This window comes from Salvelinus sp. IW2-2015, linkage group LG1 (assembly GCF_002910315.2).
Source record: "Salvelinus sp. IW2-2015 linkage group LG1, ASM291031v2, whole genome shotgun sequence".
NCBI lineage: Eukaryota > Metazoa > Chordata > Actinopteri > Salmoniformes > Salmonidae > Salvelinus > Salvelinus sp. IW2-2015.
In genome coordinates, this window is record NC_036838.1 from 10,663,126 (window position 1) to 10,735,214 (window position 72,089).

Here is a 72,089-nt window from a genome sequence, read left to right on the forward strand (position 1 = left end):
TCATGATCGGTCTTCATGTTTTACACATCCTCATGGTCAGTCTTCATGTCTTTCCAGGAGACTTACAGAACAAACAAATCTTCTGCGTGAGGTCGAAGCAGTGGGTGGTGAAGAAAGAGAGGCTTGTCTACTTGGCTGTGGAGTGCAGAAAGGACCAGACTGTTGTCTACAAGGAGCCAGAGTCACAGCCCCCCCAAACCTAACATCCCTGCCAACATCGCCGCAGCGTCAAAGCTTGCTAAACCAGCTGCCATTACCCAAAACAAGGAGAGGTTCACCAGCTGAAGAACATTCTGGAACTTGGCTGGAACATTCAACCAACACAACATCCATATTCTGTTAGACTGATGTTGTAGTATAATATAAAATTGTAACGGAGACACAGGGAGCTCCTCCTCGGAGTGCTAGATGAAGGGGGAGTAATCAGGGAAGTGATGAACTCCCCCCTCTGACGTGCGGCTCGAGCCGCAGGACGACGCCGGACCCGAGGGCAAAGAGCGGGCCGGTCTGGACGGCGAAGGCGGAAATCTCAGATGAGATTAGTCTGTCAATGTAGGAAAGAAGTAGACATGGCTTGTATTCAGGACAAAGTTTATTTGTTCTGGGGACCGCGGTAATTTTACACAGCAGTATGCAGGAATACAGTATATACAGTAGAAGAAATACTAATACTAACGCTTTAAATAAATACTACAGTTCTACAAAGGGAATACTTGCATATGGTGTGTTTGGGTGGTGCAGTGAGGTGATCGGAGTCACTTTGATACAATGGGAGTTTGCTGTTATGGGACCTTTCACATCTTGAGTCATCAATTTCTTTGTATCCAAGCGGTATCGTCTGTGAGAGAAAGAAGAAAACGCTATTACACATTCATGAGCAATCGTTGTTTACTGTCTGTATTCCTACTGTAGCAGCATGCAGTAGAATATGAGACATCTCACAGACATGTTAACTAGCTAGCTAGCTACAACACACAGGTATAGGTACCCCAAGGCAGGCTTTCAGCTTGTGATGACTGGACAGGCTCACAGCTTGTGATGATTTTACTTTACTGTAACCTACATCCCAATACAATAACATTACTGTTGTTATTTGGATCATGGACATTAGTGTAGTGAACTTGTATGAAGGGCATTCTATAATGATAAAGTTCAATGATACACTTACTGGGCAGTTTATTAGGTAACAGCAGTTCATGAAAGTGGATCGCTCCATTTTCCGTGGCTTGCTACAATGCCTTCAGAAAGTATTCGTACCTCTTGACTTATTCCACATTTTGTTGTGTTACAGCCTGAATTCAAAATGGTTTAAATATATATTCTTCTCACCCACCTACACACAATACCCAATAATGACAAAGGCAAAACATGTTTTTAGAGGTTTTTGCAAATTTATAGAAAATTAAATACAGAAATGTCTAATTTACATACGTACTTAAGCACCTTTGGCGGCGATTACAGCTGTGGATCTTTCTTTGTAATTCTCTAAGAGCTTTCCACACCTGGATTGTGCAACCTCCCTGGTCTTTGTGGTTGAATCTGTGTTTGAAATTCACTGCTTGACTGAGGGAGCATACAGATAATTGTATATGTGGGGTACAGAGAGGAGGTAGTCATTCAAACGTATTTAGGCTTGCCATAACAAAGGGGTTGAAAAAAAATTGAAAACGTTATTCTAATTTGACATTATTTGTTTGGTATTTTGGTATTTTATTAGGATCCCCATTAGCTGTTGCAAAAGCAGCAGCTACTCTTCCTGGGGTCCACACAAATACAGAATGACATAATACAGAACATCATTAGACAAGAACAGCTTAAGGACAGAACTACATACATTCTTAAAAAGGCACACGTAGCCTACATCAATGCATCCACACAAACTAGGTCAAATTGGGGAGAGGTGTTGTGCCTCGAGGTGTTGCTTTATCTGTTTTTTGAAATCAGGTTTGCTGTTTGATTGCAATATGAGACGGAGGGAAGTTCCATGCAATAAGGGCTCTATATAATACTGTACGTTTTCTTGAATTTGTTCTGGATTTGGGGACTATGAAAAGACCCCTGGTGGCATGTCTGGTGGGATAAGTGTGTGTGTCAGAGCTGTGTGTAAGTTGACTGAAAACAATTTGGGATTTTCAACACAATTGTAACGGGTGTCGTCGTCGGATGAGGAATAGTCAGACCAAAGCGCCGCGCGGTAAGTGTTCATGCTGTTTATTTAAACTGAACACTATAACAAAAATAACAAAGAAAATGTACGAAACCGAAACAGTCCTGCCAGGTGAAGAACACTAAACAGAAAACTACCCACAAAACACAGGTGGGAAAATGCTACCTAAGTATGGTTCCCAATCAGAGACAACGATAGACAGCTGTTCCTGATTGAGAACCACACCCGGCCAAAACAAAGAAATACAAAACATACAAAAATGAACATAGAATGCCCACCCAAATCACACCCTGACCAAACCAAAATAGAGACATAAAAAGTTCTCTAAGGTCAGGGCGTGACAACAATGTTTCTTATAAAAACAAGAAGTGATGCAGTCAGTCTCTCCTCAACTCTTAGCCAAGAGAGACTGGCATGCATATTATTAATATTTGCCCTCTGATTACAATGAAGAGCAAAACGTGCCACTCTGTTCTGGGCCAGCTGCAGCTTAACTAGGTATTTTCTTGCAGCACTGTGGACCACACGACTGGACAATAATCAAGATTAGACAAAACTAGAGCCTGCAGAACTTGCTTTTTGGAGTGTGGTGTCAAAAAAGCAGAGCATCTCTTTATTACGGCTGGACCTCTCCCCATCTTTCCAACCATTGAATCTATATGTTTTGACCATGAGTTTACAATCTAAGGTAACGCCAAGTAATTTTGGCTCCTCAACTTGTTCAACAGCCACACCATGCATTAGCAGATTCAGCTGAGGTCTAGCACTTAAGGAATGATTTGTACCAAATACAATGTTCTTAGTTTTAGAAATGTTCAGGACCAGTTTATTACTGGCCACCCATTCCAAAACAGACTTCAACTCTTTGTTAAGGGTTTCAGTGACTTCATTAGCTGTGGTTGCTGATGCATTTATGGTTGAATAATCAGCATACATGGACATGCTTTGTTTAATGCTAGTGGCAGGTCATTGGTAAAAATAGAAAAGAGTAGAGGGCCTAGAGAGCTTCCCTGCAGTACACCACACTTTACATGTTTGACATTAGAGATGCTTCCATTAAAAGAAAACCCTTTGAGTTCAATTAGATAGATAGCTCTGAATTCACGATATGGCAGAGGTTGAAAAGCCATAGCACTTAAGTTTTTTCAACAACAGGTTATGGTCAATAATATCAAAGGCTGCACTGAAATCTAACAGTACAGCTCCCACAATGTTCTTATTATCAATTTCCTTCAACCAATCGTCATTTGTGTCAGTGCAGTACATGTTGAGTACCCGTCTCTTTAAGCATGCTGAAAGTCTGCTAATTTGTTCACAGAGAAATAGCATTGTATTTGGTTAAACACATTTTTTCCCAACAGTTTGCTAAGAGCTGGCAGCAAGCTTATAGGTCTGCTGTTAGAACCAGTAAAGGTGTAATGGCTGTTGGAAGGAGAGGACCAAGGTGCAGCGTGGTAAGTATTCATAATACTTTTAATAAATACGAATACTTGAACAAAAACAACAAAGCGACAAACGAACAGTTCTGCAAGGTGCAATACACAAAACAGAAAACAACTACCCACCAAGCACAGGTGGGTATGAGGCTTCCTAAGTATGGTTGAGAACCAGAGACAACGATAGACAGCTGCCTCTGATTGAGAACCACACCAGGCCAAACACCTAGAAATACAAAACATAGAACAAAACATAAATGCCCACCCCAACTCACGACCTGACCAAACCAAAATAGAGACATAAAAAGGAACTAAAGTCAGGGCGTGACAGTACCCCCCCCCCCCCCCCCCCCCCCCCCCCAAAAGGTGCGGACTCTGGCCGCAAAACCTGAACCTATAGGGGAGGGTCTGGGTGGGCATTTCACCGCGGTGGCGGCTCTGGTGCGGGATGTAGACCCCGCTCCACCTCTGGCTTGGCCACTTAGGTGGCGCCTCTAGAGCGGGAACCCTCGCCACCGACCCCGGACCCTAGCAGCGGGCCCCAGACAGGAGGGAGACTCTGGCAGCTCCGGACAGGAGGGAACTCTGGCAGCTCCGGACAGGAGGGAGACTCTGGCAGCTCCGGACAGGAGGGAGACTCTGGCAGCTCCGGACAGGAGGGAGACTCTGGCAGCTCCGGACAGGAGGAGACTCTGGCAGCTCCGGCAGGAGGGAGACCTGGCAGCTCCGGACAGGAGGGAGACCCTGGCAGCTCCGGACAGGAGGAGACTCTGGAGCTCCGGACAGGAGGGAGACTCTGGCAGCTCCGGACAGGAGGGAGACTCTGGCAGCTCCGGACAGGAGGGAGACTCTGGCAGCTCCGGACAGGAGGGAGACTCTGGAGGCTTCGTGCCATGTCTCACCACTGGAAGCTTTTTGCCATGGATCATCACTGGAGGCTTCTTGCCATGGATCATCACTGGAGGCTTCGTGCCATGGATCATAACTGGAGGCTTCGTGCCATGGATCATCACTGGAGGCTTCGTACCTTGGATCATCACTGGAGGCTTCGTGCCATGGATCACCACTGGAGGCTTCTTGCCATGGATCATCACTGGAGGCTTCGTGCCATGGATCATCACTGGAGGCTTCGTGCCTTGGATCATCACTGGAGGCTTCTTGCCATGGATCATCACTGGAGGCTTCTTGCCATGGATCATCACTGGAGGCTTCTTGCCATGGATCATCACTGGAGGCTTCGTGCCATGGATCATCACTGGAGGCTCCTTGCCATGGATCATCACTGGAGGCTCCTTGCCATGGATCATCACTGGAGTGGAGAGACACACAGGAGGCCTGGCTCTGGGAGAAGGCACAGCACTCACCAGGCTGGGGAGACATATAGGATGGCTAAATCTCGGCGCAGGCACATGACTCACCAGGCTGGGGAGACATGCAGGAGGCCTTGTCCTTGGCACCGGATACACTGGGCCGTGGAGGCGCACTGGCGGTCTCGAGCGCAGATCTGGCCCCACCCGTTCTGGCTGGATGCCAGCTTCCACCCGGTAAATGCGGGACGCTGGCACCGAACACACCGGCCTGTGGATGCTCGGCCGAGACACAGTGCGCATCACCCCATAGCACGGGCCTGACCAATCCCATGCTCGCCACGGTAAGCACGGGGAGTGGGCTCAGGTCTCCAAACTGCCCCCAAAAATCTTTGGGGGGGGCTGCATCTCGGGCTTCCTTGCCAGCCGTGTTCCCTTATACCGCTGCTTTTCAGCTCTCGCCGCCTCCAGTTCTGATTTCGGGCGGCGATACTCCCCCGTTTTTGCCCAGGGTCCCTTGCCGTTCAAGATTTCCTCCCATGTCCAGGAGTCCATTCTTCCACGCTGCTTGGTCCTTTGGTGGTGGGTAGTTCTGTAACGGCTGTTGGAAGGAGAGGACCAAGGTGCAGCGTGGTAAGTATTCATAATACTTTTAATAAATACGAACACTTGAACAAAAACAACAAAGCGACAAATGAACAGTTCTGCAAGGTGCAATACACAAAACAGAAAACAACTACCCACCAAGCACAGGTGGGAATGAGGCTACCTAAGTATGGTTCTCAATCAGGGACAACGATAGACAGCTGCCTCTGATTGAGAACCACACCAGGCCAAACACCTAGAAATACAAAACATAGAACAAAACATAGAATACCCACCCCAACTCACGCCCTGACCAAACCAAAATAGAAACATAAAAAAGGAACTAAGGTCAGGGTGTGACAAAAGGCCGCTTTACCACTCTTTGGTAGCGGAATTACTTTGGCTTCCCTCCAGGCCTGAGGACAAAGACTTTCCTCTATGCTCAGATTAAAAATGACAGATAGGAGTGGCTATAGAGTCAGCCACCATCCTCAGTAGCTTTCCATCTAAGTTGTCAATGCCAGGAGGTTTGTCATTATTGATCGTTAACAATAATTTCCCCACCTCTCCCACACTAACTTTACAAAATTCAAACTTGCACTGCTTTTCTTTCAGTATTTGTTTTTTTATACATACATATAATTGCTCACTTTTTGTTGTGGGCATTTCCTGCCTAAGTTTGCCCACTTTGCAAATGAAATAATCATTAAAATATTTGGCAACATCAAATGGTTTTGTGATGAATAAGCCATCTGATTCGATGAAAGATGGAGTTGAATTTGTCTTTCTGCCCATAATTTCATTTAAAGTACTCAAGTTTTTTTCCATCATTCTTTATATCATTGATCTTGGCTTCATAATAAAGTTTCTTCTTCTTTTTGTTGAATTTAGTCACAAAATGTCTCAATTTGCAGTAAGTAAGCCAGTCAGATGTACAGCCAGACTTATTAGCCACTCCTTTTGCCCCATCTCTTTCAACCATACAGTTTTTTAATTCCTCATCAATCCATGGAGCCTTAACTGTCAGTTTCTGAACAGGTGCATGTTTATCAATAATTGGAAGAAGCAATTTCATAAATTCATCAAGTGCAGCGTCTGGATGCTCCTCAATCACATCAGACCAACAAATCTTTTTAACATCACCCACATAAGAGTCACAGCAAAATCTTTTGTATGATCTCTTATACATTATTTTAGGCCCAGCTGTTGGAAATGTGGCTTTCCTGGATATAGCCACTATATTGTTATCACTGCATCCAATGGGTACGGATATAGCTTTAGAACGAAGTTCTACAGCATTAGTAAAAATGTGATCGATACATGTGGATGATCTTGTTCGTGTAGTGTTTGTAAACACCCTGGTAGGTTGATTAATAACCTGAACCAGATTACAGGCACTGGCTACAGTAAGAAGCTTCCTCTTGAGCGGACAGCTTGATGAAAACCAGTTAATATTCAGGTCCCCAAGAAAGTAGACTTCTGTTTACATCACATACACTATCAAGCATTTCACACATGTTATTTAGATACATCCTGCTAGCACTTGGTGGCCTATAGCAACACCCCAAAAGAAAAGGCTTTAGATGTGGCAAAGGGGACCTGCAACCACAACACTTCAATAACACTTGACATAAGATCTTCTCTAAGCATTACAGGGATATGGCTCTGAATATATACAGCAACTCCTCCCCCATAAGCATTTCTGTCTCTTCTATAAATGTTATATCCTTGTATTGCTACTGATGTATCATCAGTAGCAATTGTGTGTAGGCCAGTGACCAAAAAAATCTCAATTTAATAAATTTCAAATTCAGTCTGTAATACAACAACATTTGGAAAAAGTAAAGAGGTGTGAATACTTTCTGAAGGCACTGTATAAAAAGCAGGCAGACAGGCATCCAGTTACTGTTCGCTTGAACGTTAGAATGGGCAAAACGAGTGACCTAAGCGACTTTGAGTGTGGTATAATCATCAGTGGCAGGTGCGCCGGATCCAGTATCTCAAACGGTCGTGCTCCTGGGTATTTCACGCACGACAGCGTTGAGGGTTTACGGTGAATGGTGCAACAAACATCCAGTCAGCGGCAGTCCTGTGGGAAAAAACTGCTCATTGATGAGAGGTCAAAATGATAATGGTAAGAATCGTGCAAGCTAACAGGCGGGCCACAAACAGACATAACGGTGCAGTACAACAGTGGTGTGCAGAACGGCATCTCGGAACGCAGAACTCGTCGATCCTTGTCACGGATGGGCTATTGCATCTGATGACCACACTGGGTTCCACTCCTATCAGCTAAAAACAAGAAGCGGCTCCAATGGGCATGCGATGACCTCCACTGGAAAATTGAGGAGTGGAAAAACATTGGCTGGAACATGACAGCAAGTTCAGTTTACTCGAGTGGCCTGTGCAGACCCCAAACCTCAACCCAATGGAGCATATTTGGGATGAGATGGAACGGGCTGTTCACAGCATGAATGTACTGCTGTCCAATCTGCAGCAACTGCGTAATGCCGTCGCGTCAGCTTGGACCAACATCCATGTGGAACGTTTCTGACACCTTGTAGAATGCCCTGAAGAATTCAGACTGTTAAAGAGGCAAAGGGGGGTCCGACCTGGTACTAGATGCGTGTACCTAATAAATTGTCCGGTGAGTGTATGTTACATCCATGTTGAGAAAAACAACTCTGCAGATCCTCAAAATATTTTTAATATTTAAAACTAATGAAAATGTTCACACAGTGGTTTCACTAAATTATTTTATTTCTGTCTTTGATGGGATGAACTCAACATTGTAAAGGTTGACTATTATTGACATATATGGTGGCATTTAAGTGCAATTTAAAAGTTGCATTTAGCAAACTAATCATGTCAAACTTCTGTTGTGGGTTACATGATAACAGAGCATTCACATTACTTTTCTTCAAACAATAAATAAATGGCATAACAGGCTTCAGAATGACATTTAAAACTGTGAAGATATGAATATTACAGGTCAAATCAAGCACCTTAGAAGTTGAGAAGCTACTAATTCCTTTGGGGCAGGCCTCAGGGTGGATACTTGCTGCTGCGGTGCTTATTCGCTGCTCTGGCAGTCAGTAGCGAGTGCCAAAGCCATGGATTTCCAGTTTGGGGATGTCCCTCTCGTTAGAGAACTCGGCGTGGTCAATGCGTGAGCTGGGACTCCCCACCTTACTCAGCCACACCTTCCTACGGAAAGAGAGAGAAAAGGCCCACAATTCCGAGTCAAAACAACACCTAACAAACTGTCACTGGTATTCAAAACAAGTTCTATAAAAGACACGTAAAATGATTTTCAATTTTCAGGCAATAATCTCTTCTGATAATATAGTACGTAGTTCAGGTGTTTTGATTAGGCTTTTGGGACTACTCCATTGATTCCATTGTACTGGACTAAACAAAATAAAGGGCAGACAATGTATTAAACAATCTATTTGAACCAGGTCTGGTGTCAATGCATTGACAGACATAACAATAAATATTGCCAACTATAGCCAAGATTTGGCTGTAATAGGCCATATGTTTTGAGTCCCCAGCATAACGCAAACACAATGGGATGAATTCATGTTCGTGATAATCATCTCATGGGTGCAAGCGATGAGCTAACACCAGAGGACCTATGTTCCCTTTCCTCGCAGTCTGTACGCTAAATCCCTCATGCTGTATTCTAGTGAATCAAGAGGTCACTAAATGCATTATGGTCCTCTGAGGGCCCATCACTCCATTCTGATTGGATAAGTGCGAGCAGCAAGGCACACCGGTTGGCAGTCGGATGCTTTTTTCAAGGTGGGTCTGTGTTGAGACTGCCGGGAAACATCTTGCGTTAGAGGCTAGGATGGAGGAAATTGACGAACAACAAAAGAGAGATGTATGTATCGTTGCCATGGAAGAGATGTCTCATTCTCTCTTACAAGGGTGCATTGATATTCCCCTACTATTTTGCCTTTCAATGAAATACAAGTAATTCTATTGGTGGTTCCCTAGGCTACGCATTATCAAGTTGAGCACAGAGAGTGTCTGAGCTTTGGGAATACAGGATTTTAAAAAAGCCTAGAAAATACAGACTACCCAGTAATAAAAAAAATGCTGTCTAGTTAACTCTGACAATGTTATACCTCAGTGCTGTCAAATATGTTGATTATTGTGCATTGTCCCTGACAAAAACGATATAAATAACTAAAATGTTATCAATACTGACATTGTAAATATAGGATACACACCATGGTGTATAAAAGAGAAAAAACACTGAAAATTACAAATCTACTAAATAAAAAAATAAACGCAACATGTAAAGTGCTGGTCCCATGTTTCATGAGCTGAACTGAAAGGTCCCAGAAATGTTGCATACGCACAAAAAGCTTATTTCTCTCAAATTCTGTGCACAAGTTTGTTAGTGAGCATTTCTACCTGACAGGTGTGGCATATCAAGAAGAAGGCAGTCTGAAGGCAAGACGAGAAGGCAGTCTGGCCTAATACTGTAAATGTCCTGGGGACTTTAAGTAGCAACCACCTAGCAGACTGGGTATGGTAACTGCTGGTGGTGAAGGAGACCAGACTACAGAGGGAGTATACCCAAAAAGGCTTTGTAGATGAACACATTGTGACGGCCCTGAATTTTTCTGAACCGTCTCAGTGCTTCTCCTTCCAATAGGGCGCTACCCCTTTAATTCCCAATTAAATAGCCAGCATCAGCTGCGCAAAGGTGGGGTTGTGATGGAGACATGAATGAGGAAGTGGTCAACCCTCAGTTCTGAAGCTTCTCTCTTCCGTTTGTTTTGTTGCATTTAAAAGTGTGCTTTTGTAGCCTAATAGCTAGTTTACCCAAGATCGGATCCACTCTTTGCATCCGTGGACTACACCTCTCCGTTGTTCTTCGTGGCCTTTCTCCGCTGGAGATCTGTTGACGGATTGGATTGTCTGACTGATCGACTGACTAACGTAAACTCACCCCATTCCGTACAAATGTGCACAACCGCGACATTCAAACGAGGCTGCAAAGAAAACTAAGGGGACTGTAGCGACTGTGTTGACTTCAAAATCTGGGGTATGAACTACGTTTCTATTCAAGCGTTGATCGACATGGCAATGGCTCTATAGTATTGGAGAATAGTTGAAAAAAACGGACCCTTCGTTACATCGTGACGTGTCATGCCGTAACGTACAGCACGCATAATGCTACTATTTCTGTCTTACAATCTCTCTCCACCAGGTGTAGCACTTCTCTCATCGTTTAAAAACAAGAAATGGACAGTGACGGGGGTAAGGGGGGATACCGAGTCATATTTTGCATCGTCACTGCAAACGATCACGACTCTCAAAAAAACTGTTTACTTCTGAAAATCACTTTAGCACCGTCCTAAAAACCCGATTCAAATTCGACACAAACCTTCAAATAGGTATGTCATCACACATTATATAAACTCTTTATAGTGTTTTACTTACATTTTAGAGGCGATAAGGTGATAAGTTGGACAGATCGAGTGAAAAAAAGCAATTTTCCCACACAACATCTCTCCTTCTCACTATCACGCATTAGTTTCGCTTCCCCACGCGCCATTTTTAAAAAGACCCGACGGGGCTCATTGCCTTCTTGAATCATGCAGAAACGGGCAGCGTTTAGGTCATGTAATTTATTTTGTTGGAAAGGGGAGAAAGTGTGCTTTACAATGGTATTGACATTACAGTTGATCTGGAAGTATTACGTTTTTGGGGCGCTAAAATAAGGTCAATTGTACGGACCAGGGCGATGTACAAAAGTGAGTGAGTTTACGTTACAACCTTTTTGTATACGGTATTTCATTTGTTTTGGGGTAATGTATACCGTGATGATTTGTAGTTAGTTGAAAGTGAGAACGTATTAGTATTTGATACGCTTTATAGTTGTGTGGTAAAATAATTGTTATTTTGATTGTATGATTAATACTGGGTTTACGCTACACTTGAATGAAAGGACAAACATTGGGTGACAAAGGTCACTTGAGTTCCCTGAACTTCTTTACCGGGCTGGATTCTTTTTAGGCCCGAGGTACAGGACATTTCTGGAGGAAGCAGAGCTCATTATTTGTTATATTGTTATGTGTGTGATCATTTATGTTGGCAATACAACCCGTGCAAAATACAGTTTTTGAAGTTCTTTCCAATGTTTTAAGGGTTTATGAAAAGTGTATTTCCATCCTGACTTTTACATGAGTCCTTTGTATTGGTGTAGACTTGACGGACCAGATGGGACTCATTCCCTCCCAAACCAAAAGGAGAAACCAATATTTTCTCTAGTAGGCACAACCTACCTGGCACCCCTATAAACAATAACCTCAAGTTAAAACCGTTACAACATACAAATGTAGATTTCTGCGCATATGTCTCGACTTGAGGGAACTTTCTGACGCAGATGTCTCAAATTTGGCATGCTGACTGCATAAATATCCACTAGAGTGGTTGCCAGAGATTACCTTAAACCACCTCCAAAGTTGTTTTAGAGATGTTGACAGTACGTCCAACCGGCCTTAATCAAATCAAATTTGATTTGTCACATACACATGGTTAAGATGTTATTGCGAGTGTAGCAAAATGCTTGTGCTTCTAGTTCCGACAACTTGTTAGATATTACTGCACTATCTAACAATTCCCCAACAACTACCTAATACACACACATCTAAAAAGGGGTGAATGAGAATATGTACATACAAATATATGGATGAGCGATGGCCGAGCGGCATAGGCAAGGTGCAATAGATGGTATAAAATACAGTATATACATATGATGAATGTAAGATATGTAAACATTATTAAAGTTGCATTGTTTAAAGTGACTAGTGATCCATTTATTAAAGTGGCCAGTGATTGGGTCTCAATGTAGGCAGCAGGCTCTCTGAGTTAGTGATTACTGTTTAGCAGTCTGATGGCATTGAGAGAAGCTATTTTTCAGTCTCTCGGTTCCAGCTTTGAGGCACCTGTACTGACCTCACCTTCTGGATGGTAGCAGTGTGAACAGGCAGCGGCTCGGCTGGTTGTTGTCCTTGATGATCCTTTTGGCCTTCCTGTGACATTGGGTGATGTAGGTGTCATGGAGGGGCAGGTAGTTTGCCCCCAGTGATGCGTTGTGTAGACCGTGTGCAGACCGTACCACCCTCGGTTTAGGGTGGTGCAGTTGCCGTACCAGGCTGTGATATAGCCCAACAGGATGCTCTCGATTGTGCATCTGTAAAGGTTTGTCAGGGTTTTGGGTGACAAGCCAAATTTCTTCAGCCTCCTGAGGCTGTTGCGCCTTCTTCACCACAATGTCTGTGTGGGTGGACCATTTCAGTTTGTCTGTGATGTGTACGCCGAGGAACTTAGAACTTTCCACCTGTCCCTTCGATGTGGATAGGGGGGGTTGCTCCCTCTGCTGTTTCCTGAAATCCACAACCATCTCCTTCGTTTTGTTGACGTTGAGTGAAAGGTTGTTTTCCTGACACCAAACTACGAGTGCCCTCACCTCCTCCATGTAGGCTGTCTCGTTGTTGTTGGTAATCAAGCCCACTACTGTTGTGTCGTCTGCAAACTTGTGATTGAGTTGGAAAGTTCAGGACCCAATTGCACAGGGCGGGGTTGAGACCCAGGGCCTCCAGCTTGATGATGAGCTTGGAGGGTACTATGGTGTTGAATGCTGAGCTGTAGTCAATGAACAGCATTCTTACATAGGTATTCCTCTTGTCCAGATGGGATAGTGTGATGGTGATTGCATCGTCTGTGGACCTGTTGGGGCGGTATGCAAACTGAAGTGGGTCTAGGGTAGCCGGTAAGGTGGAGGTGATATAATCCTTGACTAGTCTCTCAAAGTTACTACATGATGACAGAAGTGAGTGCTACGGGGCGGTAGTCATTTAGTTCAGTTATCTTTGCCTTCTTGGGTACAGGAACAATGGTGGGCATCTTAAAGCATGTGGGGACAGCAGCCTGGGATAGGGAGTGATTGAATATGTCCGTAAACACATCAGCCAGCTGGTCTGCGAATGCTCTGAGGATGCGGCTAGGGATGCCTTCTGGGCCAGCAGCCTTGCGAGGGTTAACCGATTTAAATGTTCTACTCACGTTGGCCACGGAGAAGGGGGAGCATAGTCCTTATTAACTGGCCGCAACGGTGGCACTGTATTAACCTCAAAGCGGACAAAGGTGTTTAGTTTGTCTGGAAGCGTGACGTCGGTGTCTGTGACGTGGCTGTTTTTTTGTTGTTGTAGTCTTCGACTTCCTGTAGACCCTGCCACATACGTCTCATGTCTGAGCCATTGAATTGCGACTCCACCGTGTCCCTGTACCGGCATTTTGCTTGTTTGATTGCCTTGCAGAGGGAATAACTACACTGTTAATATTCAGCCATATTCCCAGACCTCTTTCCATTGTTAAATGCGGTGATTCGCGCTTTCAGTTTTGCGCGAATCCCGCCATCAATCCATGGTTTCTGGTTAGGGTAGGTTTTGATTGTCACAGAGGGTACCTTATCTCCAATGCACTTCCTTATAAACTCACTCACTGAGTCAGCGTATAGATCGATGTTGTTCTCTGAGGCTGACCGGAACATATCCCAGTCCGCGTGATCAAAACAATCTTGAAGCCTGGATTCCGATTGGTCAGACCAGCGTTGAATGGTTCTAGTCACTGGTACATCCGGTTTGAGTTTCTGCCTATAAGATGGTAGGAGCAAGATGGTCTACTGGTCGGATTTGCCAGCCCAGGACCTCTACATATGGCTTCTTCACCTGCGGGATCATCTGAGACCAGCCACCTGATGAAATTGAGGATTATTTATGTCTGTAATAAAGCCCTTTTTTGGGAGATTTTATTTTTTGCCAGCCCACCCATGGCTGCGCCCCTGCCCAGTCATGTGAAATCCATAGATTAGGGCCTAATCAATATAGTTAAATTGACTGATTTTTGTCACGTTCGTTTGTAGAAACGGACCATGGCGCAGCGGATGTTGAGTTCCACATAATTTAATGAATAAAGTGAAACTTAGAAAAGACAAAAACAAACAATAAACTAACAACGAACCGTGACTACAGAGATGCTACGTGCACTAACTCAAAACACAAAATTCAATATCCCACAAACACAGGTGGGAACAAACACTACTTAAATATGATCCCCAATTAGAGACAACGATTACCAGCTGCCTCTAACTTCCAACCATAGAAAATAAGGACTCTCTATGGTCAGGACGTGACAGTACCCCCCCAAAGGTGCGGACTCCGGCCGCAAAACCTGAAACAAAAAGGGAGGGTTAGGGGGGGTGTCTAGTGTCGGCTCTGGTGCAGGACGAAGAACCCTCTCATCCCGCGGATCCTCCAGCATCGGGGGAGGCTCCGGTGCGGGACAAAGAACCCGCTCAGCTCGCGGCTCTGGTGCGGGCCGAAGAACCCGCTCATCCTGCGGATCCAGCCATGGACCCAGGCTGAACACTTTGCCCGGACCGGAACAAGATGCCGAGGAAGGCTCCTGCCCTGGAGTGGGACTGGACGCCGTGTTCGGACTGGGCATCGGCGCAGAGGAGAGCTCCTGCCATGGAGCTGGACTGGACGCCGTGTTTGGAAACTCCGGGCCGTGGACCGTCGCCTGGAGGTTCCGGCGTGGACGTCGCCTGGAGGTTCCGGGCCGTGCACCGTCGCCTGGAGGTTCCGGGCCGTGGACCGTCGCCTGGAGGTTCCGGGCCGTGGACCGTCGCCTGGAGGTCCGGGCCGTGGACCGTCGCCGTGGAGATCCGGGCCGTGGACGTCGCCTGGAGGTTCCGGGCCGTGGACCGTCACCGGAAGCTCTGGACTGGGAACCGTCGCCGGAAGCTCTAGACTGGGGATGGTCGCAGGAAGCTTGGTGCGTGGGGCCGGCACTGGTGTACCGGACTGGTGACACGCACCTCAGGGCGAGCGCGAGGAGCAGGCACAGGACGTACCGGACTGGGGTGGCGCACTGGAGGTCTGATGCGTGGGGCGTACAGTTGGCACCGGACTGGTGACATGCACTTCAGGGCGAGAGCGGGGAAAAGGAACAGGACGTACTGGGCTGTGAAGGCGCACCGGAGACCTGGTGCGTATAGCCTGCATCAATGGTACCGGTTCAATGACACACCTCGCACGGCAAGTGCGAGGAGCTAGCACAGGACGCACTGGGCTGTGGAGGCGCACTGGAGACCTGGCGCAAATTGTATCGGAACGATGACACACTTCGCATGGCGAGTGCGAGGAGCTAGCACAGGACGTACTGGGCTGTGGAGGTGTACATCTGGCGAGTGCGAGGACCAGGCACAGGACGTACTGACTGGGGAGGCGCACTGGAGGCCTGATGCGTGGGACCGGCACAGATTGCACCGGACTGTTAACATGCTCCTCCAAACGCCTGCGTTGCCGCATACTCCTCGCCAACTCCATTCTCCGGTATCCCTCCTCGCACTGTTCATTGACTCCCAGGCGGTTCTGGCACTCTCCCTTGGTCGACCGACACCTCTCTACCTCCTCCCATGTTGTCACTGTTCACACCTCGGCTCCGCCGACCACCCCGTGTGCCCTCCCCCAAAGAAATTGGGCTGTCCTTGTGGCCGCGAACCCCGGCGTCGTCGCTGTTCTCCCTTCTCTCCTTGCGTCTCCCGCCAAGGAAGGCGATCCTGTCCTGACAGGATTTCTTCCCAAGTGCAGGATACACTCTCCTCCTGGGCACTCTGCTTGGTCCTGTTGTGGTGGGGTATTCTGTCACGTTCGTTTGTAGAAATGGACCAAGGCGCAGCGGATGTTGAGTTCCACATTATCATAAAATTAAGTGAAACTTAGAAAAGACAAAACAAATAAACAATAAACTAACAACGAACCGTGACTACAGAGATGCTACGTGCACTACGTCAAAACACAAAATTCAATATCCCACAAACACAGGTGGGAACAAACACTACTTAAATATTGACCCCAATTAGAGACAATGATTACAGCTGCCTCTAATTGGGAATCATACAAATCACCAACATAGAAACATGAAAACTAGAACACCCACAAAGAAATAATAAACTAGACTAACCCCCCAGTCACGCCCTGACCTACTCCACCATAGAAAATAAGGACTCTCTATGGTCAGGACGTGACAGATTTCCTTATATGAACTGTGTAACTCAGTAAAATCTTTGAAATTGTTGCATGTTGCGTTTATATTTTTTGTTCAATATACATTGACAAACTACTATAGCACATTTCTGAATCACAGACCACACACATACAAACAGAGCATTTTAAATAGGTACTACATTCGGACATAGGCTATTACAGTATTAAGTGCATAGATCTGCCCAGTTTTTCAGGAAACTAAACCCTAACAAAAGAAAACAGGGAAATTGGAAAATAATTGCACTTGCTAGCTGCCAAGGGAGGGAGGTATTTAGCCAAATGAATCCTTTAAGAACACCCACCCTTGCTTGTTTACATTTCCCTATCTCACATCTCTGAGTAGTTGGCAGAGGAAGACCTTTATTGGATGTCTATAACCTTTCTTACCCCTTTGCGTTTTCTATAGAGGTGTGAGTAACGCTTGAAAACATCTCCTTCTCTCTCACTCGTTACCACATCGCCGGTCATCACCCACCCCCCCCCCCCCCCCCCCCACCCAATGTACACAGTGGAGCCCATCTGTGTTCTCAAGCGCAGGCTGCCTGCTCATTGTTTCAAGGAAGAACTGGGAGCTCCAACCCTCCCACTGGTTTGGGAAGCTAGATAGCATGAAAATTGCTACACATTGTGTGATGAGTCATAAAGTGCACCTTCATCGTAAATGTCTGGTACCATTACTTGTGTAGTTGTGTGACAGCGCCCTTTGAGACATAGCTAAGACTAACATCTCCAACAAACATTTGGATTAGTTCAAATTAAGCAGCCTTATCCCACACTACTGAAAAGCAGATAATTCAGATAACAGCCCAAAAAAATACAGATGAAGTGCGTGGAATACCGAGGACTAAGAACATGGAACGAAAAGGAAGTAAATCAGCAGCACTAGCAATTCCAACCTCCAGAACAGAGAGGGTGGAAAAGTAGGACAGGCTGAAAATATTTATTGTTCATGAGGAGAAAAAATGAGGGCAGGGAAATGGCAGGCAGACTCCAGCAGATTCCAACCCCGCCTCTCTGTTCGTTTCAATATTAATATGACCAAAACTTTTTTCTCACATCTCGTGTTCGCAGGCCGGAATGAAAAGAACACTTTTTTTGTGCCGCAAAAAGCCTCAACCTCAAAAGGCATGTCAGCACCAGTTGAAATGACTACAAACACTGCATGTGGTACATTAAAGAAATACACATACTCAGAGAACCCTCTCACCAAATTTCGAAGCTAGATAAATACTTCTATAGCCAATGGGTGGAGGAGCCTGCCAGAAATGAATGTTAGGTAGTTTTTATAAAATTACATTTTTCATCCACATAGCAACACATTACCATTATTAAAGTCACAATAGAAATTAGAAAACAAGCAAAGATTGACGATCCACTTGCAAAATTCAATCTCTCTCACCACCACACACACACACACACACACACACACACACACACACACACACACACACACACACACACACACACACACACACACACAGGTCAGGCTTTGTGAAAGGAAATACTCCCCTGCTGGCCAGACCCTCCTCCAGCTCTCCAGTACATCTTGTTCCCATTTCCCAGTTCGTAGAAAACCTGGTGATGTAATCCACAGCTCGACCCAGGCTGACTTACTTTCCCATGTACCTCGGTTTTAGGAACTACAGGCTGAGACACACCCACCAAGCAGGTCAGGGAAGTAGTAAGATGAAGTTGCCCCTCAACACTGATCTGAAGTCAGTTTAGCATCCTTCAGTTTTGTGCAAGCATGGGCAAAAGGGAGTTCCCTGAGATAAACAAATGAGAAGCCGGCACACGGAATATTGCTGCTCCCCAGTGCTTTATTTCTGCACCCAAATACTAATTCCTTTTTCTCAGTAATATCCTTTAGTCCAGCATCGGTATTTGCAAGTTTAGGATGTGCATATCACCCTCCTTTTCTTCAAGAGGGAGTTTCTACCATACACCAGTCTATTCCTCTTAAATCCATGAGGGGGAGTTTGTGAGCGCACCCTTTGGGGATAGAGAATCAGACCACAGCCTGTGACTAGGCATGGGAAGCTCTATTCTAGAGTATTCCATGGGGCAGGGATCATCAACTAGATTCCGATGTGTGCCAATTCCTTCTTGAGCGTATGGTCAGGGGGCCGAACATACTAAAAAATATTTTTTTGACTGCAAATTGACCGCAAGAAGCACAAACAGATATAACATTTGACTAAAACATCATCCTTTCAAACATTGCTTACATTTGTATATGGTCACATATCTCTCTATGTCTGGGAATACTTTGGAGCAGATATAAAAAATTTAAAAATCACTTAGCGCTGATTAGCATTTTTTTTAAATATCCAACAATAAAATAAATTTAAAAAATAAACCCCCCCCCCCAAAAAAACCCACCAGTTGGGGAACCCTGGCATTTGGTAATAGTCTGGGCATATGATGACACCTACTGGCAAATTACTACTTTGCATTCTCAATATACAAAGGTATTATCTCTAGTAAAGACAGTAAGGAAGTAAAAATGTATGTCCTCTGTTAAGCTCTCACAAGTGTGATGATATTAAAGTAGCTGCATGGTGTCAGTGATACTCTTGCCTGGTTTCAACCAAAGTAACTGCTCTGAGGTATGCCTACATTTTATTACTATCTTTTGCACTGACTCTTACAAATGCTCAATGTAAACTCACTGGACTCTAACCACACTCACACATACTACACTGACACTAACACACACACACACACACACACATTGATGCCACACACACACAAAAATTCACACTCTTCACATACACTGCTGCTACTCTCTGTTTATTATCTATAGTCACTTCACCTCTACCTACATGTACATATTACCTCGACTAACCCCGTACCCTTACACATTGACTCGGTACCAGTACCCCTTTTATATAGGCTCGTAATTGTTATTTTATTGTGTTACTGTTTTTCCTTTAGTTTATTTAGCAAATGTTTCTTACATTATTAAAACTTTGCATTGTTGGCTAAGGGCTCGCAAGTAACCATTTCACAACAAGGTCTACACCTGTTGTATGCAGCGCATGTGCAAAAAACAATTTGATTTGATACATGTAGTATAGAGATCATTAAACACTTTACTTGCAAGTATGAAGTGGTATTAGTTGTTAAAAGCATGTATGAGCCTTTATGATTAGAATAAGGCGTATAATGTTATCTCTCTGTGTGGCAACCAACTCAAAAACTGTCTTTAAATGGTAATGCAAAATACAAATATTGAGTGTTGTGATGCTGAGGGCTAAATTCCATTGAACCAGCATTGCGGAATCATATAAAAATCCCAAAAAATAATAACAGGTAGACCTGCCCCTCAGGTAGCTGATTCTTTTACAGAATAAGATGTGTTCAGTAGAGGAGGCTGGTTTGACTCCGTTCCATTGATTCCTTTCCAGACATTTCAATGAGCCCCTCCTCCTATAGCTCCTCCCACCAGCCTCTTCTGGTGTGCAGTAGTTTGTAAACCAAGACATTGCTTATACATTCAAATGGAATGATTCATTGAATCGTGTCCTGTCTAATGAATTGTATTGTCTATCTCAGAGTGGACTTACATTTCATTGACCTTGTCATGGGGCCCCTGTAACTGGCCAATCACTGTTCCTTCTCTTGTGTTCTTCACCCAGCCATTAACACCCAGCTTCTTCCCCTGGTCTTCTGTGTACTGGAAAACACAGGACCAAAAGAAAGGAAGGAAAAACGGCACAGGGGGTGTAATGTTAGCGCAGTAACTGGGGTTATCTTCTTATAAAGATACCAATGTACAATGTATTTTAGAAATGGAACCAATGATTCTCTACACAGTGTAGCCCACACACACAGTGTGGGCTACATGAAAATGCTAACACGCTTCACTTTATCAATACGTATGGAACACAGAATTTAAAAAGAGGAGTACAGTTAGATGAAAAAGGGGAAAATACTAACATGTTGCAAATCAAAATGGAATGTGATAGGTTTTAAAATATATATATTTGTTCTACTTTTATTTTATATTAGTATTGTTTGTTTTTTTAAATAGTCTTTTACATGTTGAGGAAAATGTAAGTTAAGTTGCTCACCATTCTGAAGCAAACACCTGTAAGAACAAAACAAACATGAAAAGAAATAAGGGTAATTCATATCCAAATATTCCAGATTAGCTACATCTTGCTTTATTGACCTGATCCTTTCAGAGACTAGAAACTGTAGAGAATCCAAGGGGCCATACACAGTCCTCTTTGGTTCTCATTCAAACCATTGACCACAGCACAGCCAATGCGTACAACAGTCCTGACGCGTGTAATACTATTGGAAACATCAGAAATTATACTTTCATATCACCCCAAAATATTTTTTTTCAAATACAAAATATACACTTACTGTGCACCGTCTTAACACAGATTCCAATTTCCTTTACCTGAACTATGACACTTCCTGAGCTAATGGAATCTAAGGCAAAACTAAATTATAACATTGTCTCAAAGCTATTACACGTCTTCCCCTGGTCTTTTTTGTTGTTGTGTATCTTCTGTATTTGTAAAGTTATTTTGGGATGATAATTAAGTTCGCAATCAAGGATAAATTGTTTTTAATTAAGAGCATTTCATGCCTAGATCAATTCCCCTCAAACAATATTCAATGGGCTAACTTGAAGGGCTAACTTGCACCATGCCATAGGGGGAAACAATTGTATTTGAAAATATGGATAGCAGCATGCTATGTTTCGGTTGCACAGTGAAAATTGTTACCAAACTTGCCTACTCAGTGAATCTACTTCAGGCAGTGTGCATTGTGTGAGTTGACGATTTTATATACAGGCACAGGCTCACCCCTAAGGCAGACAACTGAACATGCGCAGGGTAGCCTAGTAAGCCTACCTACCCTGGACGTTCCCGAATATCTCGAAATCTACAGAGGCAAGCTTTTCACCTCCAACATCAACGTTGGTAGACATGGCAAGTAAAATAACCACTGTGGATAAAACTAAACTATATAGGCTTTTCACACTACCCATGCAATAAACCCAGGCCCTCTCCCGGCTAACAGATGTAGCTACTTTAGTTGCTTTGCTCAACGACAAGTCTGAGCTATACCCTGCTCACTGCCACCATTTTTCTTCTGCTTATGCGTCTTCTTCTAATTTAAGCAACTTTAGTGGTGAATTACTACCACCTACTGGACTAGACAGAGAAGGTCTAAAACCTGCCTAATCTCGGAAACCCTGATCTAAAATCGTGCGTAACTGCGTCAGATCCTCCATACCGTCTGTCCACGAGAGGTTAAACCCTGTGATAATATATTAGTTTTTTTGTGTTGGGGGGTTATATTTGTCCTGTTACACACAAGTGCGTAATGACAATGTATTGTTTTGCATATCCCAACTCCCCCTGAGACACCCACAATTATAAAGGACCTCTGGGGCAATTAGGGCTAAAGGCCATGCTCAAAGGTACAGCAAAATATCTATATATATTTTTTTAACTTTGTCTGCTCCGGTATTCAAACAGCAACCTTTACAGTTACTGGCTCAACACTCTAACCTCAAGGCTACCTGCCATCCCTTATTCTGATGTTTAGCTGACACTGATTTTGTGCTCAAGTACTCAAATTTTAATGTTAGCAGCAGGGGCGAAAATCTGATATCAACCTTGGAGGGGACAATTACATGACATTTTCTCAGGAGCAATTCCTGAGGGGGACACCAAAAGTAGTGCTGTAACACATAGACTATGTTGTAATATGTTAAATGTATATTGAGGGACCATAATCACTACTACTGGATAATTGTTAGGTACAGTAGTTAACTGAAGGGTTGTCCCAACTTGTTTAAATCATCTAATACATACTACTAAATATAGTTTTTAGCAGATGTTCTCTTATCAGCGCGTGTCTCCTCCCCTCTCCTTGGAACACGTCAAACACTCCTTGCTAAGGTCTTGTAGCGTCTATACATTGTAGCGGTGTCGGTGATTGATGGTTCTGTGTCATCACTGAGGTAACTTCTGGATCGATGCTGTGCCCATCTGTCCGATATGGTGGTGTCCTCGGCAACAAGGGTGACCCTGTCGTCCTGTGTGGCTGTGACACCGACTGTTCCTTCTGAGTATCTGGCTCCTGGCTCTTTCCCCTCTTTCATCCACCCCCTCCACTGGACTCAGTCTGCTCCTCCAGAAAAGAATAAGTGTATTCTGTACTCCTAACTACCCTCGGCTTAAGACCCAGAAACTACACATTAATCACAGAAGCAATACCATTGGCCCTTAACAAATCATAAAATTTCTTAAGGGCCGCCTCCGCTCCCACCCGCTCCGTCCGCTGTGCCCCCCCGGCCCCCGCGCCCCTACCTCTCCCCTGTGCCTTTCCCCCCTCCCCTCTCCATACTCGTCCCTCCTCGCCCCTACCTCGCCCTCCCCCCGCCCCTCTCTCCCCGCCCCGCCCCCACCCGCGCCCCTCACCAGTTAACAGCTTGAGAGCTGCGGCCGTACTCACACTCTCTCGCGCACTCTTCCCAAACTTATGTCCCTATTTTTCACACGCAAGCTAATCACACCGAAATGGCGAACCTCTTCATACAGTTTGCGCCACCCCCCTTTCAACACAAAGAACCACACACACCTCTCACCTGAGACCCTTCCCTCATCCCGGCTCCTCTCGCCAGCTCTCGCTCCTCCCCGCTTCAGCTCTGTCTCCGCCATGTCCATCTGTCCTCGCCCTATCCTGCTCCCTGCCTAGTCTGCTGTCTGTGTGCCATGCATCTGTTGCTGCTCTGCCTAATGACATCATTGTGAAACATTCCCATTAGCATTTCACTTCTTCTCTATGAACATTTTATCAACTGGTCTTTGAGATATTAGGCTACTAGAGTTCTTACTTTGCGTTTTGGTGTCCTGAAAAATACTCTTGATGTCCGTCTTTTTTCTGACATTTTTTTCTACCTGGCTGCGCTGGCTGGCTGGCTGACGCGTCTATGCTGCACTCACCACACCTTTACACAAACACATGCTGCAACGTTTTGGAAATTTTAACCTAGTTTGTTTCATATTGGCAGGCTTCCAACAATAGCTGAATTTGCAAAGCTAGCGAGCACCAATTCCGTTTCTGTGGTGTTGCTATAATCTTTGCTACCTGGTTAAAGGTGGAAAAAAAAAAAATTCACTAGAGCGACAATTTTGCTTTTGCAACGAGACCATTTAATATATTTAAGAACAATGGTATAAGAGAGTGTAGTTCTGTTCAGTTTGGACTTCAGTTTATCGCTAACCTTATCACGGGGACTTTGAAGCACTACAGCTGCATGCTAATCTTGGAATAAACTCACGATAGCAAATATTCCATCTTTGACGACGCCACATAAATGGAATAGGTACTAGCTAGCTTGATAGTTAATGTTGCGCTTTAGTTTGCGCGCTAGCTCTGCAAATTCAGCTAGTGTGTGAACCTGCAACATTAAAAAAATATAATACATTGCTATGGCGCGATTGACTGGATTACCTCACGTCAGTTACGTACACTGAGTGCCTTTCGGACAGTAGATACGAACCCTCTATTACCTTGCAAGCTAAAGAACTGGCAGTGGATCAATCATTGTGGGGCAAAGGCGGGGGGGTCGCAATCTTGTGAAACTTAAAAACGCGCTATTAAGTGTCTATAATCAGCACAAGTGCTTTCATTGCGTATTATTAATATTATTGAACTTACATAGTTATGTTTACAGTGATATATTGGGGGGGACAAATCATATTTTTCCCAGGATGGGGGGGTCGTGTCCCCCCCGTCCCCCCTGGGATTTCCGCCTATGGTTAGCAGTCCCCCATGGCGGAAGCACCCCAGATGCTGGTAGAAAAAGGTTGAGAAACATTGATTTAGCATACATATTGGATGGTACAAAATGATCTGCAGACGAAGTCTCAATAAAAGGATAGGAAATATTTTATTTAGATCTTCATTCTTTTTACATTAGGGTTCTGGTTGGCTCAGTTGGTAGAGCATGGCACTTGCAATACCAGGGCTGTGGGTTCAGTTCCCATGGGGGATCAGTATGAAAATGAATGCACTTACTACTATAAATTGCTCTGGATAGAGTATTTACTATAATGTTTTGAAGGTACAGTTGGTTCTATAGATCAGTGAAACAAAATCTAATTGAATGAATTTACGTTTTAATTTATAAGGTCACTAAATGTGAGTAATTTCACACAGTGCATTGGAATGGATATTGTACAGTAATGTACATCATTCTCAACTCATAGGTAACAGCTTTGAACATGTTCCAACATTTGTTGAAAAAATAAATAGGCTACAGTATATTTTCACTTATCAGTATTACCAGTACTGCAAATAACGAATATAATTTCTCAAGTTTACAGTATATTTTGCATCATGTGTTAAAAAAAGTGTTTTATTGCAGAGATGTCAATCCCAACTAGGGCTTGAACCCACGACCTTGAACCTGTCAACCCAACAGCATAGCCGTTACGCCAAGAGATATAGATTTCTTCAATATAGGATGGGTTGTCTGGAGAATGCATCTTTGTGCTTCACTGCTTCACGTACCTCGAGAGGGCCGCAACCGGGGGCCATCCCACTTCTTACAACTATGTTGCAAATGGCAACAGTCCTATAGGTGTCTCGAAAGGTCTCCTGATGATGGCAATTTATCTTGACTGTGATTACCAATGTGGATATATGACTCGTGATGAGCAATGTTGCCTATCAATCTTAAAATAAGCCCTTTGACACTTGTTCAGGAGGGTAGGCCTGAACTAGTCCTGCGCAGTTGATGCGGGAGTCTGGACACAAATATTTGGTCATGTGCATTTTCCGAAAGTAAAAAGAAAGTATCTGATCAACAGTCTATTCCCACCACCATTTTTTTTAAAGACTTAGTTACGAGAAAATAACTATTTCTTAAGCAATAATTTTGCTAGGACTGTCTGGGAGGGGTCTGAGTGAGGAGGGGAAAACTAGCTGTTATTGACAGAGAGGTTTGGACCTCTCTTTGTTATTGATCTATTAACCAATTTACCGCTTGGTGATCTCACCATGGAAAGCCGAAACTTCTGCACATGCAAATCTGCTGATTAGAAGGTCCTGTGTATATTGTATTTTCAACCAGCAACTAACACTGATCAAATTCTGTCACACTTTTACAGTGTTAGTTTCATCAGCTGTTGTACAATATGAAAAAAAAAGAATTTTGACTGCACCAGTCTTTTAAAATATTACTCAAACTGTGCAACACCTAGCTCAAATCAACACTATTGATCAAGCAGGTTGTAAGGGGGTTGGCAAAGGAATGGAATTGTGGTTCAGTTTTGTTGTATTCCTGCCCCTTGTTATGAACTTTATGAATAATGACTAAATGATGTATACATTTAACGTAGAGCTACAACTAACAGAATACTACCCTGTCACTGTATGATTGTATGAAACCTATTAGAATCATAAAACTAAATCTAATGTGTGTAGTTTTAGTCAAGAATGAGAACAAGGACTTTCTGTTCCTTTTTGTCAGACAAGCTGGAATACTATGCTCCTTACAGGACATTCTGTCCCCACCCTGGGAGGGGAGAGACCTTGGGCTTGTAGTAGATTGTTTAACAGGTGGCAGACAACGTGTGAGTAGGAGAAGACTTGTGAACTATGTTGCCATTGTATCTGAGAGGAGGAGGGACATTTATGATGAAATGTGAGGTATATAGACCAATGTACAGGAAATGATAGGCAGAACGTTCCCGTAAATAAACATTTGACTATTGTAGACTGGGCCTCTGTCTGTTTTTATTTCTATCAGTATCCTACATATCCTGATATAGCAGACTGAGTAATTTAATTTAATTGGTTAAAGAACATGAGAACTTAATTCTCCTAACACCCTGCAGGAGTAAAGGGAAATGACAGAGTAGATCTAATCACAAAGGGTGCAGTGAAAAAGAATATAGTGGATCAGGTGGGTAGAGGTGTGGTAAAAACATTGATTCAAAAAGACTGGGTTGGATTGCTGGCAGAGACAATGGGATTTGAGTATTAAGGGGAGACATTTCTATAGTATAAGAACATCTGTACTGGAGGTAGTGTCATATAATGGTAACAGAAGGGAGGAAGTTGTCTTGTGCAAGATGAGATCATACAGGATTAAACTCTTCTTTAAATGTATACTGAAACATGACACTGGAATGTGCAATGGGTGTATGATAGATAAAACTGTTGAGAATGATTGATTATTGTGAACTGTATTAGCGAGCAGGCGCTCCACGTTAAACGAATGGGGACAAGAGAGTTGAATTGTTCTGCTCTCATGAAAAGGGTTCAATTCAAAGGAGTGATTACTGGGGTAGTAGTAAATGTGAAAGTTGACCAACCGAAGGGGAAGATTCCCGGTGTTGGTGATGCTCGTCATTTGGTGCAACGCAGACCAGGTGTCGTGAGTGGTGAAACAGAAGAGCTGTTGTCTTTTGAGTTTTGATGTTGTCTTTTCCCGACAAAGTGATGTTAGGATATATAAGTTATTCTCTATGAGCTTTTGTGCCGAATACATTAAGTTGTTACAGGTGTCAAGCTTAGGGGCATGTGGCAGCAGTGTGTAGGAGGGAGGTTCCTACATGTGAGAAGTGTGCAGAAGGGCATGAGACAAAGAAATGTGTGGCATTGGGGAAAGTAGTGGTATGTGTTAATTGTAGGGGTGCCCATGGGGCTGGGGATCAGAAATGTCCGGTGCGAGAGAGGCAGGTTGAGGTTTCCAGGGTTAGAGTAGTGCAGAAGTTGTCATATGCTGAAGCAATGAAGAAAGTAAAGGAAGATGGGTCAAGGGGGAGGGATCCTGAGAGTGGTGTCAGTAGTAGATATGTACCAGTACAGAGGGATATGCCAACAAGTGATATATGCTTCAATAAGATTGGATGTTTAGCGTTTTATAGCAATGGTTATTAACCAATGCAACATAAGTCGAAGAAATTTGAGGGTGTGATGGCAGCTGCATAGAGGTATTTGGGTGTATGAGACTTGACGTGAGAAGAGTTACAGGGTGTGTTGAGTGGTGGTGTGCCCTCCTTTCAGGCTGTTGGCCCAAGGAAAGACTAGAGAGATTTAAATAGTGGAGTAGGGTGGTGGGATTTTAGTGTGTCGTGTATTTGTTGATTTATTTTGTTTTTTCAAGCAAAGTATAAGGGACTTATACTCCAGTCTAGTAGGTGTGGTAATGCAACATTTATTGAATGCCAACTGCTGTTAAACCTCAAAGAAGTCGTTTGGGACAGAGATTAAAAATGTATTTATTTCACTAGACAAGTCAGTTAAGAACATTCTTATTTACAACGACGGCCTACCCCGGCCAATTGTGCACCATGGGACTCCCAATCACAGACCAGATGTGAACTAGGTACTGTAGTGATGCTTCTTGCACTTAGATGCAGTGCCTTAGGCCACTGTGCCACTTGGGAGCCCCTGTGGTAAGAGGCAAGACCTGCTATCTCTTTAAGGTTCAGGTGTTACTTGTTTTTATAGCCTTTTTAGCATATTCTATCCTCTTTGTCACCCCATCTGTTTTAAATTAATATTCATTAAAAAAAATATTACTTTTGAGTGTAGTTGTATTTTGAACTTATGTGCTTGGAGTGACTGCCAGCTCCGTCACAGATTTAGATGGGAGAGTTTGTTTGATAGGGTTAGAGAGATTGGCCAGGGATAGGATTTGGGTGGGGGATTAGTAAGGTTTGTAATGCTTTATTTTATTAGAAATACTGGGTTAAGTTACAGAATATGGTGATAGAGTTACAGGGTGTGTTGAGTGGTGGTGTGCTGTCCTTTCAGGTAGGTGGCGGTGTATGCACCTTTCAGTTGGTTACGATCCACAAGTGCAAATTTTAAAGAAGAAGAATCAGCTCACGAGCTACTTCCTTCTACAGAAGCCAATAGGAACTTAGTAAATGTGCACGAGGCATCTCCTGACTGAAGTTCATTGTCGTTGCAGAGCGTTAGTAAGTTGTTTAAAGTTCAAAATTGTCCTACAAAGTTATTTTTGCCCGGTCGAAACAGCATGTATCACTCATATGAATAGTTAGATATTTAATTGCAAATATAACGTTATGTAATGTATCTCCGTTGCACACGTTTGCTGTAGATCAAAATAGTATTTGCTTGTAACAACAATTTTGCACGCTGAATAGTTCAAACGAAAGAGTATGATTCTAGCTATTGAATTAACTTGCAAATGAATAACAAAGTACTATAGGACAGTGTTTTTTAAACTGAGAGGAAATGTCATGGTAAAAAAAGAGATGAGGTTGACATGCCTTCAATTCTTGTCAAATCTAGCCCAATATGGTACTAAAGGAGCCTAACATTACTCCTTAGTCCAAAGACCTTACCTCTGATGCACTATGCAGAAATCGCTCAGCCATTTCCTGGTTGCTAAAATCTAATCGTTTACCTAATTTCAGTTTATGTAACTAAACAAGAAAGTACAGTAACATCTTTGAAATTGTTTCATGTTGCGTTTTATATTTTTGTTCAGTAGCTAATTTCCAACTATAGTTTGATGCATGTAGATTCTCTTCTGTCATAACTTGTTGCCCCAGAAGACTAAAGTAGTGCTCACCAGAATGTCTTACATCGATAAAATGAATGCATTAGTAATCTATTTGACACCGGTAAAGTTGTATGTTTTGTTTAGGGACGGGGGAGAACGCAATTACTCCAAAACAGTGGAAAGATGGGTCCTTTGCAAAATGTTCAAATGTCATCAGTTTGACCAGTTTTAAGGAAATGAAAAGCTGAGAAAATGAAGAAACATTTCTGATTAGACTTCTGTTAGTTTTGGGTGCATATTTTGTGGTTGAAATACTGTCTGCTTCCATAAGTGTCAAAGATAACACATTACACCAGATTCGTATTTTCTCTAGAGATGCTGAAAGAAAGAAATCATATTTCTCCACTCATGTTCCTGAGATAATTAACATTTGTATAATTTTACTGCAAGAAATGCATAATTCTGCTGGAGTTAATATTATGCTATGTGAGAGGTTGTAGGCCTACAGTCAGTGTCCATATTTCAGTTACTATTCCATTTAACCCATATATAAACTTAAATGAGTATTCTGCAAAGGGTGGCTACTTTGAGAAATCTCAAATATATAATAGAAAATAGTAAAAATAAAGAAAATCCCTAGAATGAGTAGGTGTGTCTGAACTTTTGACTGGTACTGTATATTTGCGCACATTTCTGACCTAATCATTGCGGAGGCCTAGACTAAAAGCCAATTTATGCTTGATCCGAAAATGTGGTCGGAGGCTCCATATGCAGGGTGTGACGCATTTGCTGAGCCTCCAAAGGCATGCAGATGCCAAATCGAGCTCCGTACCGCATCGCTATGCGCTTCCCAAATGTTCTAACAAAGCGGGGGGCTCTGTATAGCTCCGCATTGACATGATTGGATCCTGTATGAACACAAACTCACTTTCTTGACAACAGCTCTGCACTGCTCTGCGACGCATGAATGCCCTGACTTCTACTGAGGCCATATCACCTTAAATACTGCATGGCTAATGCAGATGTCGGATTGAACATGCGCTCAGATGCACAATGCACTTCTCTCTCCAGAATGTGCTCTCTCCCACCAATTTGTGCACATTCATTGTTTCATAACTTCATTGTGTGAATTTTTGCATTTGAGTGTTAGTGTATATCAATTCCCTATTACGTATCACCAGTAGTACATTTACCGTTAAACCCTATAATTTCTAATCTACAATGTTTGTTACTTTGCTTACCGTAATTTATTTTAATGCATTCAATATTATTATTCCAGTCTTCCCGTTCTCATTGTCTGAGTGGACACATTGTTTGCAGAGTGCACAACCTATGCTACACTTGTGAGAAACAAGTTTTGGTTTATTTCATTCCATTTACAAGTTTTGTCAATTTAGTCATTGACAGGAGCGGTCCAAACAAAAGACAATGTTGAGTAAGGACACGCATGCATAGAAGTAGGCCTATAGGCTACCTGGCCTGAGTGGAAATGTAGGCATATAAATGTGCGCATTTGGGGATCTGATAGTATTTCTGATTGGCTTAACGCACCACCACACACAACCTGTGAAGCTTCTCAAAGTAATGTTTTCTTCACCTCGAACAGCAAGCAAACAGACTGTTTTTACATCCATTGAGAATTACAATAGTTCCTCAAAGTATTTGAAAAATCTTTCCAGCTCTCTCCATTTTGATAAATGTCATGCTCTGATCCAGTGGAAACAAAATGGATTACTTATTAGTGCTTGACTTGGACTGAAATAAGTCCCTGTACTCATTTTGGGTGCTGGTACTGTTTATTTAGGTGCAGGAGCTCCACAATACTTTTGAACTAATATTCTATAAAAGTAACAGCAGTAGACAATTTGAAGTGCTGGTAATCAGCTCCGGTGAGCTCCTGCCCAAGTCAAGCACTGCTTCTTATCCCTTGCGCAAATAGCCTACAGTTGTATCTGTCTCGAGCTAACTGGTGCCCAGAATATTTATTCAATTTTGCAAGCTTTGGGCTGGACCCAAGTTAATAGTTTATACAATGTTTCAAGTTTGGCTACACATGGCCTGTTTTCAACAATGTGATTTATAATATATTTATTTTTGTCAGGATATTTTCTAATTTATTTTCTACATTTCCAACAAGTTTTTAGTTGTTGGAAATAGAAGTAACTTTTTAGGTTTGTGTCATTTGGATAGAATTTTGATTAACCACATGACAATGATTTTGAGATATGAAGAAGACGACAAAATTTGCACATGAACACCATAACTGGCATGCAGATCGTTAGAAATTGTAAGATAAATTGGCATTCAATATGAGAAAGGTTGCCGATTCCTTGTGTAGCCTATTACTGGCAACTTCAGGAGAGTAATGGCATAATCTGTGAAAGCCAGCAGGAGCGGGAGGAGAATAGTTTTTTTTTTTTGGTTATCTAGATCTCTGGTGTCCTCTTGAGGAATTTGACTTATTTCATCAAACCTTAAAGCATCAGACAAGCTCAATGTATGTAGTTTTTTTTTTTTTAAACACATAGGGTGTGTCTATTAAATCAAATCAACTTTTATTTGTCACATGCGCCGAATCCAACCTGTGTAGTCCTTAGAGTGAAATGCTTACTTACCAGCAATGCAGTTTGAAGAAAAATAAGTGTTGACAAAAAAATAGATAATTTAAAAATAACAAATAATTAAAGAGCAGCAGTAAAATAACAGTAGCGAGGCTATATACAGGGGGTACCGGTACAGAGTCAATGTGCAGGTGCACAGGTTAGTCGAGGTAATATGTACATGTAGGTAGAGTTAAAGTGACTATGCACAGATAATAAACAGAGTAGCAGCACCGTAAAAGGGGGTGGGGGGACAACAACAATGCAAATAATCTCTGTAGCGATATGATTAGCTGTTCAGGAGTCTTATGGCTTGGGGGTAGAAGCTGTTAAGAAGCCTTTTGGACATAGATTTGGCGCTCCGTGGCGGTAGCAGAGAAAAATGTCTATGATTAGGGTGGCTGGAGTCTCTGACAATTTTTAGGGCCTTCCTCTGACACCGCTTGGTATAGAGGTCCTGGACGGCAGGAAGCTTGGCCCCAGTACTGGGCCGTACGCACTACCGTCTGTAGTGCCTTGCGGTCTTAGGCTGAGCAGTTGCCGTACCAGGCAGTGATGCAACCATACAGGATGCCCTCGATGGTGTATTTGTATAACCTTTTGAGGATCTGAGGACCCATGCCAAAGCTTTTCAGTCTCCTGAGGGGGAATAGGCGTTGTCGTGCCCTCTTCAGAACTGTATTGGTGTGTTTGGACCATGATAGTTTGTTGGTGATGTGGACACCAAGGAATTTGAAGCTCTCAACCTGCTCCACTGTCGATGAGAATGGGGGCGTGCTTGGTCCTCTTTTTCCTGTAGTCCACAAATGTCTCCATTGTCTTGATCACGTTGAGGGAGAGGTTGTTATCCTGGCACCACATGGCTAGGTCTCTGACCTCCCTATAGGCTCTCATTGTTGTCAGTGATCAGGCCACTGTTGTTTCGTCTGCAAACTTAATGATGGTGTTGGAGTCATGCCTGGCCATGCAGTCATTGGTGAACAGGACGTACAGGGGGGGACTGAGCACGTACCCCTGAGAGGCCCCCGTCTTGAGGATCAGCGTGGCAGATGTGTTGTTACCTACCCTTACCGCCTGGGACGGCCCGTCAGGAAGTCCAGCATCCAGTTTCAGAGGGAGGTGTTTAGTCCCAGGGTCCTTAGCTTAGTGAGATTGCGTCATCTGTTCGGGCGGTAAGCAAATTGGAGTGGGTCTAGGGTTTCTAGGATAATGGTGTTGAACTGAGCCATGACCAGCCTTTCAAAGCAGTAGGATATAATTATGGTCAGATTAGCCAAATGGAGGGCGAGGGGGAGCTTTGTACACGTCTCTGTGTGTGGAGTAAAGGTGGTCTAGAGTTTAAAAAATTAAAATTATTTTTATTTTTTCTGGTTGCACGTTTAACATGCTGGTAGAAATTAGGTACAACAGATTTTAAGGCCATTAGGAGCGCTGCGTCTGGATGACCTGTTTGCTTATGGCCTTATACAGCTCATTGAGTGCGGTCTTAGTGCCAGCATCGGTTTGCGGTGGTAAATAGACAGCTACGATAAATAGTGTGGTCTACAGCTTATCATGAGATTCTCTACCTCCGGTGCAAAACCTCGAGACTTCCTTAATATTAGATTTTGTGCACCAGCTGTTGTTTTTCAAATATACACAGACCACCACCCCTTGTCTTACTGGAGGCGGCTGTTCTATCTTGCCGATGCAGCGTAAACCACTCCAGCTGTATTGTATCCATGTCGTCGTTCAGCTATGCCTCGGTGAAACATAAGATATTACAGTTTTAATGTCCCGTTGGTAGGGTATTCGTGATCATAGCTCGTCTATTTTGTTGTCCAATGATTTTACATTGCCTCAACCATCAGTCCTATTAGGCAGATTACCCACTCGCTGTCGGCTCCTTAGAAGGCACCCCGACCTACGTCCCCGATAACTCTGTCTCTTTCTCATGCGAATTACAGGGATTTGGGCCTTGTCGGGTGTCTGAAGTAAATCCTTTGCGTCCGACTCGTAAAAAATAAATTTTTAGTCAAGTACGAGGTGAGTAGTTGCTCTTTTCGGTCATAAGAGACGGTGGCAGAAACATTATGTACAAAATAAGTTACGAATTATGCAAAAAAAACACACATATAGCACAATTGGTTAGGTGCCCGTAAAACGGCAGTTATCTCCTCCGGCACCGTTCTATCACTTTATGGAAAAATACACTTTTTAAGAATTTCAACCAACCGATTGGTCGAAAGAATAGACGACTTTCGGTTGACCAAGATTTTAATTGTTGGGGACAACCCTAGCACCTTTTTCCCCACTGCTATGGAATAAATAATTGTATTATAATAATTATAAAGTCATACAATTTTTTCTGTGCATGAAGTTTCAAATGCATTCTGTCATTACTAAATGTGTAATGCGATAGGTATTTTGACATAAAAAAGACACAAACATTTAATGAATAAAATATTGAATCAGTCTTCCTCAAATGAAGGGAATGATACGATCTTTAGTAGAAGGGAATCTGATTTCATTCGTCCTCAACTCGTGGCTCAGACACGTCATTCACGAAAATTTTTGTTAGCCCTGAGTTAACGTGGGCCAGCGTAGGTTATTTCTGAAGGATTCGTTGCCATAGACATTGACCTGGCTAAAAAGTGAGCCACATTCGTGGCTCTGGTTATCCCGAGTTGAATTCAGATTTGACCAAAGTTACCTCGCTATCTCGAACCAAGTATGTAGTATAGGGCTTTGTGGTGTGAGAATACCTGCTGCAGCTGATAATGCAATTTTACCCAACCAAAAAACATCTTTCACACACAAACATCAAACATTTCACAATAATAAAGCATTATGTTCCCTAAATGTGTATTTAAGAACTTTCCACCACTGTTTTTGGATAATAAATCCACCACGGCAACTTCAACTCTACTACCTTGACTGTGATCTTAACAACAATAATGACATTGTTTTTGTTCGTCTGCAGAATTGCCTGTAGAATTAAATACAGCATCATCATGGGCCGCCTGGACGGGAAAGTCATTGTGTTGTCAGCAGGAGCCCAGGGCATTGGAAGAGCTGCAGCCATTGTAATATTTACTTAATTTACCATTCACCACACAGCTAGGCTACATTTGCTAAACAAATATACACTGAATGTACAATACATTAGGAACACCTTCCTAATATTGGGTTGCACCCCCTTTTGCCATCAGAAGAGCCTCAATTAATCGGGGCATGGACTCTACAAGGTGTTGAAAGCGTTCCACAGGGATGCTGGCCCATGTTGACACCAATGTTTCCCACAGTTGTCAAGTTGGCTGGATGTTTTTGGGATGGTGGACCATTCTTGATACACAAACTGTTGAGCATGAAAACCCAGCAGCGTTGCAATTCTTGACACACTCAAATCGGTGCGCCTGGCACCCACTACCATACCCCGTTCAAAGGTACTTAAATATTTTGTCTTGCTCATTCACCCTCTGAATGGCACATACACACAATCCATGACTCAAGGCTTGAAATTACTTATTTAACCGGTCTCGTCCCCTTCATCTACACTGATTTGAAGTGGATTAAACAAGAGATACCAATAAGGGACCATAGTTTTCACCTGGATTCATCTGGTCAGTCTGCCTTGGATAGAGCAGGTGTTCCTAATGTTTTGTACACTCAGTGTAGATATGGTGAATTTGATTGTTAAGGCTCTCAGAAACACCCTCTGATGGGGGTCGGCAACAAGCAGCCCACTTGCCAAATTCGTGCTATTAGCATTTTTATTAGGCCTCCCGAAGACTAACCAAGAATTCCATTCCAAACTATTCCTACAAATAGAGACCTATGTGATCATGTCTCAATCAAGGTATGATAATTTTGCATCTATTTGGGTTTACTTGCAGTCAATTTACGCGGCTAAACCTAGTTGCCTACCCCTACTCTAAGACTTGTACAATGATGTAAAGTAGTCACGATGTATTCATTTGAACATTTTACTGATATTGAGTGAACAGTAAATAACCATGAAAGTAATATTCTGTCATTTTAACTGTAGGCCTTTGCCAAAGAAGGAGCTCAAGTCACCGCAACAGATATCAATAGAGAGAAGCTGAAGGAACTGGATGTCCACCCTGGTACAGTTTATTTTTGTTTACTACCATCATTTACTGGGAATCCTGAGAATTAAGGCATGCCCTTCATTCATATCAAATCTTAAAATCCATCAAGACATTAGTTTGAATGCAATACCCCCAGTACACCCCAATGAATGTTTCTGTTCTACAGAGTAGGAGCCCTGCCACTGTTTTGGTGAACTGCTGAGAGATGGGGCTGGAGAATTCAAAGCCATGTTGTTTACAAATTACATTCTTTACAAAGAAATTGTCAAATAAGCTTATATTTTGGGTTCTGATGGGGTATCTATATTATACCGTGAGCCACAAAATTGCAGTGGGATCTCCTACAATTTTGCTTCAATTTTTTTCATTTTAGGCTCAAAAGAAGCATGTCATCTGGGGAAATGCCACTTTGTTTTGAATTGCAGTCTCACATTTTCTAACTTTTCTTTAGACATATTATACATTTAAAGGAGGGGAGAAACCTGGAAGGGTTAACTCTGGAAAGAAACCCGGTCTCTGGCGGGGAGTTGCATATGTGATGAGCACAGGGAGAGTTACCACTCAGCCATAGCTCTGCACACCCAGTTAAATTTTAAACCAAATAATTGTTCAATATTGCAAACATAGGGTGACATTTTTACATGAGCAAATTAACCATAACGTTTTAAATAAACGGGAAGTTGCAAATAGATTATTAGCAGCCTGAACTTGTGCTTTGCAGTGGGGGCTATTGAGTGAACAATTCTGTGATGGTTCCAGTCCACAAAGATGAAATTACATTGGATCGGAATGGATAGGATAAGTAAATTAATTTAAAAGTGCAAAATTTATGTACCATTTGCAGATTGCCCCTTTTAAGTTATTAACGCTTACCTTTTGAGGACAGCAAAACCCTGGTATTTTCAAAGGCTGCATTAAAACAATGTCCATGGTTTAATCTTTAACCATACTGTTTAGGTGTAATGGGTAGTTGTAGTTTTTTTTTAGGGGTTACGAACTGCTCTTATTACAATACATTCCAATGCTTAAATGAATTTCTATGACACATGTGCACTGATCACAGTACATTACCCAACCATGCCTTTATTTGAGGCATGGTTGTTTGGTTATGGTAGATATTCCTTTCAAAGTGAGTTACTTAAAAGGGACAGTGTAACGCTTCCTTCCGTGCATGTTCATCTTCCCCACACTTCCCACACCTACTAATGTATTAAAGAGATGCAGCGGGATCTTTTTCAAATCTCACGATTTGGACACGAAGTACCTTTTGTATGGTTCATACATGCATTATATACCATCTGGTGTCATGTCCTAGTGGATAAAGCAAGTCAATACTTACATCTCAACATTTCATGCCTGTGGCCTACACGTTTCTTCCTTCCATTTTGTGGTCGAGCTCTGAAGGTACACTGGGTTTCCCACGTGCTTAGAAATTTTTGATAACAGCGAGAATAAATTGATCAAAGGAATGCAACATAAGTTAGAATGCATCCGCTATTAAAGTTATAGTACACCTATAGGATACAGATTTTGGATAATTAAATACTTATCCAAAACGTACCACCCCGTGGGCCTGAAGGCAAAAAGTAAATAAGTTATATAATTTATGTGTGGGGCTTTAGTTGAGATTGTTCTTTAGAGTCAAGTGTGTATATATATGTCAAGGCCTCAATTGTTCCTTGATTAGCACCTTAAATTCTCACTGTCGATAATTCTGTTATAATTTCTAATTGTAAATGTATCCACTTTCAAAAAAAATTTTTTTTCACCTTTATTTATCCAGGTAGGCAAGTTGAGAACAAGTTCTCATTTACAATTGCGACCTGGCCAAGATAAAGCAAAGCAGTTCGACACATACAACAACACAGAGTTACACATGGAGTAAAACAAACATACAGTCAATAATACAGTAGAAAAATAAGTCTATATACAATGTGAGCAAATGAGGTAGATAAGGGAGGTAAAGGCAAAAAAAAAAGCCATGGTGGCGAAGTAAATACAATATAGCTAGTAACACACACGAATGGTAGATTTGCAATGGAAGAATGTGCAAAGTAGAGATATAAATAATGGGGTGCAAAGGAGCAAAATAAATACAGTTGGGGGAGAGGTAGTTGTTTGGGCTAAATTATAGATGGGCTGGTTACAGGTGCAGTAATCTGTGAGCTGCTCTGACAGCTGGTGCTTAAAGCTAGTGAGGGAGATAAGTGTTTCCAGTTTCAGAGATTTTTGTAGTTCTTTCCAGTCATTGGCAGCAGAGAACTGGAAGGAGAGTTGGATGCAGCCAATTCTAGATTTAACTTTGGATTGGAGATGTTTGATGTGAGTCTGGAAGGAGAGTTTACAGTCTAACCAGACACCTAGGTATTTGTAGTTGTCCACATATTCTAAGTCAGAACCGTCCAGAGTAGTGATGTTGGACGGGCAGGCAGCGATCGGTTGAAGAGCATGCATTTAGTTTTACTTGTATTTAAGAGCAATTGGAGGCCACGGAAGGAGAGTTGTATGGCATTGAAGCTCGTCTGGAGGGTTGTTAACACAGTGTCCAAAGAAGGGCCAGAAGTATACAGAATGGTGTCGTCTGCGTAGAGCTGGATCAGAGACTCACCAGCAGCAAGAGCGACATCATTGATGTATACAGAGAAGAGAGTCGGTCCAAGAATTGAACCCTGTGGCACCCCCATAGACTGCCAGAAGCCCGGACAGCAGGCCCTCAGATTTGACACACTGAACTCTATCAGAGAAGTAGTTGGTGAACCAGGCGAGGCAATCATTTGAGAAACCAAGGCTGTTGAGTCTGCCGATGAGGATGTGGTGATTGACAAAGTCGAAAGCCTTGGCCAAGTCAATGAATGCGGCTGCACAGTATTGTTTCTTATCGATGGCGGTTAAGATATCGTTTAGGACCTTGAGCGTGGCTGAGGTGCACCCATGATCAGCTCTGAAACCACATTGCATAGCGGAGAAGGTATGGTGGGATTCGAAATGGTCGGTAATCTGTTTGTTGACTTGGCTTTCGAAGACCTTAGAAATGCAGGGTAGGATAGATATAGGTCTGTAGCAGTTTGGATCAAGAGTGTCCCCCTTTGAAGAGGGGGATGACCGCAGCTGCTTTCCAATCTTTGGGAATCTCAGACGACACGAAAGAGAGGTTGAACAGGCTAGTAATAGGGGTTGCAACAATTTCGGCAGATCATTTTAGAAAGAAAGGGTCCAGATTGTCTAGCCTGGTTGATTTTTAGGGGTCCAGATTTTGCAGCTCTTTCAGAACATCAGCTGACTGGATTTGGGAGAAGGAGAAATGGGGAAGGCTTGGGCGAGTTGCTGTGGGGGGGGTGCAGTGCTGTTGACCGGGGTAGGGGTAGCCAGGTGGAAAGCATGGCCAGCCGTAGAAAAATGCTTATTGAAATTCTCAATTATAGTGGATTTATCGGTGGTGACAGTGTTTCCTATCCTCAGTGCAGTGGGCAGCTGGGAGGAGGTGTTCTTATTCTCCATGGACTTTACAGTGTCCCAGAACTTTTTTGCGTTTGTGTTGCAGGAAGCAAATTTCTGCATGAAAAAGCTAGCCTTGGCTTTTCTAACTGCCTGTGTATATTGGTTTCTAGCTTCCCTGAAAAGTTGCATATCACGGGGGCTGTTCGATGCTAATGCAAGAAACGTAATATATGCAAAGCATTGAAGATTTGAATTCATGCACTTCTAAATAACTTTTAACTTTGCCCCAAAAGAATTGAACTAAAGGGCACTCCCACATCATATTAAGGAATGTGCCTACCTGATTTAGGGGACACTGAACAGTTGGGGCCAATTTCATCGTAAAAGTTTTTCCTTGGTGTTAAATACAGTCTGCGAACAAATGTAACATTTATAAATTAATAGTTCGGATTACGGGATACCAAGGTAATATTTTTTCCATATTCTGTTCCAGTTAAAGGGTTGTTCCGATTCAATTAGATCTGTGGACATACAGATTAGATCTGTGGACATCTTTTTTTAATGGCTAGCTCATAAACTTTCCAAAAGTTTATATATTTTTGAGATCAGTTCTTTCGGGAGCCCAGAGTTTATTTATAAAACCCATAATTGGATGGTTCGGTAGTTTGGTTTCCCAAGGAACTCCATAAGCCAGCATAGCTGACCTAAGTTGTAAATATAGAAAAAAGGAGTTGCCTGGTAATGTACATGTATCTTTCATATCTTGGAATGTTCTCAAACCATTACTGTCCATGATATCTGTAAGTGTACGGATTCCACATTTGGACCATTGAGGGGATGCAAAAGGCCACCCTCCAAATCGCAAGGCATTATTGTGAAATATTGGGAGCATGGCCATGCCATTTTGATTCCGAGTTAAAATGTTTTTCAATTTTGCGGCAAATAGAAATTGTGTAAGCAATAGTGGGACCAAAGCGTAGTTTACATTGTTTAAGTTATATAGGAGACAGCATATTTCTCTATACTAAGAAAAATCATGTCTAAACCAATTTAGGATGGGGTGAAATGCTCGTGCCTGGAAATACAAGTTTGGTACGGATAGTCCTCCTACTTCTTTCCTTCTGTAAACTACAGAAATTCAGCTGTGGCAATATATTCATTTTGACAATAGATAATATGCCGGTTAAAGAAACTGGGATATTATTCTATCTACTGAGGTTGATTTAGAATGTTCTGTTAAAGTTGATTTCTTTTGGTACTTTTTATACCTTTTTTCTCCCCAATTTCATGATATCCAATTGGTAGTTAGTCTTGTCCCATCGCTGCAACTCCCGTACGGACTCTGGAGAGGTGAAGGTCGAGATCCATGCGTCCTCCGAAACATGACTCTGCCAAGCCGCACTGCTTCTTGAAACACTGCTCGCTTAACCCGGAAGCCAGCCGCACGAATGTGTCAGAGGGAACGCCATACATCTGGAGACCAAAGTTAGCATGCAAGCTCCCGGCCCGCCACGAGTCGCTGGAGCGCGATGGGACAAGGACATCCCGGTCAGCCAAACCCTCCTCTAACCCGGACGACGCAGGACCAATTGTGCGCCGCCTCATGCGACACAGCCTGGGATCGAACCCGTGTCTGTAGTGAAACCTCTAGACCGCTGCACCACTCGGGAGGCTCCCTGTCAAAGTTTCTGCCAATGGTTTTATCTAAGGAAGGAAATATATATGGGTCTTTCTATAAATATTGGGGCCAATGTGTGACATTGGGATCAACATTTCTAAATGGTTTGAAACTAAAATAACTATTTTCATGCAGTTCCACGTGTGTACTTGCAAATTGGACCATAACTCCACCTATACAGCCTAGGACTATACATCCTTTTAGCATAGTTCATACAGACATTGACAAGTCAAATTCAAGGACTTTCAGAGACCTTTTCAAGCACTTAATTGTAATTCAAGGACCTCAATGTTATATAATTGTACATATAGGGCCTAATACACCCCCCACTTAAAGAGTATATATATATACACTGCTCAAAAAAATAAAGGGAACACTTAAACAACACAATGTAACTCCAAGTCAATCACACTTCTATGAAATCAAACTGTCCACTTAGGAAGCAACACTGATTGACAATACATTTCACATGCTGTTGTGCAAATGGAATAGACAAAAGGTGGAAATTATAGGCAATTAGCAAGACACCCCCAAAAAAGGAGTGATTCTGCAGGTGGTGACCACAGACAACTTCTCAGTTCCTATGCTTCCTGGCTGATGTTTTGGTCACTTTTGAATGCTGGCGGTGCTCTCACTCTAGTGGTAGCATGAGACGGAGTCTACAACCCACACAAGTGGCTCAGGTAGTGCAGTTCATCCAGGATGGCACATCAATGCGAGCTGTGGCAAAAAGGTTTGCTGTGTCTGTCAGCGTAGTGTCCAGAGCATGGAGGCGCTACCAGGAGACAGGCCAGTACATCAGGAGACGTGGAGGAGGCCGTAGGAGGGTAACAACCCAGCAGCAGGACCGCTACCTCCGCCTTTGTGCAAGGAGGTGCACTGCCAGAGCCCTGCAAAATGACCTCCAGCAGGCCACAAATAATAAACTATTATTCTGACATTTCACATTCTTAAAATAAAGTGGTGATCCTAAGACAGGGAATTTTTACTAGGATTAAATGTCAGGAATTGTGAAACTGAGTTTAAATGTATTTGGCTAAGGTGTATGTAAACTTCCGACTTCAACTGTGTATATATCTATCACACATGTATGAGTACACCCCTTGAAATGAGTGGATTTGGCTGTTTCAGCCACACCTGTTACTGAAAAGGGTATAAAGTCAAGCACACGGCCATGCAATCTCCATAGACAAACATTTTCAGTTAAGGGGCCTTACGAAAGAGCTCAGTGACTTTCAATGTGGCACTGTCATAGGATGCCACCTTTCCCAGCAAGTCAGTTCAGCAAATTTCTACCCTGCTAGAGCTGCCCCAGTCAACTGTAAGTGCTGTTATTGTGAAGTGGAAAGGTATAGGGTCAACAACCGCTCAGCCGGGAAGTGGTAGGCCACACGAGCTAAAAGAATGGGACTGCTGAGTCCTGAAGCATGTAGTGCATAAAAATTGTCTGTCCTTGGTTGTAACACTCACTACAGAGTTTCAAACCTCTGGAAGCAACGTCAGGACAAGAACTGTTCGTCGGGAGCTTCATGAAATGTGGTTTCATGGTCGAGCAGCTGCACGCGAGCCTAAGATCACCATGTGCAATGCCATGCGTTGGCTGGTGTGGCGTAAAGCTTGCTGCCATTGGACTCTGGAGCAGTGGAAATGCATCCATCTGGCAGTCCAACGGACTGGGTTTGCCGGATATTGGAGAAAGCTACCTGCCCGAATGCATAGTGCCAACTGTACAGTTTGGAGTAGGAATAATGGTCTGGGGCTGTGTTTCATGGTTTGGGCTAGGCCCTTAGTTCCACTGAAGGGAAATCTTAACGCTACAGCATACAATGACATTCTAGACGATCCTGTGCTTCCAACTTTGTGGCAACAGTTTGGGGAAGGCCCTTTCCTGTTTCAGCGTGACAATGCTCCCTTGCAGAAAGCGAGGTCCATAAAGAAATGGTTTGACAAGATCGGTGTGGAAGAACTTGACTGGCCTGCACAGAACCCTGACCTCAACCCCGTCGAATAGCTTTGGGATTAATTGGAACGCCGACTGCGAGCCAGGCCTAATCGCCCAACATCACCTCACTAATGCTCTTGTGGTTAAATGGAACCAAGTCCCTGCAGCAATGTTCCAACATCTAGTCGAAAGCCTTCCTAGAAGAGTGGAGGCTGTATGCTTGGGTTCATTATCCTGTTGGAACGTAAGTCTTTGCCCTAGTCCAAGGTCGTTTGCACTCTGAAGCAGGTTCTCATCAAGGATTTGCCTGTATTTGGCGCCATTCCTTGTTCCCATTACTAGTCTCCACAGCATCTTTTGCCTTAATGATCTCTGTCTTTCACGTGCCTGTTCTTTCACGTGCCTGCACACTTTGGTCGGAGGGACAGCTGTAGGCAAAGTCTGCGTAGTTCCATATTTCTCAATGGTGGAGACCACTGTGCTCTTGGAAACTTTCAACACTCAATTGTTTTATACCCTTCCACAGATATATTCCTCATCACAATTCTATCTCTGAGATCTACGGACAGTTCCTTGTACTTCATGGTATAGTTTCTGCTCTGACATGCACTGTCAACTGTGGGACCTGACATAGACGGGTGTTTCTTGTCCAAACAATTTGAATTGGCCACAGGTAGACTCCAATCAAGTTGTAGTGACATCTCAAGGATGATCAAAGGAAATTGGAAGCACCTGAGCTTAATTTTGTGTCATATAAAAGCGGTGTGAATACTTATGTGAATGAAATTTCTGGATTTCATCTTCAATACATTTGCAAATATGTCTAAATATGTTTACTTTATCCATCTATAGGGTTGTGTGTGAAAAATAAATAAAATCTATTTAATCCATTTTGAATTTGGGCTGTAACACAACAAAATGTGGAATAAGTCAAGGGGTATGACTTCTTTCTGAAGGCACTGTAGTATTTTAATCATGTTAATGAAATTGGAGCCAATTCCCATATGTTCTAAGAAAGACCAGAGATATGAACATTCTAGTATATCAAAAGCTTTTTCTGCATTGAGTGATAATAGCGCCCAAGAAGCTGTTGTTTCTGATGAAGCATCTAAGATATGTAATAGTCGGAGGTTATCCAAGGATAAACACTTTCTATCGAACCCGCTTTGATCCGTGTGGACCAATTTGGGGAAGTAAATCTCGAGACGGGACGACAACAGTTTAATATCTGTGTTTATCAAAGATAACGGGCGATAGTGAGAACTGGGTGCCATCCTTTTTTTTTAAACTTATTTTTAAAGTGAAATTACTGCTGTATTCACATCTCTCCCAAATGAACCTTTGTGAATGGCTGTATTAATAATTTTGAGCAACAGTGGACCTAATTGATTCCAACATTTTAAATAGACCGTAGGAGGAATACTGTCCCATCCAGGTGATTTGCCTTTATTCATGCTATCCAATGCTCTTTTGAGTTCGAGAGAGGTGGGTTCCTCTGTTGAGAAGAGTTTAATTATTTTAGAAAAACACTTAGTATTGCTTGGTATGGATATACAATCAGAGGTTTACAGTTATTTGTAGAAGGAGAATCTTTGATTAATTTGGGTTGTGATAGTAATTCCCCTGTTTCAGTAGTTGCTATATCAGCTAATTGATCATTACTGCATAGCTTGTTGGCCAGTAAACGACTGGGACGATTACCGTGGAAGTAATGGTTGAGTCTTACTGGATGGATGGTAAATTCTGCTCTCTATCATATCAATAAATTAAGTTCTGTCTTGACTTTGGAAAGAGTAAAAGCTACCTGGTCTGAAAAGTGTTTGTTGAGAACGCTCCAACACGGTTAACATTTCCAAATCTATGTAGAACTTTTAAAATCTAGACACATCACTTCACATGACCCAGCCCGCATCCACCTATGTTTTTTGTGGCTAATTTTACGTATATCTCCTAGGTATCAAGACTAAGGTGGTGGATGTGACCAAGAAGGACCAGGTGGAAGCGCTGGCCAAGGAGTTTGACCACGTAGATGTGCTGTTCAATGTTGCCGGGTATTTTTTGTGCTTTCTCCTGTTCCTTTTTCACTTGTATCTTATTTATATATTTTGAGGGATTGATTCAATTATATCGATGACACACTGAATTAATAAAAGTCAGATCAGATGTATTGCACCATCACACACCATTTTCCAAAAGGTGCCCCCTGTACCGAAGTAGCTAGGGCACTGGCTACATTTTATTTTGTGTAAACCAGGTAAATTATTTGTCTTCACATTTTCCCTCTCCACGTAGGGAACCTGCACAATTTCAACAGGTCACATTTCACACTTTTTAAGACCACCGCAAATACAATTTAAAGGGTTACTTCGGGATTTTGGAAATGAAGCCCATTCTGCTTACATAGTCAGATTAACTCATGGATACCATTTTAATGTCTCTGCATTCAGTATGAAGGAAGTTGGAGGAAGTTTTGTGAGCCAATGACTGGAAGTCTACAGTATCTACTAGCATGCTAGCAGTTATCATAGACTTACAGGCATTGTGCTAATGCTAGTTATCAAGCTGACTGGAGACACCGCCATTTTGGTTCATCCATGATTGACCACTACCCATCACCCCTCCCAGGTTTGTCCATCACGGCTCCATCCTGGACTGCGAGGAGGCGGACTGGGACTTCACCATGAACGTCAACGTCCGCAGCATGTACCTCATGAGCAGGGCTTTCCTGCCCAAGGTGAGCAATCACCCCGCCGCTTTACTCCACCGACCTCTGACCCCAGAATTAAGGAACACAGTCCTCACCATATGAATTTCAACTGTGAAGCTACAGTGCCTTCAGAAAGTATTCATACCCCTTGACTGATTCTACATTTTGTTGTTACAGCCTGAATTCAAAAACAGTCCTGTATTTTAGCATCTGCTTCATCTGACCACTTTTTTGTATACCGAGTCACTTGTGCTTCCTGCTTTAATTTTTGCTTGTAAGCAGGAATCAGGGGGATAGAGTTGTGGTCGGATTTAGCAAATGGAGGGCGAGGGAGAGCTTTGTACGTGTCTCTGTGTCTCAGCTATTCATTTTCTTTATCAATATCTTTTCTTTTTTTTTAATCTACAAACAATTCCACTTTGACATTATGGGGTATTGTGTGTAGATCAGTTACCCAGTCTAATACATTTTAAATTCAGGCTGTAACACAACAAAATGTGGAAAAAGAAAAGGGGTGTGAATACTTTCTGAAGGCACTGTACATTTATTTTATTTTACGCCAGCATTTTGAATTTGAGATTAAATTATGAATATGGGGTGACAGTACAGAATGTAACTTTTTTTAAGGTATTGTAATTTCTATCCGTTTTACCATTTAGAAGTAAAGGCACTATGTATGAAGTGTGTGTGTCCCCCCCCCCCCGAAGAAATCACAAGTATTTGGGCAACTTCACTTATAGTATGTCAAGTAATCTAAAGTATTGTAGTTGGTCCTTATGGTGGATGTGTGGATCCCTTGCACGCAATGACAGCATCAAGTTTGTGACTCTAGGGCCTCCCGAGTGGCGCAGTGGTCTAAGGCACTGCATCGCTGTGCCACTAGAGATCCTAGTTTGAGTCCAGGCTCTGTCGCAAACAGCCGCGACCGGCAGACCCATGGGGCGGTGCACAATTGGCCCAGCGTTGTACGGGTTAGGGGAGGGTTTGGCTGGCAGGGATGTTCTTGTGTCATTGTTCTCTAGCAACTCCTGTGGCGTGCCGGGCAAAACGCACGCTGACATGTTCACCAGGTGTATGGTGTTTCCTCCGACACATTGGTGCGGCTGGCTTCCTGGTCAAGTGTCGCCCCATGGCTTTCGACCTTCACCTCTCCCGAGTCCGTATGGGAGTTGCAGCGATGGGACAAGACTTTAACTACCAATTTGGATACCACGAAATTGAAATAATAATAATACAAAAAAGTTGACACTATGGGCACAACTGGCTTTAAGACAGCGCAATTTTGACCACCTTATATGAGCTCATTTGCGACGTTAACTGTCAACACTCCAAACATATACTCATTATAGGAGCTTATGCTATTTAAACTAGTATCAATCCACAATGGACTAGGATGAGAATATTCTGTGCACCCAGCTGAATTAGAGTTGATGACGACGCAAAGACCGCCAATAACCTACAGAACTTGAGACAACGGCACGCAGCATTAACTTCTTATGGCTGTAAGCGGAGCCTTGAGTACCCTGGAAAGAGGTGGCCATTTCAAACGGCCTCGTTCTCAATTCTTGCTCGTACAATATGCATATTATTATTAATATTGAATAGAAAACACTCTCTAGTTTCTAAAAACGTTTGAATTATGTCTCTAAGTGAAACAGAACCCTTTTTACAGCTCATTTCCTATCTGGAAGTGAGATTTCCAAAAGCTAAGTCGCTCTTCAAAAGCTTGTCTATATAAGGTCATGTCACTTAGGACTGTAGAAACACMTCATACACCTTCCTCTGGGTCTCATGCGGAAGTGAGAACAGAAAGGAGTTGAATATCTCTTTCAGAGAATGCATACACCCTCTTTGAATGAGACGACCGCCATAATTTATTTTTCCTGAGGCGCGAACTCGGCCCAGGACTCTCCACCTGGAAAACGGTCGTTCTCGATGAATATGACATCTGGCTTCGATTTTTTTTGATACATGTCACAATATCATCCTAAAGTATGTTTTTTAAATATAGTTTAATTATATTATTTAAATTTAATCGGGATTTTATACGTGATGCGTAGGAAGAATTTTGGAGATGGAGAGGTTAGCACAGGAAGGCCAGTGTGTTTGCTAATTCAAGAGGGAAATAGTTCGTTTTGGATCGAAACAAAGCTGGTTCTGAACAAAAGACCCATTGTACAACATTCTGAATAAAGATCAACAAAGATAAGGACCCAATTTGGGATGCTATTTCATATATATCTGTCGAACTGTGCTATGCTACCGTTTGCCTTGAGTCAATGCTGTTGCTATGTTTGCTATTGTAGTAAGCTAATATGACGATATATTGTGTTTTCGCTGTAAAACACTTAAAGAATCGGAAATATTGTCTGTATTCACTAGCTGTATTCACTTTCATTAGCTATCCACCATATATTTTTCTGAAATGTTTTATGATGAGTAATTAGTAGTTGACGTTGGTGTCTGTATTTACTCTGGCTACTCCCGTGCTATTTCTGACTGTAGCTATAATGGTAGCTATGATGGTAGCAGTAATGTAAAACTCATTTATAGCTGAAATATGCACATCTTTCGAACAAAACATAGATTTATTGTGTAACATGTTATAGGACTGTCATCTGAGGTAGTTTTTTCTAGGTTATTTAGGTTAGTTCTAGGTTAGTTAGGTTGGCTTTGCATGCTAGCTGCATGCTAGCTGCATGCTACCGGTGCTGTGAAAAATGTCTGTCTCTCTTTTTGAATTTGGTGGTGAGCTAACATGAATATATGTGGTGTTTTCGCTGTAAAACATTTAAAGAATCTGAAATATTGTCTGTATTCACAAGATCTTTGTCTTTCATTTGCTATCCACCATATATTTGTCTGAAATGTTTTATGATGTGTAATTAGAGTAGTTGACGTTGGTGTCTGTATTTTCTCTGGCTACTCCCGTGCGATTTCTGACTGTAGCTATGATGGTAGCAGTAATGTAAAACTGATTTATAGCTAAAATATGCATTTTTTTTTAACAAAACATAGATTTATTGTGTAACATGTTATAGGACTGTCATCTGAGGTAGTTTTTTCTAGGTTATTTAGGTTGGTTCTAGGTTAGTTAGGTTGGCTTGTGCATGCTACTTGCATCCTACTTGTGCTGTGAAAAATGTCTGTCCTCTTTTTTATTTGGTGGTGAGCTAACATAAATATATGTGGTGTTTTCTCTGTAAAACATTTAAAAAATCGGACATGTTGGCTGGATTGACAAGATGTTTATCTTTCAAATGCTGTATTGGACTTGTTAATGTGTGAAAGTTAAATATTTAAAAAAAAATATAGATTTTGAATTTGCCGCCCTGCACTTGAGCTGGATGTTGTCATAGGTGTACCGGTGTCGGGCTTGCAGCCTTAACAGGTTTTAAACGTAACACCACCAAATAATTAATTAATCAAAACCCAGCCCTTTAATGCATCCACCAGCTACTGCGCCCATAATTCTGGTTGTGAAAATAAATATTTCTGACACCCTGAACCTATACCAACCTATAGCCTACTGCCAGCACTGAGATTATCATTCTCCTAACCTACTATGTTAATTCTCTGGATTATTCTCATCCTAGTCCATTGTGAATTAATCCTACAGTTTATTAAATAGCACAGACTAGTAATGAGTTTAAAAAAATTACATCCAGTGTTTGCTCAATATTTTTGAAGTGTTGACAGTCAACATTTTTGTAATGGGCTTCAGCGATTCCTTTACGCATTGTACTTGTAGTCAAATGCAATTTACTGGAGCTTTAGTATTTGTTATGTATGTGTGAGGCACATTCTGAAAAAACAAGATATAGCCTAGGCCTACCGTTGATATGGGGTTATGGGAGAGAAATTGATGAATAGCCTATGTTTGGAGGAGCGTGTCTTTGGTAATCGAACAAGAGACGCTCTTTGGATATGGGGATGGATACAAGCCAAATTAAACACACACACAGTAGCCTATCCATAAATGTTTCTCGACGTTCTACCCTTGTCTGTGAATTTTGACTAATATAAAAGCATGCCGGCAAAAGCGCCACGAGTAGACCATTGAAAACTATTTATGGATAGGCTATTTGTGCATAGCCAGGATAAGAAACACACCAGACACATTGCTGCTGTCGTGTCTTTGCTATCATTAAATTGAAGACTTATAGTTTTTATCAAAGATTCCTGTAATTAGGGATTACGCGATCAACTGAGTTGTAACGTAACTAATTAACTATGAATTCGAGGGCACCAGGGAAAGTAGTCAGATTACAAAGTTATAATTTCCCAATATAACCTTTCAGATATTTTCATATCTGATCAATAGTCTTCTAATTAATGATTTATTTACTTTACCTCACGTTAGTCTCATTCCAAACGTCGTAAATTGTTGATTATCTGCACGAATCCAGTCTTCACTATGAGTCATCCATACATCAATTGTCTTAAATCATTTATTTATTACTAACTAATTAATTCACAGAAATAAACAAACAAACTTAACAACGGTTACATGAAATGGGAGAGATATGCCCTAGTGGGCTGAACCGGCATGGCGGCATGTTAGACAAAGGGGAGAATTGGGGGTCGACTCAGAAGTCACTAGAGTTCATAATTATAACAATTGACATGCTAATCCTTTACACATGAACGCTCACTCATTCGGGAACAATTGCAATCAATATATATATATTTACGCTCGGTGTGTCGTCTTGATCGTTGGAGAGAAGTTAGTTTTGTTGGAGAGTCGTCGGTCTCTGTCCTGGTTATTGTGGATAGTTCAGAGTGACATTCGTTATAGAATGGATGTTTCCGCGGTTGTCTTTCTTCGCGTTCAATGATACCGAATTCCTAGCTGCAGACTAGTAGTCAATATCAAAGACTTGTTCTTATTCGTCTAAGAGTTTAACCACGTGGTATGGTTAAAGATTCAGCAATGGTACTTAACCTTCGTTCTCCTAATCTGGAGAAAACATAGTCTAATGGTAATTTCTCAGAGTTGGCTTTTATTCAGATAGCAGGAAGGGGCTGTCCTTGGATGTCTGACCCAACTGGCTCAGGGGCGGGTCCTCGGGTTTAGTTCAAATCAAAAAGGGATTTGTATTTTTCTTCATTAAAAAGTCCAAAATCATATTACACAATTATACAAACAGTATCATACTCACTCATTCATTTTATACAACAAACAGATGTAACCTCATATCTGAGGTTATTATATAAACAGCGGTATGGTAATGTAGTCCCACAGTCTCTCATGAGTTTCCCACATGGGGACAAACGGACCGGTTCATAGCTGGAATCTCCACCGAGCTTTTATACTTTTGCAGGAATATGAAATATGTTCGTACCTCAAGTTCTGTGAGGTGGAAGAGAATTCCTTTGTCCTGAAAGTTTACCCTCTCTCTTAATACTGTTTGGCCATGAGGAGATTCTCAGGAATTTACGACGTCTCTCTGTGATCACAGCATGGGTTGAAGGAGGAAAGGGAGAGGCAGGGAGAGGGGGATGGGGTTTGCAATACCCAAGCAGGCAACGTCATGACACTGCTGAACCAGCTTTTTTGTTATAGTAGGGCAAGGGTTTTTTAATTAAACGAAACGGAAAATATGTTTGTTACAGGAAAATAACTTAAATGTTTCTAAATACGAGTCATCGAATTTACAGGAGCGATTAAGGGTTAAGTGCCTTGCTCAAGGGCACAGACAGATTTTTCACCTAGTCGACTCTATGCTACCTGCCAGGTTCTGGATACAATTATGTCATAGCCTACATACTGTAGATAAAAAGGAGATGTCTGCTCACTGTTTTGCTGCTGCCAAACATAACCTTTTAATAAAGCTTTTGTGAGTAAGATTTATTTCAAAGCGGTCTCACGAGCCAAACCCTTTATCGATTGTTTTGACTACTTGACGAATGCATTGGGCATGACCGTGTAGGGGCGTTCCTTTGTAGTTACTGCAGCAGATATTGTAGTGGAAACCTGTCCAAGATGTGTATAGCGTAGTGTCTTTTTAGTAAGTTATCTACTATGTAGACTTAATAATTAAACATTTTGATATATACAGATGAATTGTCTTTTAAATTCGATCACTTACTTGGATAATGCTGTCCTGTTGATCAACAATTTTTTTCTCAACTCAGATGTTGGCCAAGAAGTCTGGGAATATCATTAACATGGCGTCTGTGGCCTCCAGTATAAAAGGTAAGGATGCGCTTTTCTTTTCTTCGTAATACTGAACCAAAATATAAATGCAACACATTTGTGCACAACATTTGAGAGGAGATTTTTGTGCATATGGAATGTTTCTGGGACCTTTTATTTCAGCTCATGAAACATGGGACCAACACATGTTGTGTTTATATTTTTGTTCAATGTGTACAGGGTTGGGTAGGTTACTTTCTAAATGTAATCTGTTACAGTTGCTTGTTACTTGTCCAAAATTGTAATCAGTAACGTAACTTTTGGATTACCCAAACTCAGTAACGTATTCTGATTACATTCTGTTACTTTTAGAGTTCTTTCCCCTTAAGAGGCATTAGAAGAAGACAAGAATGTATGTTACCAATTGAATGGTATCTATTGCAGGACAAACCAATGTTAAAGTTTACATAGCTGGCCATATATGGATGTACAATTTTACTTTATGGGTTGGTTATGTAGGCTTCTTCTAACCCATCGCTTTCTACTACATATAACAATACGATTAAATTATATCTTTACATTAATAACCAAAGTCTATCAAAATTCCAATAAATGTTATACCCCTTGATCTTCAAGAATAGGACTTGGAAATATGGAAGTGTAGATTAGTCAAATTGTTTTACCTGAGCATAACTACTCTGTTTATGATTTGGTTGTCATGGAGGACTGAATGGGCTCATTGATTCAAATTGAAAAATAAATGCTGCGCTCATGTAATGGCATGCTTTGAGCACTACTGAAAAGTGCTATTTACACTGGGAAAATAAATGCCATATGTTTACTTTTTTGTTGGTGACAACAAAATATCTTCATAATATGATGTTGTTTAAAGGGCAAATCCACAGATGAAACAGTAACAAAACGGTCGCCCCGCCTCTGTTTTGGTAAAAAGCTGAGGGATGGGCCTGGAGAAATGTAACCACTCTCAGATTAATAGACAGCTATGGATGCAAGGGCTGACCATCCATGATATCAAAATGATTGTTTTCACCATGTTATGAGGCTACACAGTGTGTGTTTACATTTACAAGGTTTACAAACATTGGAGAAAAACTAGCTTATATTTGGGGTTTTCATGGAGTGTGACAGTTGAACTAAGCTCATGAGGCATTTATAAGTTATATTCCTCAAGAATCAATGTGTGTGTGTGTATAAGCTACATCAATTTTTTGAGTAATATTAGTCCAAAAATGGATGTAGCAACTACAGATTGCCTCTTTTTAAGTCTATCAAAAGTGTGCGAGTTTGAGCATGTGTCCATTAGGCCTATGGATTTTTTTTTTTGCAGACCCACTTTTATTTCATAGGTTGGGATCTGCACTATGCAGCTGTTGCAAGAGCGCATTTTTCACTGGCTGTCCACTGGTTTAAAAAACAATGATTGATGTGCAGCTTGAACTTCTTGAATTCAACCATTATTGGGATCAAATACACATTTAGATTTGTGAGCAGCTATCCACAACAACCACAATTCATGAGGTGCAAATAGCTAAATGAGAGAGCAGCAGTGTGATTCATATCAATGCGCTATGTAGATCTCAATAAGAAGGGATATCCGTATCGCCGCAGACTACACCACTGCTGTCATCCTTAATTCCAAGCGTTTATTCAAATTGGATAGTCATTGGATGCCGACAGCAGTCGCACCATTGGAAGCCATAGCTTGGACTGTAGCCTACAAAAGCCTCTTTTCCCGCGATCCATCAAACTCATTTGGTGTCATCATAGTGGTCTCTGACTTGTGGTCAGACTCACTCAGGTGGAACAAACTTAAACTTGTGGCTTTATTCAATGCTGATTTGAATGTCATTTAGAAAACAGAAGTGCCAAAGATTTTTTTCCCGCGAACATCCTTTCTGGATTTAGAAGTAATCCTCAAAGTAATCGTCTAGTTTTTCAAAATTATCTGTAATCTGATTACAATATTTTAGCTGGTAACGGGTTAGTTACTGTTTTTTGTAATCCCTTACATGTAATCTGTTACTCCCCAACCCTGAGTGTGTGTGTGATAGATATATACTGTATATATACTATATGTATGTATGTGTGTGTATATATATATATACTGTGTGTATATATATATATATATATANTATATATATATATATATATATATATATATATATATATATATATATATATACACACACACACACACACACACACACACACACACACACACACACACACACAGTGTATATATATACAGTATATATGTATACTGTGTATATATGTGTGTGTATAGTATGGTAATTCATCATGAACATCCAATGAAATTGGAAATCCAATCCTCTGACTATGTATTTAGTCAAGCAAAACCTTTGTGGCTGCGTGTGTTCCCTCCATAGGTGTGGTGAATCGATGTGTGTACAGCACCTCCAAGGCTGCTGTCATTGGGCTCACCAAATCTATAGCAGCCGATTTTCTCGAGCAAGGCATTCGCTGTAACTGCGTATGTCCTGGTAAGCACTGCACCCTATATTCCTTATATAAAATCTGATTAATGTGCCTTTTTAATCATACCCTAGCATGACTCAGGAATGGCATGATCTGTGTTAGATTATAACACAAACACTGCTTACAGGCCCTGCTTACAGGAATGCTACACTGGACAGGGAACTTTTGTCAATCATGATACGCTCCCATTTATTTCAATGAAACCTGGGCATAAAGCCATGTGGCTCTGCGAGTGGCTCGCGCTGCTCATCTTAAAATTACGCTCTGGTTCTTTTTTCAAGAATTTGACATGCCGCTCACGCCAGAGACAAGTTCACAGTACAGAGATTTCGCACTGTGAAAAGTGTATTGTTTTTGTTTAATCATTGTGATGTACCATACACTGTATAAAGAATAGTGATTATGTACAAAATGTAAGTGTTTTCTCTGCTAAACAGGGACCGTGGACACCCCGTCTCTGAGGGGGAGAATCCAGGCTCAGCCTAATCCAGAACAGGTACTCTCTACCTTCCACAACTACTGTCATATTGTTTTAGTGTATAACAGGACAGCCTGTGCATTAATTGATAAATAAATAATCATTAACAGATTTCTGTCAGTGTTGCATGTACGAAGTACCAACGCTGACTAGATTCGATGGCTATTTTACGTGGCCCTTTTAACCCACAGTGGGAAACGCTCCATTGGAAAGATGCCAATAGTAAATATATTTATATGATATATGTCCTGCTTCATCTCTGCAGGCCCTAAAAGACTTCATGGCGAGACAGAAGACGGGACGAATGTGCACTGCCGAGGAGGTGGCACACCTCTGTGTCTACCTGGCCTCAGACGAGGTGAGCGCATTCATTGTCTGCAGAGCCCACAGCAACAACAACAAAAAGTATCTGAATGTTGGGTTAATGTTTTGTTTCTGTTACCGTGCGTTAGCATGCCACTGGGTGCTAAATGACAGCTGATGTAGCCGGAGTTTAGTTTAGTTACGTTCCTCAACAATTTATTTGAAACATCTGTTAAGCTAAGTTATGACGTTGTCGCCCTTATGACGTAGCATCCAAGTAAAGTGTAACTGTTTATTCCACCTCCCTCTAGTCTGCCTATGTCACTGGAACTGAGCATATCATTGATGGAGGATGGAGGCTCTGAAGAACCTACAGTACAGAGCACAAGGAAGCTCTGGAAAACTATCATGTCTTACTGTTAATTACAGTAATATAAATTTCAGTGGCCTATGCCTTATATGGTATGCCAAAAGCTTGACTTATTTTGAAATCATACAGAAGCTGCTGACATTTTTTACAGATTTTTCATGAAGAGTTTGATTATGTGGTGTACATTTAATATAGTCTCTTCAAAAATAATTGTTAAGAATAATGACTTCTGGTTTCCTTGTGTAGAATAATATACTGTAATCAACTAGTTTTACACACCTGTACATGTGATTTTGTGCTCATTGACACAATGATTACATATAGCTAATAAACGAAAAGCAATACTTGACTGTTATTTTTGTAACTCATTTAAAACATTTTGTAATGTGTTGTAACTGCTAGTTTGTGAAGCATAATCACTATTGTTAATAGTGTTTGGGTATTTGCAAGCAGTTGATTGGCTGAGTGAAACCAATCATGTGACAACCGCTATCCATCTGTGCCGTCACACTGTGTATAGCTTTAACGTTTTTTTTTCTGTGATCCTCTGTGTGTCTGAAAGTTACTCCAGCTTAGCGGCCTCCTGCTCCAGTTGTTCCAGGAGTCCTTTAGTCAAACTCACTTCATACTGCTGGCGACGTTCGTAAGAATCCCCCCCCCCCCCCCCCATAAAGGTCATAAATCATGCGCAATGGTCATAGTCATAGAGTATGCAATGTAGGTCAAGTCACCAAAAGAGCAAATATTTAGTATGCATGGAAAGGGTACATCCTGATGGTCATTGTAAAGCAACGCATTTACTTCTCCATCCACATTACCTTGTTATGCATCCTCCACATGCACCGTTGATTTGATTTTTTTGGATCCCCGTTAGCCGACACCAATGGCGACATCTAGTCTTACTGGGGTCCGACAAATAACGAAAGACAATACAGACCAAAATACTTCAGCATAATGTACTTGATCTATCTCACTTGTTTACAATAGGAAAAGTGAATGGGAAATAAGTTTCCTCACCTGTCTGTCTTATTTATTTTTTGTTACTCAATAACTTGAAAGACCTGATTGCTGGGTGTATTTAAGATATCAGGCTTAAATCAATTGGACAAACTTTTCTGGCAAAGGTGTTTTAGGGACCGTCGTAAAAGTGCATTACCGGTGATTGCGTGTAAGCAAAGAAATATGTTATTTCTTTCCCTCCAGAGGGATTAGCCCTATATGAATATTACACACACTGCAAAGGACCTTCAGTCACTAAATGGCCCAACATTTTTATTGGTTACCTGTAACTACTGTGCTATATTTGACCCATATACAAGGATACTATTCAAAAGCTTCCTATCCATTGGAAATGTAAAAACCACAATATGAAGTCACTGACACCCCCCCCCCCCCCCCCCACACACACACATCATCCATGCTACATTTCCTTTAGAATTCCAGTTCACCACTTCCCTGATTTTATAAGCATATTTCTTGTGATAGGTCTACAGTGTCTTCGGAAAGTATTCAGACCCCTCGACTTTATCCACATTTTGTTTTTTCCCTTCATCAATCTACACACAATACCCCATAATGACAAAGCAAAAACAGGTTGTTTTTTTTATTTCTGGAAATTTGGGGATGTTTTTCAGCGGCAGGGACTGGGAGACTAGTCAGGATCGAGGCAAAGATGAACTGAGCAAAGGACAGAGGGATCTTTGATGACAACCTGCTCCAGATCTCTCATGACCACAGACTGGGGCAAAGGTTCACCTAACAACAGGACAACGACCCTAAGCACACAGCCAAGACAACGCAGGAGTGGTTTCGGGACAAGTCTCTGAATCTTCTTGAGTGGCCCAGCCAGAGCCCGGACTTGAACCCGATCGAACATCTCTGGAGAGACCCGAAAATAGCTGTGCAGCAACGCTCCCCATCCAACCTGACAGAGCTTGAGAGGATCTGCTTATATCAATGTAATATTTTATTTTATACATTTGCATTTTTTTTTTATCCTTGTCATTATGGGGTATTGTGTAATAAAATGTTGAAAAAGGGAAGGGGTCTGAATACTTTCCGAATGCACTGTACACAGTGGTGACCCGTCATTCAGGGCAGAGTCCAACCTGTTTTGAGCCCCACATTTTTAGCAAAATAATAATACAATTAAAATATCTCAACTGTTTGGGGGGAGGCTTGTCTGTTTTGCATGTTATTTTGGCATTAATACATATCACATATCAGTTTTCAAACAATGTAAAAAACAATCATTCAGTTAATAATGCTGCATACACACATGGTCTCTTTTTTGTTTTCTCCAGTAAGGCAGCACCAAAATGCAGGTGTTTCAACATAGCTTAGTGCTTTTTGTGGTGGTGGGGCGAGCCAGCAGAAAATAGAAGCATTGCACCGTGATTGGCTCAGTATTTGGTATTTTATTAGGATCCCCATTTGCTGTTGCACTCTTCCTGGGGTCCACACAAAACATGAAACATAATACAGAATGGCATAATACAGAACAACAATAGACAAGGACAGAACTATATAAAAAAATAAATAAAGGCACACGTATCCTACATATCAATGCATCCACACAAACTATTTAGGTCAAATAGGGGAGAGGCGTTGTGCCGCGAGCTGTTACTTTATCTGTTTTTTGGAACCAGGTTTGCTGTTTATTTGAGCAATATGAGATGGAAGAAGGTTCCATGCAATATGGGCTCTATATAATACTGTACACTTTCTTGAATTTGTTCTGGATTTGGGGACTGAGAAACGTCCCCTGGTGGCATGTCTGGTGTTCTGTCACTCATTGGGACAGTACGTCATCACCAAGTTTAAGTTCTTTGTAAGGGTAGACATCCAAAATTTCAGCCCTTTGTGTCCTGCCATAGAGTTATATTACAAGTGCCCTTCCAAGAAGGCTCAAGGTCATTGGCCACAGATAAAATGACATCAAATGACGTTATATGTACAGTAGATTTGATTGGACTGATCATGTCAACATCTTACTTTCAAAGTCTTAGCTAGCAGTCATCATCATGAATCAAGTCGACAATCTACTGGCAAATTATTTTTATCCTTGTCATATGAAGAGAAATTATAAATAAAACGTATCAGTGCTCATCGGCCAGCAACAGAATTCAGAACATGGGCCGTCCTTACAGTGTACTCCCAGTACAACAAGTCAGAACTATAGGATACATAAAGGGGGCATATAAACATACAGTATGTTGAGATGTACAAACTATGCCATACGCGTACGACAAGTATTTTACTGTACTTTATATGATGATTTAAGAGAAACCTTGTTTGAAAAAATGCAACAACAAAAAACAGAACTCATTTTATTTCTAAAGCTTGGAAGGTGTGACAAGATAAGTTGTATAACTGAAATGTTTTTGTTTTGCTTTTCAATTGTAATTTCAGTAGGAATGCAATTGGGTATGTAGGTATGTGTGCAAATAAAAGTATGATACTTTTATTTGGATACAACAATACAACAGTGTCTTATTAGCCCATGTGGGCTGGCCATCATGAAGATGCATGACACTATAATAAAATCATTCGATCATATATTTCCTACCTAGGTTTTTTTTCTACCAATTCTACCATAGGTTTTATATCTTTACCCTCTTGTGATTTGTGTTCTATACATTTTTTGCCACTAGGTAGAGCCATTGACTACAGTACCGCTTACCCTGTCGACCTACTTGTACTGACAGCCAAACTGTTTCCTTGCTAAAAGTCTTCCCTTATCCCTATGACCTATGTACATTTCCATTCCGTCTGTGTCATTGTTTTGACGAAGGACATTGATGAATCCTGAAACGTTTTGCTTAAGTTTGTTTCATAAAAAATTGTTTTTAATGGTGAGCGAGCACTGCGCCTTTCCTTTTCCATTATGACACAAAACATAGTTGCACCTTTACTCAAATCAAATCAAATTTTATTAGTCACATGCACCGAATACAATAGGTGTAGACCTTACAGTGAAATGCTTACTTACGAGCCCCTAACCGACAGTGCAGTTTCAAAAGGTACGGATAAGAATAAGAGAAAAGTAACAAGTAATTAAATTACTCGCTTTGGTTTTTTCGCCTTCCACTTCTTTCCACATTTTAAAACTAACATTTCATAGTTTAAGGTCACTATGACCACTCTGCAACATTACATTCCTTCACCCCAATTGCTGACTTGCCTCTGCATGAAGTAAACTGGGCAGCCTATATGGTTAGAAATTTGGTATTACACACCAAATGGTCCTGGAAGTGGTGTATGGTCTAACCCCAAATCTACCCCTAGACCCTATACCCTATAGATCTGAGTGGTTTTGACAAGCAATACTGCAATATTTCCAACTACTGTATTTGCTCGAGTAGGTGCAACAATTTAGTTAAGTTACCTCTCCCCGCCCCAAGGGGTTGCACCCCACAATTCAGTAAACGATGACTCAATGGATAATGATTCAAAAGGAATAGAGACAAGGTAGTACAAAGTGTGCATATGTTTATTAAACTTTAAAGTACCTAATACACATTATAAATTGGGAGGTTCGAGCCCTGAATGCTGATTGGCTGACAGCCGTGGTACATCAGACCGTATACCACGGGTATGAAAAAACATTTATTTTAACTCCTCTAATTACGTTGATAACCAGTTTATAATAGCAATAAGGAATCTCGGGGGTTTGTGGTATATGGCCAATATACCACGGCTAAGGGCTGTGTTCAAGCACGACACAACGCGGAGTGCTTAAGAACAGTCCTTAGCCATGGTATATTGGCCATATACCACACCCTCTCGTGCCTTATTGCTTAAATTATTGCTTAAATTCAATGTGTAAATTCAATGTGTGCTATACCTTTGAAACTTCCTCACTGTGTAATTGGAAAAACATGTTGATGGCACTATTTCATTTTCTAGCTCTTAATAAACGTACAATTTCTGGATTTTTTGTTGGTGGTTCCGAAAAAAGATAGGACAATGTCGGGGAAGCTACTGTGAAAACATAGTTCACCAAGCTACCAATTACTTCACACTGGAAAAAGGTATACACTAAAGCTACCCTTGAAAAAAATTGTTGACTTCTTAAAGTTACTTTAAAAAAGTAGATCAGTACATCCAAAATACTTTCTGATAAATTATCATATCTAAATCTGAAATGCCATAGACCACACTCATGTCATTTGGACAGGAAGCTATTGAAAACTAAATCTGCACATTAATTAATAACCACAGGTCAGGAATTTTGAAAAAATAAAAGGTGTACCCTTTATAAGTGAGGTCGAAGAACCCACCGCATTGTAGATCTATAGCTCATATGGACAGTGATCTATTGAAAATTATATCTATCACAGGAAATATTAATGGGAAATCAGATAAATGAAAAATAGCATTTCTAATGGGTGCACTATGGAGGGAGGTCAGTGACCAATCATCAAGTGGTTTTACATGTACAGTTGAAGTCGGAAGTTTACATACACCTTAGCCAAATACATCTACTCAGTTTTTCACAATTCCTGACATGTAATCCTAGTACAAATTCCCTGTCTTAGGTCAGTTAGGATCACCACTTTATTTTAAGAATATGAAATGTCAGAATAATAGTAGAGAGAATGATTTATTTCAGCTTTTATTTATTTCAGCTTTTATTTATTTCACCACGTTCGCAGTGGGTCAGAAGTTTATATACACTCAATCAGTATTTGGTAGCATTGCCTTTAAATTGTTTAACTTTGGTCAAACATTTCGGGTAGCCTTCCACAAGCTTCCCACAATAAGTTGGGTGAATTTTGGCCCATTCCTCCTGACAGAGATGGTGTAACTTAGTCAGGTTTGTAGGCCTCCTTGCTCGCACAGGCTTTTTCAGTTCTGCCCACCATTTTTCTATGGGATTGAGGTCAGGGCTTTGTGATGGCCACTCCAACACCTTGACTTTGTTGTCCTTAAGCAATTTTGCCACAACTTTTGAAGTATGCTTGGGGTCATTGTCCATTTGGAAGACCCATTTGCGACCAAGCTTTAACTTCCTGACTGAATGATATATCCACATAATTTTCCTACCTCATTATCACATCTATTTTGTGAAGTGCACGAGTCCCTCCTGCAGCAAAGCACCCCCACAACATGATGCTGCCACCCCCTGTGCTTCACGGTTGGGATGATGTTCTTCAGCTTGCAAGCTTCCCCCTTTTTCATCCAAACAAACATAAGGATGGTCATTATGGCCAAACAGATATTTTTGTTTCATCAGACCAGAGGACATTTCTCCAAAAAGTACGATCTTTGTCCCCATGTGCAGTTGCAAACCGTAGTCTGGCTTTTTTATGGCGGTTTTGGAGCAGTGGCTTCTTCCTTGATGAGCGGCCTTTCAGGTTATGTCAATACAGGGCTTGTTTTACTGTGGAAATTGAGACTTTTGTACCTGTTTCCTCCAGCATCTTCACAAGGTCCTTTGCTGTTGTTCTGGGATTGATTTGCATTTTTTGCACCAAAGTACATTCATCTCTAGGTGACAGAACGTGTCTCCTTTCTGAGCGGTATGACGGCTGCATGGTCCCATGGTGTTTATACTTGCGTACTATTGTTTGTACAGATGAACGTGGTACCTTCAGGCGTTTGGAAATTGCTCTCAAGGATGAACCAGACTTGTGGAGGTCAACAATTATTTGTCTGAGGTCATGGCTGATTTCTTTTGATTTTCACATGATGTCAAGCAAAGAGGCACTGAGTTTGGAGGTAGGCCTTGAAATACATCCACAGGTACACCTCCAATTGACTCAAATTATGTCAATTAGCCTATCAGAAGCTTCTAAAGCCATGACATCATTTTCTGGAATTGTCCAAGCTGTTTAAAGGCACAGTCAACRTAGTGTATGTAAACTTCTGACCCACTGGAATTGTGATACAGTGAATTATAAGTGAAATAATCWGTCTGTAAACAATTGTTGGAAAAATTACTTGTGTCATGCACAAAGTAGATGTCCTAACCGACTTGCCAAAACTATAGTTTGTAAACAATAAATTTGTGGAGTGGTTAGTAAACTAGTAAACTAGTTTTATTGACTCCAACCTAAGTCTATGTAAACTTCAGACTTCAACTGTATATGTCATTTGGACTGGAAGCTATTGAAAATTTGATCTGTATGTCAATTTATAGCCATAGCTCCAATTGTATAAATATTTTTTGAAAATGAAAGAGGATTCATTTAGAAAATTCACAATAATAACAGAGGTCAAGGAACACAACACACTTCTCTGTTGATCTCTAGCACATGTGAATCGGAAGCCATTCAAAATTATATTTATTTATAATCCGATCATTTTAAAATGGGAATTCTAATGGATGTATCATGGATTAGGGACATCAGTCACTTTGCTACAGTTGATTTTAGCTCTCTAGGTCATGCAAGTAGGCTGTAGGTTGTGTATGAGTGAGAAAGATCATAGGGTCTATTTATGTTTTTTGAGCTCGTATTTTTACATAAAATCCATTACAAATAAGCAATCAAATTTTAAAATGTAATTGTTGTGGGGGGAAAAGGCTGTACCTTGCTCTCTATCATCATCTGATTCTAGATATATCACCCTAATCATCCTAAAACCGCCCGTCGAAGAGGTATTGATGAGCTAACTCCGAATATCAAACCAATTTCCAAACATTTCTTTTTTTTACTGCGGTACTTTCTTGGCCGCTTCATTAAGCAACATTAACGCTGATTTTGTCCAGTTTATTTTATACCTGGACAGCCATTTGAAATCTTCAAATGTGTATAACAAAGACAAGATTGAATTCTAAATATCTGTCTTATACAGTGCATTCGGAAACTATTCAGACCCCTTGAGTTTTTCCACATTTTGTTACGTTACAGCCTTATTCTAAAATTTATTAAATTGTTTTCCCCCCTCATCAATCTACACACAATAACCCAAATTTATAAAAAAATAGAAAAATATCACATTTAAAAAAGCATTCAGACCCTTTACTCAGTACATTGTTGAAGCACATTTGGCAGCGATTACAGCCTCGAGTCTTCTTCTGTATGACGCTACAAGCTTGGCACACCTGTATTTGGGCAGTTTCTCCCATTCTTTTCTGCAGATCCTCTGAAGCTCTGTCATGTTGGATGGTGAGCGTCGGTGCACAGCAATTTTCAGGTCTCTCTAGAGATGTTCGATCGGGTTCAAGTCCGGGCTCTGGCTGGGCCACTCAAGGACATTCAGAGACTTGTCCCAAAACCACTCCTGCGTTGTCTTGGCTGTGTGCTTAGGGTCGTTGTTCGATGTGTCTAGGTCATGTGGTGAAGGAGCTATTGCATATTAAAAAGTGATTAAAAAATATATATTATTGTCAAAACTAAATGGTGTGCAGCATGCCTCTATATAATAAATAATATAAAGGTCAATAGAGGTTTCTAAATCACGTGGCGAAAGAGCTATTGAAATTTGTATATAATTTATGGGAAAACCAAATTGTGTGCAATGTGTGTCCCTATCCTGTAAACAGTCCAAATTTGGTTTGAGGTGTCTAGGTCACATGGTGGGGCAATTAAAATGTAAAATCAAACTTTGAATATAAAAATTCTTATGAAATAAGAACAAAGGATGTTCAGCATGTGTCTCTTCCTTCTGAACAGTTTAAAGTTGGTTTGAAGTTTCTAGGCGATGTCAGGGCTGGCCATAGACATAAGCGATGTAAGCGGAATTCAGTCGAGGTCTCAACTTACTGTTGAGAGTTAGAATAATAGAATACACAAGGTGCAATTTAAAAATGTGGTTGTGCATCAGTCACTTAATTAGCCCATGTCTGCTAAAAAAAATATTAATTGTTAAGTTAGTCTAGCCAGCTATCTAATCACGGCCGAATTACCGACCGGACATGAAGGGCATGTGCCCAGCGGCCCTGACTTCCAGCGGGCCCCCATTGATTTTGCTACTCACTCTTACTCAGATATTTTTATTTATTTATTTATTTCACCTTTATTTAACCAGGTAGGCAAGTTGAGAACAAGTTCTCATTTACAATTGCGACCTGGCCAAGATAAAGCAAAGCAGTTCGACACATACAACAACACAGAGTTACACATGGAGTAAAACAAACATACAGTCAATAATACAGTAGAAAAATAAGTTTATATACAATGTGAGCAAATGAGGTGAGATAAGGGAGGTAAAGGCAAAAAAACAAAACAAAAAAAGGCCATGGTGGCGAAGTAAATACAATATAGCAAGTAAAACACTGGAATGGTAGATTTGCAATGGAAGAATGTGCAAAGTAGAGATATAAATAATGGGGTGCAAAGGAGCAAAATAAATAAATAAATAAATACAGTAGGGGGAGAGGTAGTTGTTTGGGCTAAATTATAGATGGGCTATGTACAGGTGCAATATCATATTAACATGGCAATAGTCATGGCAAAATGTGTAGAATTTCAGGAAATTAGCCTTAAAACGGCAAAAATCCCCATGGCAAAATGTGTAGATTTGCAGAAAACTTGCTTTAAAACTACAACATTTTCTCTACGCAACATGGCAAATGTGTAGAATAGCAGGACATTTACTTTAAACCTTAAAGGTCCAATGCAGCCATTTTATATCAATATCAAATCATTTCTAGGTAACAAGGAAGTACCTTACTGTGATTGTTTTCCATTAAAATGGTCAAAAATAAACTAAAATAGCATCTAAGCAAAGAGCAATTTCTCAAGCAAGAATTTTGCTAAGACTGTCTGGGAGTGGTCTGAGTGGGAAGCGGAAAACTGAAAACTAGCTGTCATTGGCAGAGAGGTTTGGAATTTTCTTTCTTATTGGTCTATTGACTAATTTACTGCCTGGTGTTGTCACAGCCTTTTCAAACATCTCTTACACTAAAAGGGGATTATCATCACTTTCACAATTTCACAGTATTATTCCAACCTCATAGTGTGGAAATATATATAAAACACAGGAAAATCACATTTTTGACTGCACTTGGCTTAAATGTTCTCTTCCCTGTAAATGGCTAGGGTGATGTGGTCAAAGGGTTATTGAAATGTAATATTGTAATCTTGCACATTGTTGACGGTCCCTAACTACACTGAAAAAAAAGATATAAACGCAACATGTGAAGTGTCTGTCCCATGTTTCATGAAATAAAATATCCCAGAAATGTTTCATTTGCACAAAAATCTTATTTCTCTCAAATGTTGTGTACAAATTTGATTACATCCCTGTTAGTGAGCATTTCTCCTTTGTCAAGATAATCCATCCACCTGACAGGTGTGTAATATCAAGAAGCTGGTTAAAAAGCATGATCATTACACAGGTGCACCTTGTGCTGGGGATAATAAAAGGCCATTCTAAAATGTGCAGATTTGTCACACAACACAATGCCACAGATGTCTCAAAATTTGAGGGAGCATTCAATTTTATTTTACCTTTATTTAACTAGGCAAGTCAGTTAAGAACAAATTCTTATTTTCAATGACGGCCTAGGAACAGTGGGTTAACTGCCTTGTTCAGGGGCAAAACGACAGATTTTTACCTTGTCAGCTCGGGGATTCGATCTTGCAACCTTTCAAGATCGAACCACTAGGCTACCTGCCGCCCCATTGACATCGTGACTGCAGGAATGTCCACAAGAGCTGTTGCCAGAGAATTGAATGCTAATTTCTCTACCATAATCCGCTTCCAACGTTGTTTTAGAGAATTTGGCAGTATGTCCAACCGGCCTCACAACCGCAGACCACTTGTATGAGGTTGTGGGGGTGAGCGGTTTGCTGATGTCAACATTGTGAACAGAGTGCCCCATGGTGGCGGTGGGGTTATGGTATGGGCAGGCATAAACTATGGACTACAAACACAATTGCATTTTATCGATGGCAATTTAAATGCACAGAGATACCGTGACGAGATCCTGAGGCCCATTGTCGTGCCATTCATCTGCTGCCATCACCTCATATTTCAGTATGATAATGGAAGGCACAATGTCGCAAGGATCTGTACACAATTCATGGAAGCTGAAAATGTCTCAGTTCTTCCACGGCCTGCATACTCACCAGACATGTCACCCATTGAGCATGTCTGGGTGACGTGTATGACAACGTGTTCCAGTTCCCGCCACAATCAACATCCTGATCAACTCTATGCAAAGAAGATGTGTTGCACTGCATGAGGCAAATGGTGGTCACACCAGATACTGACATTTTTACTTCTGATCCACATGGCTTCCTTTTTCTTTTAATGTGACCAACATATGCATATCTATCGTAATGAATTTATTTCAACTGACTGATTTCCTTATATGAACTGTAACTCAGTGAAATCTTTGAAATTGTTGCATATTGTGTTTATATTTTTGTTCAGTATAGTTGCATCGACTGTGCTGTAGGATGCGTACACCGTAGCCATGTGATTACGAAGCTCGGTTCAGAATTGGGAAAAGACCTGAGCAATGATGTACACCTTTTTTTCCTTCATGAAGAGCCTAATCTGAGGTCTGTGACTTTGAAGGCTCGAATGTCCGACGAATATTGAATATCAAATAAACGTTTTACCACGGTAAAACAACGTATATATTTCTAAGTTACAATGAGTGCTTATTGATGTTCATAACAAAAAATGTGGATAATACAAAGTGAAGTTAGTTGAAACGTATTAAAGTAATTTGGGAACAGGGCAGGCTCAAGTCATCATCTTCATGCCCCACCCGCGCGAACCCAGAGAACGGGCAGTCGTTGCCTGGTAACGGGACGCGTTTCCTTGGAGTGTATGAATGAACAACATGCAGAGGGATAGTTTAGCTACTGGAGCTAGCCAGCTGTCAGTTTCCTAACAAATGAGTCGCAGACATTTGGAAATTACAATCTTGTTTATTACAACTAAGCGCTTTTGACTAACGGGACAGGAAACATGGAGGTAAGTTGTGCTGGTTTGTATAGCTAGCTAGATAGCTAACGCTACGTTTTGTTTTGCAAAAAAAAAAGCAACAGTGCAACAGGTGCTAAATTACTGTACGTTAGCTAACTTTGTCTTCCGCTAGGTAGTATTCATTAGTGAACACCGCAGCAAAATGTTTAGCAAAGGATAACAAACACAAGCCTTTCTTGTTGGAAAACTTCAGTCCGTTTTCTTGCGTCAAGTTGGTGACTAGTGAATAATCACCTACTGTATCGTGACTGTCTCTACACTCTATGTGCAGAAAGCTCCCAATCCGATTCAAACTCCATTCACCAGCGGCAGCTCTGCAAGCGTTCGGCCTAAGTCAAAATACTTTCGTTGATCGCCAAATATGAAGTTTCGTGGAGCAACTATATTAATAAAGGCCGGTATGCACATCCAAAAAAAGGTCTACATAAAAATGGACAAGCAATGCCTATTCAGCACCTCCAATGACAGTACATACCGGCCATAACGAGTAAATTAAGATAGTTGCTCAGCGAAACTCCATATTTGGTGATCAACGACGAACGTATTTTGACATTAAAACGCATACAGAGCTGGTGAATGCGAGTTTGAATCAGCTTTCTGGGCGATAGGTCTCTAACGCACAGATAGATAGATACTGGTTCGGGATTGCAGTATTTTAACGTTACAGAACTGTCAAGATTTCTTTGCTAACTATTTTTCGTCCAATAATTTTTATTCATGTCACTGCATTTCTATAGTAGGCCTATAGTAACTTGTGACAGTTAAGAATCAATATATATTTATTGTCACAATCAGGTAATGTGTAGTACAGTCAGGGCAAAAAACAAGATCAACTGCAACAGATACACATAAGATGAATAGAAAACAGATCAGTTACAGTAGTTATTGCAGGAGTGAAACCTACAGAGAACATAATGTGTCAATTTCAGTGCCTTGCAATTAGCTTACTCTCTCAGATTTGACAAGTGCTTGATTACACTTTGTGTGTCCTTTCCCAGGATAAAGGTCAAAAGCCAGAAGCAGATGAGAACAGTTTTGAATCACTGGAGAAGGAGTTCCAGGAGGTTCTCGATGAGCTGGTGGGAGACAAGAGCCTGGACAAATTCCGGGTTGAATATGAGAAACTGACCAATGCCCTGAAGAAGTCCCACGAGAGCGAGAAGAGGCTGATGACAAAATGCAGGGAGCTGAATGCAGAGATAGTGTCCAATTCAGTAAAAGTTGCTACTGCACTGAAGTTGTCCCAGGAAGATCAAACGACTATAACTTCTCTGAAGAAGGTAGGCATTTTATGGTGAAACATGAGTAGCTGCAGAGATGTGTAATAGGCCTACAGCTTAAGGTTAGGACGAAGGTTGTTATTACTGTTGTTGCCAATAAGCTGTTGTAGGCTATTATGGAGTAAAATATTCACACTTCATTTTGAGCAGAATAAAGCAGTGTTTTAGAGTCGTGCTTTATTTCAACATTTGTCATAGTAATATGGCCATACTGTACAATTGAACACTTTTTTTTTCTTTTAGGAAATAGAAAAGGCTTGGAAAATGGTTGATGCAGCCCACGATAAAGAGCTCAGAGCAAAAGAGACAATTCAAACATTGAAACATGAAATTTCAAATCTAACAAAACTTGTTGAACAAGGTGCTGGCTTGTCCGTGGGTCAAGAACATGGGTGAGTTGAGTTGTGCACACTCGCACTGTAAATTGTCCACTTCCTTTGAATTAACCAATTCACTAGAGATTATTGTCATACCTGAAGGCCTACATACAATGCTTAATTTGAGCCGAATCCTGCCGGAACAATATCCCGCACCTCGCAGTTTTGGACTGCTTCGTTTTGGCACCTATTTGCCTGGATTCGGTACCTCATGGCATGACAAATCATTTCCTCTGTTTGCAATGTAAAAATAAAAATATCCTAGTTAGGCTATATTAAGTTGCCTCCTCGTTAATTCTCCTGCCCCCTAAAAAACGTTATGTAAAACTTAGATTTTCAGCCTGCACTTGATATTCTGAGAATTGATTCGGGTTGGGCTGGGTCCGGGTTTAAGTTTGTACAACATTGTAGCCTATGTTTTGGGACCAACCCTTGTCCATTGCTGTGGTGAGAGAGAGAAGCATGCACCTGTATCTCTCACAGAACTACATTGTGATTCTATTTTTGTGATCTCTCTGCTCTGATAGACATGCGTCTGCAACTCTCCATCTCTCCAACATTGCGCTTCATCATAAAAATTTAAATAGGCCCTATTATAAGTATTCTAATTTAAATTCAAGTTCACTATAATGACTCTATAGGGGAACAACACTATTTTACAAAGTATCTTGAGAGATAATGGCACGAGCGCATCGGCCATTACTGGTGAGTGCACATCCACTAGCCTATCTTCATCATTGGGTGAATGGATTCAACTTTTACTGGACCTTTCTTCCCAATGACTAAAGATCCCGAAGCTTCTATGGATGTGCAGGATTCTCTACTTACACATAGTCTCTGGTCTACTCGTAGAGAACAGACTACTCTGGCGAATATAGTGCTCGTTTGATAAAGGTCAATCAAAGCTGAATCAATATCTGCAAGATCACATAATGCCAAATATAATAGCATAGTATAAAGTTACTGTAAGGCATAAAACACCACCTAATTTCTGATGAGATTTTTCTCTTTCTGATGAGATTTTTCTCTTTCTGATGAGATTTTTCTCTTATGCGGCCACAACTCAACAGCGCGCTAGGCAAAATATTATGTGCTTTGATTGAAACAAAACACAGGTTCGCTCACTGTACAACATTGGAAACAACACTGTGCATAACTAAGAAGATCTAAATGTACTGTATATTCCTATGAATCTGATCGAGATCAAATGGTTGGCTTGAAGATGCTGCATGGACGTTTCACCGGTAAAACTTGAAGAATTATCATTCACGATTAACAGTGAGAAACGTGAAGGGAGGGTGAGCACAAAAATGTGTGCGTAAAGTGGAGGTAAAGAAAACCATGCGCAGAACATAATATGAATCTTTCCAGGGTGACGGGAAGGGGCGGTTACCTACGGATCCTCAGCCTACAAATGAAGCACTGCCTACATCTCTAGATAACGATAACATTAGAGGAGTTTCAACTGAAAGCTAATTTGTTTTTCAGTGTAAATGATCTGCTGAAAATCAAAGAGGAACTAACCAAGGAAAGAGATGAACTGCTTACGGAAGTGGTGACTCTGCGAAAGAGTCTAACAAAGGCCACCGCCAGTCAACAAGAGATGGAGGTTCAAAAGGAAAAGGCAATGGAAACCATATCTCAGGTAATGCAGAAACTCAACATCACCTTTTACATTTACAGGTGTCTATTGTTAATCAATTTAATGACAGCAAATTGAAGAAGTACAAAACCACAAAAATGTGTTCTTGGTTGAACGGAGAACAACTCAATAGGATTTTTAAATGTAGTATTACATCTTAAACATCACCATTTAAAAAAAATGTATGTGGTGCATTTGTTTTACCTTCACTTAACTGGCAGGTAAGGCATTAGTTATTAGGTAGGTATTATGGCCATACACTTGGTAGTTGTCTGCAACCTGACTCTGTAATTGTTTATAATTTCAGTCCTCATTCCCATTCGGTTGCAAATAAACCAGTAGGCTTTATTTGCTGTACAGAGTGTCCACAAGTCTTGGCACATCCAGTCCTAAATTAACTGGGGCCTTATTATATAGTAAGTCCACTCCAGTGCCTGCTTCCTGTCAAAATACTTGCTAGTAACAACATTGTTTTTATCCTATATTCTGTCCAACATAGCTCCAGCAAGACATCCAGGTCCGTCAGAACGAGTGCTCGCGGGAGACACGGCGGAAGGAGAAGCTGGAGAAGGAAGTGAAGCAGCTGCACACAGACCTGGATACCAAGCAGTCGGACATCAAAGTGCTGAACCTGCAGAGCCAGCGCAGCAAAGAGGAGCAGCAGAGGCTGGAGCAGCAGCTGCGGGAGCAGAAGGTGAGGCCGTGACCAGGGGTGATGTCCCACCCGCCCTCCCTGTCCACCGGTCCTCTCCCTTCCCCTCCATCCTCCAATCTTTTCACAGATGGGCTGGTGAGGGAACACCAACTTGAGAGATGGTGCCAGTCGTACACACATGGAATACAACTTTTACATGTATGCTGTAGGGTTTAGATTTAATGTGTGATTTGATTTGTGCCGTTTGTCCCCTCGCAGATTCTCAATGAGCGGGCCACAAAGGAGCTGGAGCAACTGCAAGTGAGAAACACCAAACTCCAGCAGGAGAATGAACAGAATGCCCTGAGTTTGGAGCAGCTCTCTCTCGACACACAACAAAGGGCATCTGACCTTAAGGTAAAGCTCACAAACACCCAACGTGTGTGTGTGCGTGTGTGCGGTGTGCTGCGTGTGTGTGTGTGTGGTTGTGTGTGTGTGTGTGTGTGTGTGTGGTGTGTGTGGTGTTGTGTGTGTGTGTGTGTGTGTGTGTGTGTGGTGTGTGTGTTGTGTGTGTGTGTGTGTGTGTGTGTGTGTGTGTGTGTGTGTGTGAGAGAGAAGCTCCACAGATGACAGACACCAATAGAGAGCCCTCACAAAGTTATGCCTAATGTTGATCGAAACATCATGCCAGTAAAACCTTATATTAATCATGGGACCCCATGGTTGTTTTTTGGATATTGTTCGCAAACCATTGCAAGGCAGCACATATGGGCACATATTCACAAAGTGGAGTGTAAGGATCGACGCTGGAGACGAGAAGCAGGTACAGGGAGTGAACATTTTAATGA

The 72,089-nt window shown here is 41.6% G+C and overlaps 3 protein-coding genes across 5 annotated transcripts in view; 2 read left to right on the top strand and 1 right to left on the bottom strand.

The window, feature by feature from the left end:
• Positions 1-8,237: 8,237 nt before the first annotated feature.
• Positions 8,238-21,766, bottom strand: LOC111961093 (acylphosphatase-2). 3 transcript variants are annotated; one of them, XM_023983214.2, is made up of 4 exons: positions 21,509-21,766; positions 20,707-20,723; positions 20,200-20,309; positions 8,238-8,702 (listed from the first exon to the last, which is right to left on the bottom strand). In XM_023983214.2, the coding sequence occupies exons 1-4, from the start codon at positions 21,639-21,641 to the stop codon at positions 8,588-8,590; spliced, it is 375 nt and encodes a 124-aa protein (XP_023838982.1). In that variant the 5' UTR covers positions 21,642-21,766; the 3' UTR covers positions 8,238-8,587. The 3 variants fall into 3 exon arrangements, with proteins under 3 accessions (XP_023838982.1, XP_023838991.1, XP_023838985.1); XM_023983223.2 differs by having other exon boundaries at positions 21,457-21,522; XM_023983217.2 differs by lacking the exon at positions 21,509-21,766 and adding an exon at positions 21,385-21,474.
• Positions 21,767-28,510: 6,744 nt separating this feature from the next.
• Positions 28,511-55,763, top strand: bdh2 (3-hydroxybutyrate dehydrogenase, type 2). Its single transcript, XM_023983172.2, has 10 exons — positions 28,511-28,602; positions 34,716-34,818; positions 35,781-35,859; positions 44,857-44,953; positions 45,528-45,636; positions 51,748-51,808; positions 54,157-54,270; positions 54,703-54,761; positions 55,009-55,101; positions 55,358-55,763. Exons 2-10 carry the CDS (start codon positions 34,747-34,749, stop codon positions 55,409-55,411), a joined length of 738 nt encoding a protein of 245 aa, XP_023838940.1. The 5' UTR covers positions 28,511-28,602; positions 34,716-34,746; the 3' UTR covers positions 55,412-55,763.
• An 11,374-nt stretch (positions 55,764-67,137) lies between these two features.
• The window catches only part of cfap58 (cilia and flagella associated protein 58), a 28,774-nt gene continuing 23,822 nt past the window's right edge, over positions 67,138-72,089 (top strand). The window contains 6 exon segments of the mRNA XM_023983244.2: positions 67,138-67,296; positions 68,307-68,588; positions 68,832-68,980; positions 70,454-70,610; positions 71,107-71,301; positions 71,521-71,658. Of these exon segments, the coding sequence (XP_023839012.1) occupies positions 67,291-67,296; positions 68,307-68,588; positions 68,832-68,980; positions 70,454-70,610; positions 71,107-71,301; positions 71,521-71,658 (927 nt within the window). The 5' untranslated portion in view covers positions 67,138-67,290.

What these genes read in the sequence shown, in the direction of transcription:
- LOC111961093 (XM_023983214.2), bottom strand. Translation starts at nt 21,641, where the DNA reads ATGGGTAGTGTGAAAAGCCTATATAGTTTAGTTTTATCCACAGTGGTT. An exon ending in CATGACAAGGTCAATGAAAT is followed by an intron (nt 8,703 to 20,199) that starts GTAAGTCCACTC and finishes CTCTTTCCGTAG; the next exon opens with GAAGGTGTGGCTGAGTAAGG.
- bdh2 (XM_023983172.2), top strand. Translation starts at nt 34,747, where the DNA reads ATGGGCCGCCTGGACGGGAAAGTCATTGTGTTGTCAGCAGGAGCCCAG. An exon ending in GGAACTGGATGTCCACCCTG is followed by an intron (nt 35,860 to 44,856) that starts GTACAGTTTATT and finishes TATATCTCCTAG; the next exon opens with GTATCAAGACTAAGGTGGTG. An exon ending in GTGCTGTTCAATGTTGCCGG is followed by an intron (nt 44,954 to 45,527) that starts GTATTTTTTGTG and finishes CACCCCTCCCAG; the next exon opens with GTTTGTCCATCACGGCTCCA.